Source organism: Cajanus cajan, chromosome 1 (genome assembly GCF_000230855.2).
Source record: "Cajanus cajan strain Asha chromosome 1, NIPB_CcT2T_4, whole genome shotgun sequence".
In the NCBI taxonomy this organism is placed as follows: Eukaryota; Viridiplantae; Streptophyta; class Magnoliopsida; order Fabales; family Fabaceae; genus Cajanus; species Cajanus cajan.
This window is the reverse complement of record NC_138517.1, coordinates 1318682-1390770: the sequence shown is the minus strand read 5'-3', so window position 1 is coordinate 1390770 and position 72089 is coordinate 1318682. Positions and strand designations below refer to the sequence as shown.

General features: G+C 28.2%; 5 protein-coding genes across 8 annotated transcripts in view; 3 read left to right on the top strand and 2 right to left on the bottom strand.

Moving 5' to 3' along the window:
- Positions 1–1150, top strand: part of SKIP (chromatin protein family) — a 2334-nt gene extending 1184 nt beyond the window's left edge. The window contains exon 1 of the mRNA XM_020349395.3: positions 1–1150. This exon is cut by the window's left edge and continues 1184 nt beyond it. Within this exon, the coding sequence (XP_020204984.2) occupies positions 1–825 (825 nt within the window). The 3' untranslated portion in view covers positions 826–1150.
- A 10819-nt stretch (positions 1151–11969) lies between these two features.
- On the top strand, positions 11970–18225 carry LOC109790274 (NADP-dependent malic enzyme). The gene is made up of 19 exons (XM_020349391.3): positions 11970–12296; positions 12824–12944; positions 13054–13128; positions 13994–14145; positions 14229–14334; positions 14669–14734; positions 14899–14994; positions 15094–15165; positions 15248–15331; positions 15410–15508; positions 16091–16138; positions 16239–16292; positions 16416–16514; positions 16595–16684; positions 16778–16855; positions 16975–17049; positions 17147–17237; positions 17455–17583; positions 17887–18225. Exons 1-19 carry the CDS (start codon positions 12145–12147, stop codon positions 17973–17975), a joined length of 1776 nt encoding a protein of 591 aa, XP_020204980.1. The 5' UTR covers positions 11970–12144; the 3' UTR covers positions 17976–18225.
- Positions 18226–24603: 6378 nt separating this feature from the next.
- LOC109790279 (2-oxoglutarate (2OG) and Fe(II)-dependent oxygenase superfamily protein) lies at positions 24604–29025 on the bottom strand. 2 transcript variants are annotated; one of them, XM_029269630.2, is made up of 11 exons: positions 28840–29025; positions 28551–28746; positions 28077–28178; positions 27889–27940; positions 27387–27508; positions 26959–27059; positions 26813–26871; positions 26339–26395; positions 25983–26028; positions 25360–25439; positions 24604–25052 (listed from the first exon to the last, which is right to left on the bottom strand). In XM_029269630.2, exons 1-11 carry the CDS (start codon positions 28945–28947, stop codon positions 24962–24964), a joined length of 1014 nt encoding a protein of 337 aa, XP_029125463.1. In that variant the 5' UTR covers positions 28948–29025; the 3' UTR covers positions 24604–24961. The 2 variants fall into 2 exon arrangements, with proteins under 2 accessions (XP_029125463.1, XP_020204986.1); XM_020349397.3 differs by having other exon boundaries at positions 28077–28175.
- Positions 29026–42175: 13150 nt separating this feature from the next.
- Positions 42176–45907, top strand: LOC109803256 (pseudo histidine-containing phosphotransfer protein 2). Of its 2 annotated transcripts, XM_020364748.3 has the most exons (7): positions 42176–42844; positions 43018–43151; positions 43500–43574; positions 43692–43763; positions 43844–43916; positions 44475–44569; positions 45518–45907. In XM_020364748.3, the coding sequence occupies exons 1-6, from the start codon at positions 42782–42784 to the stop codon at positions 44523–44525; spliced, it is 468 nt and encodes a 155-aa protein (XP_020220337.1). In that variant the 5' UTR covers positions 42176–42781; the 3' UTR covers positions 44526–44569; positions 45518–45907. The 2 variants fall into 2 exon arrangements, with proteins under 2 accessions (XP_020220337.1, XP_020220336.1); XM_020364747.3 differs by lacking the exon at positions 44475–44569 and having other exon boundaries at positions 42183–42844.
- A 4413-nt stretch (positions 45908–50320) lies between these two features.
- LOC109803314 (putative ABC transporter B family member 8) lies at positions 50321–62641 on the bottom strand. Of its 2 annotated transcripts, XM_020364834.3 has the most exons (9): positions 62276–62641; positions 61994–62048; positions 61413–61591; positions 60716–61173; positions 57873–58413; positions 56971–57150; positions 55210–56490; positions 51590–52005; positions 50321–50955 (listed from the first exon to the last, which is right to left on the bottom strand). In XM_020364834.3, the coding sequence occupies exons 1-9, from the start codon at positions 62519–62521 to the stop codon at positions 50598–50600; spliced, it is 3714 nt and encodes a 1237-aa protein (XP_020220423.1). In that variant the 5' UTR covers positions 62522–62641; the 3' UTR covers positions 50321–50597. The 2 variants fall into 2 exon arrangements, with proteins under 2 accessions (XP_020220423.1, XP_082928378.1); XM_083072252.1 differs by lacking the exon at positions 61994–62048 and having other exon boundaries at positions 62276–62408.
- Between the last annotated feature and the right edge of the window lie 9448 nt (positions 62642–72089).

Genomic DNA, 72089 nt, shown 5'->3' with positions numbered 1-72089 from the left:
CAGAAGGCGCGGTCGGAGAGGATTGGAGGGGAGAGAATTGGGGTGTCTGCGGCTGCGGCAGCCCCTCCGGCGGGTGTGCCGGTGGACGACGGTGATATGCACATTGATTATGATCATGAGCATGAGAATCCTCGGGAGAGGGAGAGGGAGAGGGGTTTTGTGAAGGAGAGTAGGGAGGAGAGAGATGAGAGGCTTCAGCGTGAGAAAATTCGCGAGGAGAGGAGGAAGGAGAGGGAGAGGGAGAGGAGGTTGGAGGCCAAGGATGCTGCCATGGGGAAGAGGAGCAAGATTACGCGAGATAGGGATCGTGATATTAGTGAGAAGGTTGCTCTTGGTATGGCTTCCACCAAGACAGGGACTGAGGTTATGTATGATGAGAGGCTGTTTAGCCAGGACAAGGGAATGGCCTCTGGCTTTGCCACTGATGATCAGTACAATGTGTATGAGAATGGGTTGTTTACTGCACAGCCGACGCTCTCGACGCTGTATAGGCCAAAGAAGGATCTTGATAATGATACTTATGGAGGTGCGGGTGCGGATGAGCAGCTGGAGAAAATAATGAAGACTGATCGGTTTAAGCCTGATAAAGGATTTTCCGGGGCTTCTGAGAGGGCTGGTCCGAGGGATAGGCCGGTTGAGTTTGAGAATGAAGAGGCTGATCCATTTGGTTTGGATCAGTTTTTGACAGAGGTGAAGAAGGGTAAGAAGGCCATGGAAAAGGTGGGTGGTGGAGGAACTATGAGGGCAAGTGCTGGATCTTCAATGCGGGATGGCTATGAGGGAGGTTCTGGTAGGACTCGCATTGGATTTGAAAGAGGGCACTAGGTAGCACAATGTTTGATGATGCCTGACTTGTTTATTATGCTTATTGCTGTTTAGTATCCGTACTGGTGGCTTAGGTTGGTATGTCTGAAAATGGATGCTCATGACAATGTGCTTGTGTTAGCATTTGAGTTTTTATTGAAGTCCCCTTCCCATCTCTCAGATTAGGTGGTGAAATAAACTGTTTTTGTATAATGTTTTTTTGGTTGTTGTTAAACTGCTTATAGTTGTTATGACAATCTATGTTTTCAGTAACTTATACTGAAGGAAATGTACTGTTGAAAGTAGATTCTTGTTTATGGAGGTATTTGCTCTGGTTTTTTTGGAAGTCCTTTTTTAATGAATGATGAGCATATTGCTTGAATGTTGGTAATTTTTTAATTTTACATCCACTGAGCTTGCAAGGATACAGGTAATGTAAGCACTTGCTATGGTTTAGCTTTTAGATGGGATGTAAATCATCTTAAAGCACCGTTTTCTGTTTGGATTTTGGCATGTGTCATTAGTTTATATCAAATTGAATTGACGACATTATGGTAGATATACTTGCTGGGTTTCAAGTTGTCTATACGGCTGAGAATTCTGTGTATAGAACTTTATAACTCAAGAGCTTGAATGTGCAACCTTAAATCAAGAACTACATGATATGGAAGCCCATGAGCGTTAGGAACAAAACAAGACACTACAAGAGACAAATCAAGTAATTCAGGTATAGACATAGATTAATGAGAAGAAAGTAGGTCAAATTATTAGGTTTCCTTATATTTCACACTATCAGTAAGTGTATAGCAAATTTAGAGTCAATGCCGTTTTTTGTTCATTGCCTAAACCAATTCAAAGCACTTTTGATTTTAAGTATAAATATAAGCAGAACACATTTTCTATCTTTTATGCATATTAAAAGTCACTCTTAAGTAGACCTTTCACCCTATATTTGCTACTTTACATAACTGAGACAGTAATTTTATGTTTGTCCCCCTAATTCTTTTGAAATATATACTATACCTCAATGTTATTCATTTTAGCAAAAGAAAATGCAAGAGTGGGAAGGATTGGGTTGTAAGGAAAATATTTCTATAGTCATAGTTGAACCTGGCCACGGTAGGGCACATATCAAAAGTTGCCACAATCATTTCTAGATGAAAATTATGATAATAATAGTGACAATTTTTCATCCTTAAGGAATTTAACCGAGCGAGTTTGATGTATTGAGATGCAGGCATGGCAGGAAGAATTGGAGTGTGTTCCTCGAGGTTAGAGGGAAGCTGAAAACAAGGTATACAATTGTTGCGTGTTGAGTAAATGTTTATTTTTATATAACTTAATTTTTTAACAATTAATTATTTTTCAATATATACAAAACATGTTATGATAAATATTTTTTAAAATATATGATTTATATTCAAAAATAATTATTTAGCTTATCATATAAGGTTGTATTTAATTGAAGATTGAAAAAAGTTATTGAAATTCAATTCAGATAGATAAAAAATAGTAGATTGAAAAATATGTGGTTAAGAAGATTAAATATACATATAAAGATAAAAATACAATAATTTAATTTTTTTCTTCTTTTGCTAATGACGAAGATCAGTGACAGAGGGAGGGCGGTCATGGATTAGCTATTCTACTGTAAAGTAAAAATAATCTTATCTGTCTTACCCCTTTATCTATTCTATTCTTTCTATGATATTTTACCTTCTTTTGATCTACTTGTTCTTTTTTAATCCGTTCCACTCTTTTTTCGGTTCTTCCCATTATTCACTCTTTCATCAAAACTCGATTTCTCTATTTCCTACGAATCTATGATGATATGTTTCTCATGCTAAATAGTCTTATCATTTGTTAGTGATTACAATGTTGCTTTACATTTGAGTGAATAAAATCCAAATTGAGCTCCATACTTTTATATTTCAAGAAAACAATGCTAGAACACAAGTTAAATCCAAAGATGAATAAAATTAAAAAACAAATTGTTAACTCCCAAATAAATTGTACCAGTTGGTTTCAAATATAGTTGGAAAACAAAGATAAATTTCAATTCAATTGTGTTTATTTTTTGCATCAAAATTATTAATTATATATATATATAGGTATACATATAGATATATGTTAATTTTCCTGTATTTATTGTATATCTGGAAATTTATTTATTTATATTAAGTTGTGGTTTTTGTGCGTGGCCCCCTTAAATTAAACTTCAGGCTCTGGCCTTACGGGGGTAGTATGTGAAATGCATCTCCAAAATAGAGAAAATGGAGAATATTTAGAATGTCTGATTGAGAGAGCCTAATTAACTTTCGGAGTTATAATTCTTATTTATATCATAAGGATTGATACGTTTTCAATTTATACCTTCTTTTTCCCTAGTGATTTTGATGTGAACGTGAATCCTAGAAAACTAACAGAATATTATAGTTAAACTTTGACAACCAAATGATCATATAAAAATTTGTCAAGTGTCCGAAGTTGTTTTGTGCCTTTGAATTTTGCATGTGCCTTGGTTGTCTTTTGTTTTTTATAAACATATTTTTCTTCATTGTACTTATGTCTCGGTGGTGTTGTTACATCACTTATCAACTACGGTTGTGTCCTTAGATATATTTCAATGCGTTTTATGAACTATTCATTTCCTTTCCTTTGATTTTTTTTTTTATGAGTACCTTGAACTTCGAGTATTTGGTAAGATTATTATTTTTTTATTTTTTTAATGAATCTTAGATGGAGAATGTTTATTTTTCATGATATTTATTTAAAAAATTCAAGAAATATCATTTTCTAATAACTATTTTATTCCACTTTCTCCATAAAAAAAATCTTGTGATGGGGTTAAACATTCAACTTTTCTGACTTAAAAAGTTTTAGTTATATAAAAACATCACAATATTCCTTTTTTACAATTAAAAATATATAATTTAATTTCATCTTTTCAAAATATCTCTCTTAGTCACCCTTTCCTTTTTCCCTTCTTTCTCTCCTCCCCTATCTCTCTCGTGTCTCATTATTTTTTCATTTTTTTAATTAAAGTTTATTTTGTTTCTATGATTTAATGATATTTGATAACAATTTTTTTGAATGAGGTAACATTTTTTTTTATTTTTTTATTATTTTGTATTTAAACAATTTTAATTATATGTTATCAATTTTTTAAAATGGTTTAATTTTTATCAAATGTAAATATTATTATTTATAAAATTTGTTTATATATGTAATTATTTTTTATCTTCAAAAAGTAATTAGATAATTAAAAAATTTATGTCATATTTATAATAAGATTTGAGTAAATAAATATATCTAATAAAATTATTTTAAAAATATATATTTTTGTAAAAAATATTTATATATCCATGAATGTACTATTATAACCAAATGTGAAAATTTTAATTAAAAAAACACATAAATAGTTGAATTTTTTTTAATAAGTAACTAAATAAATTTTAACTATTCCTATAAATCATAATTATCAAGATTTTTAATTATTAAGAATCATAATTTTTGTGTATAAAAAAAATCTTCCCTTAAAAAATACTTCCTTACAAAATTCACAATCTTCTCAACGATTTGTTTTCCTCTTGCTAGTTGACTTTTTTTTTTGTGTATTTGTGCATGTAATATGGATGAATATTATTTAAATATAACTTGTCTTTTATTTTCGTTCGATAAAGTCTTGTTGATTTATTTAATGTTTTATTTTTTAAATAAAGTATATTTCCTTCTTCCTGGATCAGTTACATAAAAGTAAAATAGTACCTCCGATTACAATGTTATGCTCAAAAAATCAAATTCTAATTTTTAATTAAGTAGTTCAAGTATAAATCACCGGTAATACTCAACCTTCGAAATGTCTTTTCCTTCATGGGTTTTCTTTTCGTTAATAAAATGGGATATTGTTTTGGGACTCTTTTTTATGAGTGGAAGTGGGTACGGGTAATTCGCATCAAATTGATACAAATTAATCTAATGAGTTTGGATCAGATTTTTTTAGTGTTCAAGTCAAACTCAATCTAACTTAATCAAATTCTAATACTATATGGATTGGGTAACGAGTTTTATATTTTCAATCCGACCTAACTCGGTCATATAATAATAATAAAATAATAATAATAATAATAATAGTAGTAGTAATAATAAACTTTTCTAGTTAAATATAATTATTTTTTAGATTTAAATATAATTTTTATCTCTGTAATTTATTGTTTTTGCACTTTTGATCTTTTTTTTTTTCCAGATGGATTTGATCTATATATTAAAAATTTTAAATTCAACTGTTAGATTCTTAAGATTTGATATAGAAGATGAGTTATTAAAGTCCAGGTAGACTTACTCCTGCAGTAAACGGATCTCTCTTTATATATATATATTTAATGTACAATATGAATATTTATCGCTATGTCTGCGTTGAATCCTTTAAGAGACCTTTGTTAAAATGATTTTTTTTCTTATATAGAAATAATAATTTCTGAAAATAAAAAATTATGAGAAATTATGATTTTTAGGAATAGTTAAAATTTGTTTGGTTACTCATAAAAGTTTCAAGGAATATTTATAAAATTTTGTAAGAATTAAAATTTTTATGTTTAGTTATAATAGTATATTCTTGGATATATAATATTTTTAACAAAAATATCCTTTATTAAAATAATTTTATTAGATGTACTTGTTTACTCAAATCTTATTACAAATATATCATTAAATTATTTAAAAAGTTAAAAACTTATAATTAAAATTATTTAAATACAGAGTTCAACAAAAGAAATAAATAAAGAAAAATGTTACATAATAAATAAGAAGAATAAAAATATATTATTTTATTTCATTTAAATAATAAATAAAGTGTTAATACATATCATTAAATTGTAGAAATTAAACAAACTTTAATAATATTTTTAAAATTGACAAAATCAAGAAATAATGAGATATGAGAGAGAAATAGAAAATATGGAAAGGAAAGAGAGAGAGAGGGGGAGAGAGGAAGAGAGAGGGAGTGAGAGTGATAAAGAAAGGGAGGGAGAAAGAGAAATAGAAGGAGGGAGAGGGAGAGAGGGAGAGTGAAAGTGAGAGAGACAAAGAGAGAGGGACAAGGAGAGGGAAAAATAGAAGGAGAGAGAGAGGGGGAGGGAGAGGGAGAAAAAGAAATAAAAAGAGTGAGAAATTTTCTATTTTAAAAAAGATATTGTGATATTTTTATATTTATAAAAAAATTTCTCTAACTCGAAAAACTTAGATTTTTACCCTCTTATGAAAATATTTTTATAAAAAATGAGATAAAAATAGTTCCTAAAAAATTATGTTCCTAAATTTTTTTAAAATAATTATCAAAAATAAAAAATCAAAATTTTTTATTTAAGATTTCTATAAAAAAAAAAGCAAAAATATTTGGCGTTGGAAACACTCCTTAATGTTTTCATCATTGATGTTAAAAACTAACTACATGTGTGTTGTTAGAATTTTGTACTTTCTAGTCTTTCAAAATTTTTGCCTCTATCGATTTTTACATACATGGGTGCTCAATGATTAACTGCAATTTGGAGTTTTTTTTTTTAATGAATTTGTTTTTTTATGACACAAAACGGATAAGATAGGTAGGCAAATGTCAATTGTATATTCATATAAGAATATTTTTATTTTGGATATGAAATAATAACTACTATTCTTTTTATGTTGTTCTAAAATATTTTTCAGTTAATAATTTATTAATTTCAATTTGTATACTATAATAGATGGATTTAACTGTAATGTGTTTATAAAATAAAAGGGGTTTTGTGTAATAAATCAATAATAAATTATTAGCCAAAAAATGTAATAAGAATATTTTTGTAAGAAAAGAAAAATAGAAGAGAGATGGAAGTAACTCATTATTATATTTGTTTAGGTATTTTGACACAAACACAATGTAAGTATTTTTGTAATTTATTTTCCAAAAGGCATTGCTTTGTGTCCACAAACTTTTACTTATTTCCGAAAGATATTTTTGCATAGTTTTCCAATCATTTCTTAAGAAGACATTTTTGGTCTTACTTTTATAAATGTTGTAATTAAGTTCTGCTTTTTTCTTTTTTTCTTTTTTTTTATTTATCAAAAGTTAACTGATCCAATAATGAATTTTGTGGGTGTTTTCGGAATAAACAAATAAAAGAAAGCGCGTGGAATTACTTTAAAGTCAATGTAAGGGACAACCTTGATAATTATTGTCCTTCTTTTTGTCCATTGTATCTGTGAGATGATAAGATAAGGTCACTCGTGAGTCAGATGACTTAGCAAGATGTTATGTTTCATTACCCAGTCCCAGAGTCAGTGTCTTCCAATTTAAAAAGCAAGGCATTAAACTACAATTGTATTTTATTTAATAAAATAAATGATATTATTTGTAATAAAAAATCGTGAAATTTTTATTTTTATTTTTATTTTTATTGAAGATGTAGGATGAAATAAAATAAATTTAACTTATTATTATTATTTCATATATCTCACACAATTTAAAGAATTGTTTTATTTTTCTTATAAAAAGTTTAAATAACAATAGGTACTTTTTTTGTTCTATTCTAATACATACCACTTCATCACTTTTTTTTTTTATAATTATTTTTATTTTACCTATTTCAATATCTCAAATAATAATTTTTTAAAGGAAGTATAACCCCTTTTCATGAGTTGGCCTCTATAAAAGTAAGGTGATATGTTTAAGTATGAGATTGAACCTTAATTCTTAATTAAATAATGTAAAAAATGTTATATCTACTTCTCCTTACTAATAGATACGCCTATTTTCAATTTTTTTAAAAAAAATTCTTTAAATATTCTTTAATTTATTTTATTTTATTTCCAAAATTATTATATTCTTCATCTTTATAATTTTTTAAATCACATTTTTTCACTTTCTTAACATTTTTTAAACTATTTTTTTAAGTTCAATATTTAATATTGTATAAATTACATACAAAATTGTAAATTTTATGAAGACACTATTTTTAAAGGTATGATATGTTAATTTTATGATCAATTATTGATTAGAAACAATATATTTTTGATCTTTATTATTTTGAAATTGTACTTTTTGATTCTTAAAATATATTTTCAAAAGTACTTTTAAAAAGAGTAAAAATATTCCTCTTTCAAGAGTAAATTTTTTTCTTTTGTAACGACCCGTCGTGACTGTCACACTACGAAACAACACTACACATTACTGGAAAATATATACTAGAATAGTATAATAAAATATTTACAACACAAGTTGCTAATCAAGCAACCAACATCAACTAGTTATATATAACCAAAATATGCTACTATAAGGTAGTCTACAAAAAAAAAATATTCATCTCCATGCACCTCCTGTGGCCTCTAGCAGCTATCTCCCAGCCTATCTCTACCCTGCTCCTATACAACGTATGATCATCGCAGTCAAAACCATATGAAAACATGCAAGGGTAAGCTAGAGACAATAAACAACTCATAATAATTTAATATGCAATACAACAACTATATAATCATCTTCGCATCTGACACATAAGACAAACAACATATATATTATACATCTTAACATCATTTCAACTTGATTCCACATATCAACACTGTATCAACACTTCAACGCAACTACTGTACAAACCATTGGAATAGTTATCATATTCATCATAACAACAACCAACACATGTATTACACATCTCTCAACAACACATGTTTAAAAACAACTTACAACATAACAACACTATCATCATCCTCAACAGGATCAACATACAACACAATCACAACTTAACAACACAACAACATATGTACAACTCATATCAACAACAAATCAACTCATCAACAACTTATGCGTCGTCACACATTTCAACTCGGAGATCTCTAACAACTAAGGTCGAGTAGTCTAGGTGGCATAAACCCTACCGAATCCAGCGTTTGACCTATCTCAACCAGGTCAGGTATAGGACATCGTTAAGAACTCCGAAGAGAACCAGGTATAGACAATAATAGGCGATTGCTCAGGTGTGCCACTTAGACTCGGAGGTCCAATACTACTGTCAGGACAGAAGGGTTTTGGTATGAGCCTACCACGGCCTTGGCTAGCATCACCAATCCACATATGGAGTTAGCCCACCCATTGTCCTCCAAGTACCACGCACCCTCCAGTACCTAGTCAAAGACTACATCTCTAACTAGATACCTTACTCAAATTGGTCATTCAACCATGACATGAATCGACTACTTCCATGCCACCCACACAGTACTAAGGGATCCAACTTTAAAAAAACTTTCAACTTATCACCTTAGTATTATGTATCTCAACATAGGACATATATCTTTACCATATGTCCCCAACTGTTCAACTTTACAACAATAGGCACCATAACAACTTTACAACATTAAACATCTGGCTACTTGTAATCGGTATAGTTCGGTTTGGCCCCTTTACCGTGGTCGCTTTGTAATCGGTATAGCTCGACCTTGCCCCTATACCGTGGTCGCTTTGTGCACGTGTGCCTCGACCTTGCCCACACAAGGGATCAACTAAGTCCTAGAAGAGAACAACACAACGTCCACTCTAAGGGACAACTTCTCAAGGAGGGTTTTTTAATAAATTAGGCTCTCAGAGCACCACAACTATCTATATCCACAAAATTGGATGAGCAACTTTGAAAACATCTCCCCTAGTCCTAGTGATCAACAACTCATCATCATAACTTAATTAGCTTACAACTCAACAGCATAGCTCAACTCAACAACTTAAACAACGTACAACTTTTCAACTCATCATCTCAATCAACTTTCAACTTAAACAACATGGTATATTAGCACAACAACTGATCATTGCTGTTTAACAACACAACATCTCATTTCAACTTTAAACAACACAATCAACTCGACAACTTATTAGCTCAACTCATAATTTACAACTCAATCATCATAAAATAATATCTTTTCAACACATGGCACAACATAGAACTTTATAGCAACATACAACTCTTCTCTAACAACTTAACAACATAGTCTACTAATAACATCTATATAAATCACACACATCTACACACTTCACATCATGCTTCTCACAACTCACAATATTATCATCATGCACTTCACAACTTTCAACTATATCATCTCATCATATTTCACAACATAAACATGTCCACACATAACATATAGCAACTTTATCAACTTAATTTCAACATGCTTTAACAATATCATAGATCAACACACAACTTGTAAACAACTTCACTATACTCAACATGCATATCTTCAATTCACTTTCTACTCATCATACATCTCAATGTAATTATACAACTCCATATGAGTTCCTAAACTCACATACAACCAAACAACATACAATCTAGCTTCCCCTACCTGAAGATTGGCTCAAAATAGCCAAGAACTTGAGAAGAAGTAGAATTTCCTTTCCGAAGCTCAACCCGGAACTTCAATCCACCCAAAGAAAGCTTCTTAGTTCAGAGTCTTTCTCTCTAAAATTTCTCTAAAAGCCTCTTCTTCTCCTCAACTGCACAACCTCTATTTATACAAGTCTAAAGTGGCCAGAACGGCCCGTTTCAAATCCGGAACGGCCCGTTCTGGGCTCCTTTGTAAAGTTCACATGCAGAACGGCCCGTTTTGGCACGTCTAGAACGACCCGTTCTAAAATCAGAACGGTCCGTTCTGGAGTTGAATTTAACTCACAATAACCATTTTGGAACGGCCCGTTCCAGTCCAAGATTCATAGGCCTATTTAGTAGTTTGGAACGGCTCGTTCCGGGCTACTAAATCACCCATGACCTTCTAAAATACTTACTACGTTACATCTTTCAAAAAATACCTTTTGAAAGTATATTTTTCTCTTCAAGTTGGGAAGCTACAACATTCTTTTAGGAAGTACTTTTTAGGAAAAAAAATAGAGTTAATCACCTATACACTACTAGTGTAAAATTTTTTTACACTGACAACCAATCATATATTTTAATAGCGTCATGTCAGTTACTTATTTAATGAAATAAAAATAAAATAAAATAATTCAAAAGATATGATTGGTTGTCAATGTAAAAAACTTTACGTTGACAGTGTATGGATGATTAACTTTAAAAAATATACCTCCTAATAGTACATTTCTAGAATAGTAGAAATGTTTCTGTTTCGGAAAGTTTTTTTTTTTAAAGTATATTTTTCCCTTCTTGAAATTACTTTATGAAAGTATATTTTTATTTTTCAAAAAGTATTTTTCAAAAAATATACTACCAAGAAGCATTTTCCAAAAAATATACTTTTGAAAAATATTTTATGGAGGAATAAATTTATTTATCTTTTGAGAAATACTTTTTAGAAGTATATTTTTTTTTTTCTTGAAAAGGGTCTTTAAGAAATAAATAAATAATAATGTTTTATTATTAATTAATGGAGGTGTTTTTTTTTTAAAATAAAAACAATAACATAAGTAACGAATCAGTTGATCTAACAAGTTTTGGTGCTGCCTGAGACAATTATCGGAAAATATCCTTTGCCAATCGAAAAAAATCTCATTATTGTGAGCAGACATGACTGCATCCCATTTTGTTTTGTTTCTTTCTCCTTTTTTTTTTGAAAAAGACAGCACCCTGTAACAACCCTCAGAAAACATGTTATCTTATAGAGGGTGGCAATGGCAATTTATTTCTCAACATGTGTAAGCATGTATACCTTATGCCGTAATTCTATATTATCCAAGAAATATCAAGCCTAAATGATTTTGTATAATTAAGAGATAAAAAAAAATATAATGTAATAAATAATATGATTCAGAAATACACACACAAAAATATTACACAAATTATTATATATATGAATTATTGTACGTGCTTAATAATTTTTAAACAACCCTTATAAAATAACATAGAACGTGTTTTTTCAGAATAGAATTCGTATTTTGATATTTTCTTATACGTGACGACAATCTCCCGCCGACATAGAACATGTCCAATCTATATACTACAGTATGTAGTAAAGTAAGTACATTTATTCACGTATTTCTATTTAAATATCTCTTTTGTCATAACAACTCCTTTATCGTTAACTACGTTCAATGATCCACTTGTATATATCTAACAACGCCAAAGCCTTGAAATAATAATTACTTTAATCATGCAATGAAGCAGAAGTGCTATGCAACATTCATTTCACATGGTTTCACTTATCCAAATAGAAAAAGACATTTCCACTAGTCCACTATCTTATTTTTCTTTCCTTGACTCGTTACTTGCTTTATTGTATTGTAAGTCATCATGTCAATAAATAAAAGCCGTGGTTGTGGTGTTGTGGAGCATTGACATTGTTTTTGGCACTTCACACTTCACAAAATATCGGAGTTGAATAATGGAGAGCACACTTAAGGCCCTCAGAGATGGTGAGTCAGTGCTTGATCTGAGTCCAAGATCCACCGTGAGTGGTGGCGTTGAGGATGTCTACGGTGAGGATCATGCCACTGAGGACCAACTTGTTACACCATGGAACTTCTCAGTTGCTAGGTCAATCTCACTACCACTTTGTTTAAGTTTAATCCTTGTTTCATAATTTGCATACTTTCTCAGTCTTTTGAGCTTCATGGCTTCAATTAGTTTTATTATGCACTAGACTAGACTATAAGATTGTTTATATTGGTGGTTAATTAGCAGAGACTGAACTTGTTTATACTTCCCCACTCAAAACTTCCATGCATAACATTAGGAAGTTAGACAAGAGAAGCGAACGTCTATGAAAGTTAAGAGTATGTTTGGATATAAATTTAAAACAACTTTTTTACTTGAAATAACTTTTAAATTTTTGGTAGAGAAATTTTCAAAAGTTCTTATAATCTTATATCCTGACAGAAAGTTGATTTTGGCTTACGAAAGAAGTTCAATTTATTTTACCATCTTATTTTATAAGTGTTTATGAAAAAAATTATCGATCAGGGTCTGAGTATATAGCAGAAGGGAATTCAAATGATTGTATTTGATCATTTTTGAGTAAGCTGAAATTTTGGTCTGAGTTTCTGTAAGATTTTGCGCTGCAGTGGGTACTCTTTGCTTAGAGATCCACAATACAACAAGGGACTTGCTTTCACTGAGAAAGAGAGGGATGCACACTATTTGCGTGGACTTTTACCTCCTACGGTTACCTCTCAGCAACTTCAGGTTTGCACAATGATGGATGAACTATGATTTTTATCTATTATCTGGGTATTTTTCCCCGATTTTGCACTTCCCTCTAGTTTTGATGATTTCTTTCTATTACTGTTTACAGGAGAAGCAGTGGATAAACAATATTCGACAGTATCAGGTTCCATTGCAAAAGTACATGGCTATGATGGAACTTCAGGCAAGCCTTTTTCAACTTATCATATATAGTTCCACTACAAAGCATGAGATTGTTTCTGGTTAAGCTTGTCTGGTTCATGATGTTATTAAGGTTGTCTTTGTCTACTTTAATATGTAATGCATTGAAGTGGCATGACATATCATTGCAAATATGCTATATCAAGATTGTCAAACTTGAGATTCTATATAAACTTAAGAAACTTTTGTAGACTCGACTCGTAAGCTTGACTCATAAACCGTAAGAATTTTTATTATAAAAATAACATTAGAAAAATTTATTGATGACATATATGCATATCATAATACAATTAATACAACAATAATTCAACATTTTAACTCCATAAAAAGTCAAAAATACTATACTATAATAATAAAGCATTATAGTACATTAGGATTGGATTAGATTAAACTATGTAAATGATTAAATTATATATAATTTCATAAAAACATAGTTGCTAAAGTGAAATTATTTTTAAAAGGAGTTGATTTCTTCAAATCATTTGAGTCATAGTAAAATACTAATACCAGGGATTCAGGGAATCAATAGGAGGAAAAATTACATTTGATTATAGGCTCACTAACTTGCTTCTTAACTCAAGAATTTATAGGAGTTTACATGAATTTAAAGAGTTTACTATAGAGTTAACTCGTTTTCTCTATTTAAGATCATAAATTTGGAAGAGTTTACTAGTTAACTCGAGAGGTTGACAACCTTGTTTTATACCAATGCTCCTTCCTTATTTAGCTTTACAAAATTAAAGATGTTGATGTTGATGCCATTGAATTTTATCAAGGGAGCAAGAAAAATATTATTCCTATAGTTCTAAAAATTGAAAAGTGAAACAGCATGTGGTGTTGGTACACAGGAGACGAATGAAAGGCTGTTTTACAAACTTCTAGTTGATAATGTTGAGGAACTGCTCCCAATTGTGTACACTCCTACTGTTGGTGAGGCTTGCCAGAAATATGGGAGCATCTTCAAGCGTCCTCAGGGTCTTTATATAAGTTTGAAAGAGAAGTATGAATTTCTTTATTCATGTGCTTGTATGCAATTTTGGACTACATTCAATGCAGGGTCATTGAGATTTTGGCCTTTTTCAGGGGGAAGATCCTTGAAGTGTTGAAAAACTGGCCTGAGAGGAGTATTCAAGTTATTGTTGTAACAGATGGTGAACGAATTTTGGGACTTGGGGATCTTGGATGTCAGGTATTTGACTTAATATTTCCCTAGGGAATCAAATTCCTTAATATAAAAAAGGATTACATAAGTTCTTGGTCCTTGAAATTTAGTCTTTGAATTTTTCCTCTAATAATATTTTGGTTCCTAATGTCAAAAAATTTTGTTCATAGAGAAAATTTTCAGGAACTAAAACTAAATAAAGTTTGTTCAGAGACTAAACAAAAATTCACAAAAGTTCAGAAACTAAAAAGACATTTAACCTTATAAAAAACTATCTTTCAAGTTATGAAGATATAGATATATGATGAAAGTGGATGATTTACTCTTCACATAATGATGTTGATTGTTGAATGTGTTATAGGGGATGGGAATTCCAGTTGGTAAATTGGCGTTGTACACAGCATTAGGAGGAGTTCGTCCATCAGCAGTAAGCACTTTACATAATTTCTTTTGTTTCTCACTATTATATCATTATGTGTTTCTTTCCTCTGTTTGGAACATTGAGAAATTCTTGATTAAGCGAGTCATAAAGTAATTAAGTTCACTCTCACGAGACATGTTCTGATGTTTTCTTTCTTCTTCTGTGGCTAGTGTTTGCCTATTACGATTGATGTGGGGACAAACAATGAGAAATTACTGAATGATGAGTTTTACATTGGGCTTAGACAAAAGAGGGCAACTGGGAAGGTTGGTATAACTAACATAACATGTATGACTTGCTCAAAGTTGTTTATCTTTATCTGCATTAATAATCTTGATGATATTTTGTTTCTGCTTTCTTCTTAGGAATATTCTGAGCTTTTGCATGAGTTCATGACTGCTGTCAAGCAAAACTATGGAGAAAAAGTTCTCGTACAGGTTGCAAATTTCTAGTGTGATTCTTAAGATTTCTGCACTCATTCAATTTTAATATCTGACTATTTAAATTGTTTTTCTGCAGTTTGAAGATTTTGCAAACCATAATGCTTTTGAGTTGCTTGCAAAATATGGTACAACACATCTTGTTTTCAATGATGATATTCAGGTACCAAGTTGCATAAAATCTGACACGTACGCTTTTAAAGATTAGCATGTTCTAATTATTATTGCATTATTGTGTTAGGGCACTGCATCTGTCGTTCTTGCCGGGGTTGTGGCAGCCTTGAAGCTCATTGGCGGTAATCTGGCTGACCACACATTCTTGTTCCTTGGTGCTGGAGAGGTATTTTTTCCATTTTACAACTTAGAATAAGTTTGGATACAAACTTAGAAGTGACTTTTAGTTTTTCTTTACCGGAAAGGACTCTTTATTTTTAGTAAAGAAACTCTCAAAAGTGTTTCTATTTTGTATTTAAATAAACTAATATTCATGCTACTGAAGCAAAGGGATACAACTAGTGTAATAGAATAAGTAATACATAGTTTTGAAAACATTTAAGCAACCACTTTTTAATTTTTATATTTCTTTGTTTTGTAGCCTATGCATGCACAGTCTTACCACACATCACTTGTTGCATTTGATGGATTATTTTATAAAGATATATTTTTATTAGAGGAGTGTGGGCTAATTTTATTCATAAACTCTCTGTTTATAGAGAAAAGTTGTGATACAATAATCAATTATTAATATTATCTTATTTTAAAAACAAGAAAACAAACCCTAAAACAATCAAAACAAATTAAATTTAAACATTTAAAACATAAATAAAAGATTCCTATTAAAATTAATTTATTCTTTTAAAAATATTTAATCATATTCTAATTGGAAAGTTAGCCTGCCTAATTTATTTTATCATGTTTTTAGGCAGGAACAGGAATAGCAGAACTAATAGCTCTTGAGATGTCAAAGCAGGTGAATAAACTATTTGTTGTTTATATAGTGGTCACATTGATTTCTTTAGTTAATCTTGAAATTGCAATCACTGGTTTTCTTCTATTTATTTCTTGTGCAGACAAAGACACCTATAGAAGAGACTCGCAAGAAGATATGGCTTGTAGACTCAAAGGTAGTAGAAAACCATGATAGTTCTCCATGAAAATTAGTACATTTTACATTGTAGTTTAATTTATGTTACCTTTCGTTTTAATTGTTTAAGTTTCTCTAAAGTATTTCTCTTTTCCTCCTGCAGGGTTTGATTGTTAGTTCAAGAAAGGCTTCACTTCAACACTTCAAGAAGCCTTGGGCTCATGAGCATGACCCTGTTGACAGTCTCTTAAATGCTGTTAAGGTATCAAAATATGTCTGTTTATGACTTGAAGTTGGTTGTCTTTTGATGTGTCACTACCCTTAATCAGGCTACATCTTCAGGTAATCAAGCCTACAATTTTGATTGGATCATCAGGAGTGGGAAAACAATTTACAAAGGAAGTAATTGAGGCTGTGACTTCTATCAATGATGTAAACTCTTATCTCTTTTTGCACTCAAGTATTTGTGTGCTTCTTTAGACAGAAAATATTAGAAACTTTATCTATGTCATGCATGGCTTGCAGAAACCTCTTGTTATGGCTCTCTCCAATCCAACTTCACAGTCTGAGTGTACAGCTGAAGAGGCCTACCATTGGAGTGAGGTAAAATATGGGATAACCACATCTGTTTCTTGAACTTGTTGAGAGTTCTTTGATTTGATGCATGCATTCTCCTACTTTTTTCCAATAGTAACTAGTCTTTGCTTATCTTTAAAACATAGGGTCGTGCAATTTTTGCTAGTGGAAGTCCATTTGATCCGGTAGAATACAAGGGCAAAGTGTACTATTCTGGCCAGGTTTTGCAATCCTCTACACATTCATGATCACCTCTCCTATTTGATTATATAACACATTACCATATCTAAGTTTTGCTTCAATGCTTGTTCCATTCAGGCCAATAATGCTTACATTTTCCCTGGCTTTGGTTTGGGGTTGGTAATCTCAGGAGCAATCCGAGTACATGATGATATGCTTCTGGCAGCTTGTAAGTGGATAACAAATTAATACATAACTTATCTTTGGTTTTGTTCTTTCTATCCTCTTAGTTTCACTTTCTAGCTTCTTCCACTGTCACATTTTCTTTGATATATTTATACAAGTATTTACTAGTGATTGGCAATGCTAAGAACTAAATATTGCTTTGTGGTCTCGTAAAGTTCACAAAGGAAATTTTAACATTATTATGATAATGTAATATACAGCGGAAGCATTGGCTAAACAAGTGAGTGAGGAGAACTACAAAAAGGGCTTGATTTATCCTCCATTCTCTGACATCCGAAAAATTTCAGCAAACATAGCTGCACATGTTGCTGCCAAGGCATATGAGCTAGGTTTGTGCTCATCATCACAACTCTCAATTATTTCAAGTCATGTTTATATAAACTTCTTAATAAGTATTTATAGAAGAACAAAATAATAAAGTAAAATAAGTTGAGCTTTTCTCAAAAGTTGAATGAGAAAACTAGTATACAATTTTAAATGCATTAAGATGATTTTAACTTAAAAAGTTTGATTAATTGTCTTTGATTTTCTTTTCCTGTGAATATTTATCGAGACGTTTATGTTTAGTGTTGTCTCATTTGGCATGTTCTTTGAATATTAACAATTGTTTTAACTTTTAACTCTCTTTATAGGTTTGGCTACACGTCTTCCTCGTCCTCAGAATCTTTTGAAGTATGCTGAGAGCTGCATGTATACCCCTGTCTACCGAAACTATAGGTGAATTAATTATGGGGCAAATCACTGTTAACTTTGCCTGTAATAAATATATGCGAGTTGTTTTATGTAAAAGTGAGTTGTGTTATGTTTTCTATCTCATGTCATTACTACAAAGGCTTTGTATTATGAAATTTTAATTTCATCTCATGTCATGCCAGAAGATGAGAGGAACAGTATGGCCTGTTGTACCATGCAATGGCTTTTGAGTTCTAACATCTAATTCATGTAATAATTAATGAAGTTATTTTATGGTATTTGTGTGAGAAAATATTTTATAGAATTATTTTTATAAGGTTATTTCACACATAATTTCATAATTATAAGATATTATCTGTTTTTGACTAAAGTTCTTACAATTTTACTTTTGGTCATCAATCATTGGAGTATTTGTGTATTTTATAAATTATTATTTTTTTCTTCTTATTTTTATCATTATAAAATTTGTTTGTATCCCAACAATAATTATAATAAGAATGACCACCATATTCTAATTATTATCAAGAAGGTTTGAATTCTTTTTTGGGATTTAGATAAGATTTGAGATTTTGTTATGAAAATAACCAATCAAAAATTATCCTTACGAAAAAGTCAATAAACTCATCATGTAGAAAAATAGTATAAGGGCATAATTTTATTTTTTTTAAAAAATGCTCTCCATTCCACGACCTTTCACTTAAACTAATAAAGGGAGAGTTAATATAGCCAACAAATCAGCCTATTCACTCAACAATATTTTTTATTTTTTATTTTTTTTAAAAAAATCATATCATTTGGATTTTATGCTTTTGCAATTTGCATAAATACAATTATTAATAACTATCCTTCGGAAGGGAAAATCGCTTAATATGAAAGTTAGATATTACTACTTTCTAAGAAGGTTTATAGTAATACATACAAATAAATAAATAACCATTCGAACTGGTATAGTGGTAGAGGATTGGATTGAAGAAATATATATGAAATCATAGACTTTGATCTCCACATGATTATTGAACACAAAGAATATTGAATGTAGGACTCAGTTTTATTGGTTAGACTAACCATCACCACTTAATTTTTTTTTAAGTTATAGAAAAAAATCAGAGTTATATATATATATATATATATATATATATATATATATATATATATATATTTATGTTTGATGGTAATATATTTTAAAGTTTAATTTCTATACATTATGCAAATTTTTTATATTATGAATCAATTAAAAATCATGTTAGATATAACTCTGAAGATAGTTATTATAAATATCAATATACTTATCATATGTGATAATTTATAATCAAATGAAAGTATAGAAATTCAAAATTGTTAGCATATTATTTAATGGTTAAAATATTATAAAATTAAGACAATATTAATGATGTTAGAGCACTTATGTTATGATATTTATTGATAGTTTATATCAAGAGAAGAAAGTTATATTTTATTTATTGTTTGTCTAGTGCTTAGAGGTATTTAGACACATAATTTTATAATTATTAGATATTGTCTGTTTTAAATTTTTATTTTCATAGTTTTTTTTTTTTTGTTATCACCTAAAAGAATCTTTCAATGTAATATGTATATGTTTTATAAGTTCTTATTTCTGCTCTTATTTTAACCCTAAATCCTAAAACTCTTATTTTAACGGCACTTGGTTTATATCCCATCAAATGACACGTTCGATTTCTGTCTTTTTAGATTTTACTATTTTAGTTGAATTTGTTCATTATTCTCATATACAATTGGCAGTACAATACATTTCACGGAATAGTGGGCTTAGAGAAGGCCTGAAAGAAGCAAGGCCTCCAAATACAAGCCCATCATAGATTAAAAAGCCTAATGCATGAGACCCGAAAAGAACAAGACAAACAGTTTAGTGGGCTTGGGGAAAAAGCCCATCATGACGCTACGATATTATTTCATTCGAAGTGAAATTAACCATGGGTGAGTGAGTTTGATGGTGTCGTGATTCCAAATTTTAGTTGATTCAATTTATTGTTATAAAGACTTAAGAAATTCCTTCATTATTATACATGTAACTATCTAAACAACAAAAAAAACATAAATCTAATACTTTAGGATTATTGTGCAAGTAATTTTTGTATATACATGAAATAATATATATATATATATATATATATATATATGAAAAAAGTTCAAACGACGTGAATGTAATTCTTATTAAATATTTTGGAGTTGATTCAGGTTTGTTGTTATAAAGACCTGAGAAATTCCTACACTATACAATGTTGTTATCTAAATAACAGAGAACATAAATCTAATAATCTAGGTTATTATGCAAGTAGTTCTTGGATATACATGTAACAATATATGTATATATACATATATAAATGGTTCAAACGACACCAGTATAACTTTTATTAAATTACATCATTCAATAACTTTATATTAAATGTAAATTTTGTAAATCTAATCATTAGATTAAAATTTTATAAACACTTAAATCCATCGATAAATCTTGTCATCCTTAAAAGAACAACAAATTTTGGATAAATTGTCTACTATTAGGCAAGTATTCAAGAGATCAACATGTTACTCAATTAAAATACATAAACAATTTGGTTCGCTTGTCAAAATAGTAAGAGAATGATCCTAGAACACTCTAATGGGCTCACCATTCTAGCTCTATAACTTTTTTCTCTAATTTCTTTCTATTTTTCTTAAAAAATGATCTTATAAAATTCAAATTTTAAGAAAAATTTTATATACTTTTCCTTAATAACTTGAATCAATACTGAAACAACTTCTAACTGACTATACTTAAAAGAATTATTAAATTATTAGAATTTTACAACTATCAAACAACTAATCACAATAATAATTAAAATAATAAAATCAATAATTACTAACAAAATTCTCAATATTATAATTGTCTTCCTTACTGCAAATAAAAATCAAATTCTACCCACAATTGTAGCAATCATTTGTTGGAAGCAATCGATAGAGCAATGAACATTATTATTTTAAAACTGGGCTTAGATATGCTTCTAATTGGATTATGACGTGATTAAGCGGTGACTTTGTTCGAGATGCTACTAGGAGTTGCTGATGGAGACATGTTAGGCAATCTGGTGCTTCCCTTGAAAATTTAGGAACCTATTTTTAAGAATGGCATATGCAACGATTGAACCTTGTTCCTAACATTGTAGGACCACAAACTTTATTAATACACTATATCAATTTATATGATAACATGCCTCACAAATATAATATATACCTACTTATAGTGATATTTTGGTTGTTTTTAAAATTCAATAAAAATTAAATGATGTTTGAATAAAGTGGGACGAATATTGAAAAATAAAGAAATTTAATTTCTTTATCTAAACAAAAAAAAATAAAAAATGAAAGAGTTTCATTTGAAATTGAAGCAATTGAAATTCTTAAAATTTAAAATCTCTTTCAATTATCCTTTATCTAAACACAACTTTTAGAATTATCTTCTAATTATGTTAAAATATGTTGTGCAATTTTTTTTTTGAAACTTTTTTAAAACATGATGTGAATTTTATTAGAATTTATAGATATAAAATATATATGACATGAATATTTTAAACAATAATAATAAAAATCAGGTCATGTGATTCAATTAATGATCCATTAATTTATCTTTAACTTAATATTTTAATTGATTTGATAACTAGTTCAATTTTTAAAATATTAGTCAAAATTTAGTCATATAAACGATGGATGCTTCAATCTTTAGTTTTAAATTTTCACAACTATGTATACTAAGCATCTTTGAAATAAAAATGTTAGCGATATTTTTTAATATCTCTTCTTAATAATTTTTTTTATTATTAATTAAAAATCACAAATTTTAGTGAATTTTATTATTGTTAAGAGAAATTTATTAAATGAGAGATGAGACTAATAAAATTTATAGTTTTTAATAAGTTTTAATTAATAATAGTATTAGTATAAGAGAATTAAATGCAAGACTACAAAATTTATAATTTTAATTAATAATAAATGGAAGTATGAAGAGAAAATGTGGTAAACGTTTATCTCCCTAAAAAGAAGCTGATTTAGTCTATCCTTCATGTGCAAATTTCGAAGCAATCAACATTGAAATTCAATTTTATAATTAACTTGTTAAATTTAGTTTATGAACCGATTAAACTAAAGATTAAATTCAATAAATAAATGAGTCAAATAAATTTATAGCACTTATATCTTAATTAAGTCTAGTTGTTTAAGATTATATTTATCAAAATTATAAAGTTGTTAATTATGAACATGGAAAAGTTTTTGATATTTCTCAACTAAAAAAAATTTATTTTGGATTAAATATGTTTTTAGTCCCTCAAATTTAGGGTAATTCTGTTTTTGGTCCCTCAAATTTAAAATTGTTGTTTTTAGTCCTTGTAATTTCAAAAAATCTTATTTTAGTCCTTATATTCAAATTTTGTTAAGAAATTTATCAAACATTATTGCATAAAATTTACTTATTAGTATCCTTATCAGTGAAAATATCACATTAAATCTGGTTGATGTTGCATAACTGTATTAATTAGTCATTTTTAAATATGTTATTGGTGACCTAAGGGACTAAAATAAGATTTTAAAAAATTACAGGGACTAAAAACAACAGTTTTAAATTTGAGGGACCAAAAATAAATTTGTCTTAAATTTGAGGGACTAAAAACATATTTAAGCCATTTATTTTTCTAGTAGATTTAAAAAGGTTATTTAAGTAAAATATAGGGAATGGGCGATGATAGAAGATATTGCGGTCTCCCATACCTGTTATCCACTGCATGAGCATCGATCAGCAATATTATTGGTAGGGTTTAAAAGAGACGAATCCAAATTATATCAAATTTAAGAATGTTGCACTCCATGTCAGGGTGTTCTTTGATTTAGAAAATCAAATCAAATTAATAATGTGAATTAAATTAATTAAGTCAGTTGGATTTTTTTATCAGATCAAATTAAATAGATTCCACCTTATTTAGTTCAGATTACAAATTGATATTTCACAATTCTAATGATTTAATAAAAAAAATTAATTAAAGTACTAATAATAATAATTATTATTGTTATATTACAATTATCATCTTAATATTATTTTATAATATTATAATTTTATTAGTAACACAATAGTATAATACTATATCACATTAACACTCTAGTAGTATTACAGTAATTCTTTTATAATATTATTAGTATTTTAGTTTATATACATGCATGTTTATTATATATAATTAAAATTAATAACAAATTATATATAAATAAATATTATATTTAAATATATGAATTATATTTTAAAAAAATTAAATTAAATTTTTTAAATTTTTAAATTATATTTTAGATTTATGATAAATAATTTATATTGTAATATAAAACTATTTTTATTTATTAATAATTTATTTTAAAATATTAATATTTAATATATAAGAATTAATTATTTTATACTATTAATATATTTTATATTTTATTTTATTAGTTACCCAACACTCACTTAATTTTAAATGGTGGAATAATTTATCTTTAAATGTTAGTGTACTATATTAAACTATGTTGGGTTATTTTAATTCCATATTTCTTACAATAATTTTTTTAGTTACACTTGTATGTTATTTAAACTCTTTTAATAATAATTTTTATTTAAACTTTAGGATCAAATAATATATATTTTTATATTTTAAAAATAATGATTTTTAAAAAAATTTTGATTAATTCAAACTAAATCAATCTATTATTAATTGATTTGGTTCAAATTATAATTTTTTTTCTTAATAAATCCGTTGAAAATCAAATTAATTGATTCAAATTTTAATTTACATCAAATCTGAACTAAACTAATTCATAAACACCCCTGCTCAATCTGATATAATTCAATCTTAATAAAGCATGAAAATCTTATATTTATTTAATTTTAATTTTATTTGTAAATGACATTTAAATCTAACTTTTGGGGACACGATATGCACTTTTCCTTTAATTTTAATAATTTTAAAAAAAATTCCTGTTCTTGTTATATATATATATATATATATAATTTGAGGAGTTGGGTAGCAGCAACTTGTGAGCGAAGAGCGGTATCAAAATATAATATTAAATTTGATGGTTTGGGCATATTTCTATTCAGGATTCACTTTTTGGACACATTTTTCTGTCCTCTCTTGACACCGCCTTTCTTTTTCTGCCTATCTCTATCCACAATTTTACATGATCATTAGTGGGTGTGCGAGTGAGAGGCACCAAGAATAATAATTATTCACCTATTTCAAATCTGATAAATACAAATACAACAACAATCTGCATGTGTCTGACTCTGACAGGACTTAAATTTTATGCCAACTTGAAAACAACTCACTTCTAAACCACCCTTCTTCATCCCTATCCACATACTTGACACCTTTCGTAGTACCACCACCACATGAAAAATTGAAGCTCAAAACTAATACCATTTTATAAAACATTTTTTTTTTATAGTCATGTTAGGAAAGTATGCATCCACTTTATTGATTAATCTTGGTCAGAAAATGTGATCGACCACGACCAGTTTTAGCAGACGTTTTCTTCATAATTATATTTTTATTATTCGTAAGATTAGAAGAAAAAAAAACTGTTAATCACATTGGGCTAGAAGGCTAGAAGGCTAGAAGCAACGGATGGAAGCATACAAATTTTCATCTTCCTATCATTCCCCCAACTATAGGGCTGAATATAAAAAAAATACATCTGTCAATTTCACTTGTTTTTCGTTTAGGTTCAACACTAACCAAATCCTATAGCTAAACCCCCATTTTCCCACAAACAAATCTAATTTTTCATTCAAACAAAATCTAACATGGCTAATGTATAACACTGTTATCCCTAATACATTATGCAGTTAAAAGTTTCCTGGCTGCTCAGCTCCAAAAGACCAACTTCTTAAGCTTGTTGTTTATTCTAAATTGTAAACATCCAAACCAACATAGGTGAGTGTCCTTGTGAAAAAGTCCAAGCTGTTCAGTTCCAAAGGTTGACTCCTCAACCTTGCTGTTTCTTATAAATATTCAAATCAGCATGAGTGTCCTTGTAGCGCTGAGTCAGATAATCACGGCATAAGATGGGAGGAAATCTGGAAAGAGAGAAAATGGAGAGATGTAAGCACCACTACAAGCAGCACATAATTTTAATACTGTGGCTTCCACCTAATAATGTGTTTTAGTAGTATTCTTAGACCAAGAACCGATTTGAATACAAATTTAAAAAAGTTTTTGAGAACTTCTTTACTGAAAATAAAGAACTTTTTTAGTAGAAAATATTTCAAAAACTCTTTTAAATTTGTATCCAAAACAGATTCCAAATAAACCAAACTTAGAATGTGTTATTAACTATCTAATATACAATATGCTGACAATTTTTTGATGACATGTTTGACTCACTTGGGTGGATTAGTATCTGATTTGCAGGTAGGCAAACATTCCACTAGACAATCATGACTGGGCTCCAAGAAGTATGCAATCTGTCAAAGGAAACAACATTAGGATGAGCAAGTTACATGATTTTGCCAAGCTTTGCTAGTTAAAACTGATATGATATACAAAGATGCATAGTCAAAGGAAGGACCAAATATTGTAGAGATTGAATTTTGGAAGATAGTAACATAGTCAAGATTCACATTTGTCGCTGTCAATGAATAAATAAAAGGGAAGATCAACTGTGATGGCAAAATCACCAACAACATAAGTCAATCTTAGCTGCTGTAACCAATAATTGTCCTTAGCATTGTTAATTCCATTGCTAGCAGAAGATAATAGAGAACTACAAGATTACACTCTAAGGTTTGAAGTATTGTGTATATATGACCATAAAAGTACATATAAGCTTCAAAATGCAAAAGGCGAAGAGTTTGACCAGATAAGTAAATATTTGATCAGATAAATACATAATTGACCAGCAGGGTCTTCAGGGAGCCAAAATATATTAGAAATGTAATAACGGTTTTGCAATGAAGTTAAAATCATATGGCAAAGAGAAAAAAATTGAACCACAAAAAAGAGCTTACAGAATATCTTTCTTGACCATTTCCTAGAACTCTGTGCAGTGTGGACCTGAGCATAAATGCAAAGTAAATTGTTGATTAAATGATAAATAAAATTTAAACCAAAAAGGATGCACTGTAAAAATATCGCAAAGGCCAAATCACATTTTTAATCACTTATGTACATATGAAATTCTCAAGCTTCTATTGAAGCTTACAATTTTCATTCTAGCAGCTAAAGAAGACTTAGGATACCAGTAAGTGCTCTAAACTTTTTTGTTCTTATAAATATACAAGTGATCAACCATATGCACATGCAATTCCTATCTATTCATTAAAAGCTAAATCTAGCATGAAGGAAAATATCATGGTATTCTTACTTAAAAACACAGTTGCTCCAGCGCTCCAGCATGTCACCAAGATTCACGATGAATGCCCTGCAACATAAACAGCCAGTCAAATAATGTCATAATTCAGGAGAAGGGCATGACAAAGGTAATAAACTTAAAATCTAGTAGCATACTTCTTGTCCCTACAGCCAATTATGCCTAATACTTGATATAATGCAGATCAAAATGAATTAAACTTTAGAGATTACTGGTTTTGGCAGATACGTGTAATTTTACAATGGATTAATTGTTATGTGGCACACCTTGATGCTGTCAAATGAAAAGTATGACTTCTTACATTATTCCATCATATAGATTTGTATGAAGAAAAAGCATGTCTGAAATTTTTTAGAAATTAGCTCATTAGCTCATGAATTGCAGGGTAGGGATGAAGAATAAAGAAGAACTCTCACTACGGCATTGCATGCAAATAACAATAAAAGCTACAGTGACATAGGGACTAACCCCTTCAATGGTGCCACATCCTCCCATATTTGAGGTTTAGCATCTCTATTCTTGCATATCTGCAGTAGAAGACATTAATGTTCTTAACTAATTACAAAATATATTTGTAATATTGAGAAAAAAGAAGTTATCAGTTGCCTTCGTACTTGAAGACCTGAGATTTCATCTGTTGCCAACAGTGTAATTAGACCATAGTCGGTATGAGCTCCAGCTCCATATAATCCTTTCGAGGGATCTGATACTTGACCTTCATGAAACAAAAATGAATACAACTATATAAGTTATTTTTCTTTGTAATTGAACCAGACATACAACTTCTTTGGATACAAGTTTAAAAAAGTTTGAGTTTCTCTACTAAAACAACTTTTCCAAGCTTATATCAAAACATACTCATAATTATCAGGTATGTGGTATTGTTACAAAATTCCTCGCTTTTCACATTATTATTTATTACAAGACTTCTTTTGAAGAGAATCCAGTATGTGGTACAGTGAATTCGGTACGTGATATCAGGATTATTGAGAAAATTCTGTATCTGCACTAGTACTAGGTATAAAGGCTACAGATTCAATACCTTCATAGTGCAGCAAACGCAGAGTTGCAATGGACTCTCCAAGCATTGTTGGTTGATCAAAAAAATTAGCATCTAAATCAAGTGCAAGGGCAATTATCTTTGCAACTGCTTTCCCCACTTGTCTGGATTCCCCAAAAAATCAAACAGGAACAAAAGATAATGAAAATGTGAAAGTGTGAAACCCTTTTCCTCCAAAATACATAATTTGAGTCCAAATGAACAACCAAAGCAGTTAAACATGGTCTAATATTTTCTTCACAGAAAGGAAGCAATAACATTGACAAGAAAATAAACAGAACAAGACCACAATCTCCCCACACCATGGCAAGTAAGAACAAAGCAACAAGAGGAAACGTGACAAAACTGCGACTATGACCGCAATTTAAAACCTTGCTCCATATTAAAAACTAACAATTAGCTAGTTGCACATGCAGCACAAATGATCAAAACACAATTGTTACGTTGCATCTTGTAACAGGTAAATAACATCACGAACACTTACAATGCCTCTCGATGGAACTTTTCCATGGTCTCCCTCCACCCCGGCAGAACATCTACATGGTTAAAAAGTTCAGGAAAAGTTTAAAATAAGAAAAGGAAAATCCAAAAAATTGGATGACCCATTTGATAGAAATTAAACTTTTCGACTCCAAAGTCTCAAAGACTGAAGCAAAAAGTTGACTCGTTTACCTGGTGCGGGCCATTTATTTGGGCCATAAAAAGGTTTCTTCGATTCTTGGTCATGTTCACCTTTTTCAACTCCAATATAATACCCCTCCTTGTAGTCTCCTACTTAACCAAACAGAGAAAAGGTTAACAAGGTTAGGAGAGACAGAACTTATATCAATTCATGAAGCACTTTTTATATTATTTTTGTAATCAAAATTAAAGTTTATCTCGATATAAATGTAATAAAAGTTTACATTAAATATTAAATATCAAATAGATTAAGTTTATCTCGATGATAAATGAAATAAAAGTTTACATTAAATATAAAATATCGAATATATTAGCGAAGTGAAATTTTAATTATGATAACAAAAACAATACTTAAAAGAAGAAAAAAAAAACTGAATCAAAGTTTTGTCTGAATCAGAATGAAGAATAAGAAGAAAACATGGTGGAATCTACACAAACATGCAACAATCTCATAGGGGCATATACCATGTACTTGGTTTTCAGGATCAAGTAACTCATCAAGAACAGGGGTGTACCCCCTGTGTTTTTCATTCCTGAGAATCTTCATCTTTTCCTTGTGTGGAAGAGTGAAGAATTTCCTGCTCTGTGCAAAAACCTCGTCCAAGAATTCCTGGCTTATCCCATGATTCACGACGTAGAAAAAACCAGAATCCAAACAAGCCTAAAGCAAACAAGAAACATGATGAAGATCGCATAGGAAAAGTTGATGATCGAAAAACACAGAGGTTTTGTTATTGAAACAGAGGAAGCAAACCTGCTTGAGGAATTTGACGGATTGGTTGATGTCGGGGTTGGAGAGGTCGATGCAGTTGAGAGCAGAGAATTTGGTGGCGTTAGGAGATGGTGTGCTCTGTTTTCCCATGTTTGAAGAGCAACGAAGGAGAGCCTCAAGTTCCTTGAACCACTTTGCACTTTGCAACGACAGAGGATTGAAAAAGTGAATGGTTTTTGCTTATATAACCATATGCAACACAACATCATGGGTCCACAACTCTTGCCACCATTCATCATAGCAGCCATATTATTTATTTATTTTCTTTTATATATATATATTTATTTTTATTTTGCTTATTTAGGAATGGAAATCTCTTGGTTGCAAATTATTATAGATTTGCTGCTTTTTTGTTCTTAAATTGGGCCTTGGGAATTTTATCCATAACTGGATTAGAATTTACTTTTTGGGAGGTAGGTAAAGATTGTGTAGGTAAATTTTAGGGATAATTTCTTTTAGATTTTTTAGTTTACATAGATTGAGATTTATGACACTAGGTTTGGTCAAATATCATAAATTTTCGCCTATTACTTGCCCAATCATTAAGGTTGAAATAATAGTTGGCTAACTCATCATTTTTTTATCCAACTTGTTACCGTTACAAAATATGGATTTTTCTGCCAAAAATGAAACTGAATGGAGCAGATTTTTTTTTAATATATAATCTTTTATTGTTTAGTTTAATTTTTAAGAAATAAACAAGGAGGGATTTGAAAGAGAAGGAGGAAATTTAAAATATTTCAACTATATTAACTGAACTATTTTTAATTATGTTTAAAATTAAAATTTATAAAAAAAAATTAATTAATTTTTTAAAATTTTTTGCTCTATGTGAGAACCAAACATTAAAAAAGAAAAAAAAAGTCTTTTTCTTTCTCTTCCTCTTGTGTAAATCAAACAGAATAATTAATCATACTTTTATCTTTCTTCCGTTTGTAACGTAGTAAGTTAATTGTTTAGAGTTTAATTAACTCTAGAGAGAAAGGTATATAAGGTTTTTTTTAGAACGAAACCTCGTAAGCTCATTCTCAAAGAAAATCTAGAGAGAAGAGCTCTAGATCCGTGAGCTCCTTTTTCTCTCAAATTTCTCTGTTTGATTCTTCTTCTCTTCTAAATCACTAATCTCTTCTATCTTTTCTTTGAATTCAAACTAGAAAGTTTGATTTTGGCAGATTGAAGTCTGCAGGTCGACCGTTTAGGAATTTTCTTCTTCCTCCTATTCTTGGTTGTTCTGAGCCAATTTTCAGGTAAGGAAAGTTAGGATTGTGATACATTGGTTGCATGTGAGTTTAGAAACTCAATTGATGCATGAATTGGAGGTTGAATTGCTGATTTGAGGGATTTTCCCATTTTGTGGGTTTTCGGGCTAAAACAGGGTTTTGGCTTATTTGGTGCATCGGATGAGTGCATGTTGTTTCTAAGACTTGAATTGAATTGTTTTTGGTGCATGGATGTTATCTCTTCTATTGCATGGGTTTTTTTTATGAGTTTCAGGTGTGAAGGTCTAAAAATGGTGAAGAACATGGTGTCTCTATCATCAAACAGCTGAGTCGTTTTAAAAGGTTGAACCCTCTAGAGGCTGCGTGACAGAGGAGGATTTCTGAAACCAAAGGGTTGTTCCATTTTAAAGGGCTGAGCGCTTTTGAAACGGCTGAGCCATTTTAAAGGGTTGAGCCCTTTGAAGGCCGCGTTACGAGGGAGAATCCCTAGAAGCAAAGCACTAAGCGTTTTGGGAGGCATTGAGCAGTTTTATGCTTTCCGAATTAAACTTTTATGTCTTCATAAAAGTTGTATCCTTTAATGTTATCTTTTCAATGGCGTTGGAATCACCTAAAAATGAGATCTAGAACTATAGTTATGGCTATTTTAGTGAACAGGGGTCAAGCTGTTAATATTGATTATATATGTTGCGGTTTTTGATATTTTTATCTAAGTAGATGATTTATTTAGAATTTCATGTCTTCATGAGAGTTATAGATTATCCTCTTATCTTTCTTTTGAGATAAGTTTGAGCTCATTTTGATGAGTATAACTCTCTGTGTGTTATCTTCTTTGACAGTTGTTAAAGGGAGACGCATGTTGTTTTGAGGTGTTAAGGTGTTATCATATGGATTAAAAAGTTGTATGATACTATGTTGTATGGTTGGTTCATATATGTATGATATATGATGTAAATTGGTGCTTGATTCATATGTATGCTTGGAAATGATATATATGAATGTTTAAACATGATATGATATGTACGTATGTTTATATGAGAATGATATTGATCATGATGGTGGATTGACCGTGTATGATGTATTGTTGCATGTGATGTCTCATGACATGTGTCTAGCCTATGATTCGAGGAGAGGGAAAATGTTTTCGAATTGGAAGAGCTCACATAGAGTCTCTTGAGAGTGGTGCTTGGATAGGTCACTGGTTTGGATGAGAGTGGTGCTTGGATAGGCCACTGGTTTTGGGTGAGAGTGGTGCATGGATAGGCCACTAGTTTGGGTGAGTTTCCTCTAAGTCCTTAGCTAATGTTTGAGTGGGGTATGAGGTCGAGGGTTATTCCCTTAACCAAGTACTGGGAAAAATGTATGGTTCCTTGCGAATAGTCGGTGGGCGAACTTCACAAGTGACTTGGTAATGTATGCCAAGATCGTGGTAAGCCTGTACCCAGCTGTGTTATACCTGACGGTGGAATCGGACTTTCAAGTGTGTAAGTGACATCATTCGAGTAAATCCGAGTGGGGATTTATATCCCGGTGTGCTGTGACCAAGTGGACGCATTGGGCGTGAAAATAGTTGGGGTGATTTCAGTAGGATGTGATGTCATTTATACTGCTCTGTTGTTAGGGAGATCTCCTAAATGAATGCGTGACGACGCATTAGATGATTAATATGCATTGATATTTGTCATGATTTGCTGTTATTGCATGATTACTATTATGATTAAGTGTATAGTGTTTGACTTCATGATTGGTGTTGATGATTGAGTGGGATGGAAGTCTCTTAGGACATGATTGGATGAATATGTAGTATAGATTATTATTATGTACTTGTATGGATGTTTATTGAACTCTAGCTTACCCTTCTATATTCATGTGGATGGATTGCGATGATCATACTATGTATGAGAGCAGGTCAGGGTTAGGTTGGAGTCGATGTGGTCGTTGCTGAGGTGTTGGATATTTTGTCCCAGTGTTGGAGTTATTGTTGGAGTAATTGATTAGGTATACTTGACCAGCACTAGAGTAGTATTATTTTGGAAGATTGTATATACATAGTACTATAGTTTGTATATAAATATTAGATTTTTTTTATCATTTCCTTTACATGTATATTCTATTATCCAGCTTAATATTTTATCTTAGATAATTAGTGTAGTTAGCATGATTCCTCTGAGTGTAGGGACTATGACAGGTTGTTACACCGTTAATTTTTTTTTATATGTTATTCACAGCGAAATAACTTATTATTAAAGTTTCTTTCCTTAAAATCAAAACATATTTTAGAAAGAAACTTATTATTTATATATAATTATAAAAAAAATACAAATTTAAAACAAAAAATACGAGATATCATGTTAAGTTGGGCCTAGATTTTGATTTTGAGGGAAAGTAACTTTAATTATTAAAATCAAGTAATTATTTGTTGTAATAACTTTTCTTATAAGTTTTTTTAAAATGATACATATTTCTCTTTTAATTTTTAAATAAACAATGATCTTCTTTATTTATTATCTAAATGGCACATATAATTCCTTATATAGGATAATATTATTTATGCAGTATTAAAAGACAAGTGTCAATAATTGAATGAGACTTGATCTCTTATTCAATTTCAACATTCAAATTATATCTCAAATATCATGCATATTGTGATTTAAAAAATATATTAATTTCAATAAACAATTTCAAAGAACAATTTGAGAAATTATTATTTTTAAAATTAAAAAATGATGAAAATTTTCATAAAAAATACATAACATTGTACGAAATTCAAAAATAAATGATCAAATGCATATATAATTGATAGAATATGAATTATCTTTTATTTAATTATTTTCCTTTTCTCACTTTAATTAATGACCTTATTTTAAGAAAATTAAATAATTAAAAAAAAAAAAGAGATGAGTACAATTTTCTCTTCTTTGAAATAGTTTAAGGAAACAATTAAAACTTTAATAAATAAAATATTTCTATTATGATTTTCACAACTTAAATAATAATAATAAAATATTTTTTTTCTACTTTTTTTTATATCATTTTTCTACTACATAAGGTAATTTTTTCTTCTTCTATCACATAAGTTACTTACTCTCACTACAGCACTACTCACCTATCAAAGTTACATTATCTCTCATATATTTTTTTAAAATAAAAATATCAAATTAAAGTCTTATATTAGATAAAAGTTTGAAGATTATCATATCAACAAATCTTATATCAGGAACAACAAGATTACTAAAAATCAGCAAACAACTATATAGGAGATATAAGACAATTGTTTTCTTTTGTAGTACACTAACAAAATAAAAATACCTCATAAAGCAAGTCTTTTATCCAAAATGTATATATAGGAGGATTCAAACGATAGTGATGTAACTTTTATTAAGTGTTATATCGCTCAATTTTGAAACCCTCCTTTTATATATATATATATATATATATATATATATATATATATATATATATATATATATATATATATATATATATATATATATATCCAAACACGTGTTACAACATACATACATCCACTTCCATAGATCCATGCCTCTTGTACCGCTCAAATCAATAGTGCTCACTTTGTTGTCAAATTAATCATTTGCAATTGATATAGATACATTACACATTCCAAAATGCTTATATTCACACATATTAAAAAAATTAATTAGGTTCATTTAAATTTATTAATTTCATGTGAAAACTAAATTTTATTTTCTAAACTATTCTTAATAATTTTCATTGGAAATAATGACCACATTTATTTTTTTTTAAATAATAACATTAAATAAGTCAAGTTAGTTAGAATTTTCTTATATTTAAATTCAAAAAATTTAAGTACTTTTTTATTTATATACAAGTCTATTTGGAGTATTCTCTCAACCTATATATAAACAAATAAAATTAATTTCACACATTAAAAAAGTTCATTAAATATATTTAATTTTCATAATTTCGCATAAATATACATCATATTTTCTAAAATATCATTAATCATCTTCATGATAAATAATATTTCCATTTATTATCATAGAGATATTTTTGAATTAAAAATAATAAATAAAGTTAACTTTAATGAAATTTACTTATATTTTAGTTAAAAAAATTCAAATATTTTTATTTATATATAAGTTGAAAAAGTGTAGTATTTAAATATGACAATAGTATTATGATTATTATTATCACCACAAAGAAATTAGAGTATGTCATTATGAGAGGGTATGGCCATTTCTTTCTCTTTTTCTTGGAAAGAAGCTATCGTTTTGTTGGCTACCTTTTTGACCAACTCCACTTTTCAATTCTGACGGCCACAATTTTCTGTGTAGGAAATCTCTTACCACTTCACTTAAAAGTGTTTTATTAGATTCACTTTGGTTTCACAATCAAATGTCATTTATTTTTGGATTACCTTTTCATAATTTTTTTTCTTGCACAGGAATTACAATAATGATAATTGAGTTTAAATTTTAAATTCATATATTTTATTATTATTATTATTATTATTATTATTATTATTATTAACAACAACAAAAATACTACATATCTCTATTAAAAAAAATAAGCATATAAAAAAACCTTATTAATGAACAGTTTTTTTTAGAAATTTATTTTTTCAATATAAAATAAAAATATAAATATCTTTAGAAGTAGCACATATCCCTTTTATATATTATTATAAATATACCTATTAGTTTATCTATAACTAACTTTACTAAAAGTTTTGACCGATTATATTAAGTTAATCTCTTATTACAATCACATTTTTATTTATGAATAAAACTTGAATTCGAGATATTCTTTAAAATAATATTTCACTTTTATTCTAACTAACGTCTTGTTCGTAAGTTCATGTCTATAAAAGGTTAAAATATTTTTAATTACTTTTCAATTTTTTTAATTAAAATTTAATTGTTTTTTACCTTCTGCTACAAGAACATATTATTTTTATTATATTTCTAATTAACTTTAATTTATCTTATTTTTTAACAGTTTATATCATTTTAGTATGAAAAAATAATTTATATTTTTAATTATATTTTTTTAGTAGGCAAAGAAAAAATATATTAAAAAGGAGTACAAAAAAATTAACTTGAAAATTTTAGACATAGATATATAAAACTAGCAAAAATACCAACTACCCAATGAATACAATCAAATGTTTGGACAACTGTTGTTAGACATTAGTAACTCTCAAAACCAAGTAGTGAACTCAATGACAGCAGCATCTCAAATGATAAATTATGACAGCATCGGCAAGAAATAAAATACCATCAACAAATTGATCTTCAAACGGTAATTATAAGAAACAACAGTCAACACTTAGAAAGAAAGACAGGAAGAACCATATCAGGAGAAATTTAAGCAAGAAAATGAGTTATTAGACTAAAGAGCAAAAAGGTATTGAAAACTACCTCATTCCTTGCAAACCAAATTGACCATAATGTTATCAATCAAATAGAAGACCATGGCACCGGTTAACAACATTACAATTTGGGACTCCCGTAAATTACTCGAAATTAGCCAAACTAGTACTATTTTGAACAAAGAAAAATCCAAACCATTAAAAACAAGACATCTAGATTTTTAATTATATTATTAATATAAAATATCTATCAATTTTATCGATAACTAATTTGTATAAAAAATTTGATGAATTATTTTTAGTAAACTCTCTAATTTTAACTATTTTTTTTTCTTCACAATTAATTGAATTTGAAACCTTATTAAGAATTCAGAATTCAGATTGACTCATTTCACTCATTGTTTTCAAATCTTATTATATTATTTAATTTGTTTTATGTTTAACTTTCTGCCGCCCGCTATTTTTTTTATATTTTTTTAATTACTCTATAATAATTATATGCTTATCATCTATTTTAATTTAATGTCTGTTATTTATAATGGATGTTATTTTAAATCCTATTCTATATAACTATTTTGCTATTTGATTTAAATTCTGCTTCTATATGATTAATTCGTTGTGATTAATTTAATTCCTATATTTATGACCAGTTTTACTGTTATTTCTTTATTATATTTTTTATTATAAATTATGTTATTTATTTATAACTACTATATATTCTTTATATTAAATTATAATATATATGTTAGAACATTTATATGGCTATTTTCATTTACACTCTAATTCTATATTTGAGTTGTAATCTAGAATTAATTTAATCATTTTAATTAAATTTCTAAGAACACAATTCAACTAGTTAGAAATTTTTTTATTTAATAAGTCTCTTAAATTTTAATTATGAATAAGTTATGTTCTATTAAAAACTTAAAACATCTAAGAAAGTATTATAAAATATGCAATTCTATTTTGTATTCTTTTAGTCACACATTAATTAGTATTTTTAATCTCTCATTTGAATCATAATTTATCCAAGCAAAATATATAACTTCTCTTTCATACGTTATCTTAAGTTGTTATTTGGACATAGTCATAATAAACGTCTCAAATATTAATTTTATAATCCCTTTTTATGTTAAAATCTTTTATCTATAATTATTAAAACTAACATTCTGTATAAATTAATTCTAAATCTAAAAAAAAACTGTTTTGGACTATTTCATAATTGATCAAACTGTATAAAATCGCATCTTTAAATTTTATAACTCTATCTGTATATATCTATTCACTTTTCTGCTCAATGAAGACCTGTTTTCAGTATTTAATTGCCTTAAGTGATTGAAGTTCACTTTTATTTTTTAGATTCTGTTTATTGCCTGATATTATTTTATACCTATATACTTGATTTTATATTTTTTTGTTAATTTAGTTCTATTTCTTTTTGTTAATCTACCTTCTGATTTTGGCTTCGAAAATTTACTTTTATGATTTCCTAAATACTTTTTAATTATTATTTTATATTTTATATTGATATCATTACCTAAATATAACCTTAGAGAGGTTCGGTCAAAAGTTAACCCATTTCGTAAGCTAACACATTAACAAAAATCCATATATTTTGGAATAAAATTCTCCATTAAAGTATTACCTTGTATCATTGTTATTCGAATAATATGATTTATGAATATGATAATCTTATCTTAATTAAAAGGGTCAATTTTGAAATCAAAGAATGAATTGTAAATCTTATGTTTTTTTTCTTTCAAGATATCGATATTTATGAATTATGAACATAATACTTATGCCATGCAATGATGATATCTCTGTAAATATATGAAGAATGTTTTTTTTGTTCGTTCCTATAGTATTTACCGCCGATAGCAGTGACTAATCTCCTCGCTACGTTGGAGGCACTTCAAAGGGTGGGATAACTGACCCCAATATTTAACGCGAAAGTATACACAAGGCAGGATTCGAACCCCTAACCTTGCTTAAGCGTTTGAGACATTCTTTTTGAAGTTCTCTTTATTATTGATTGAAGTGGCGTTAACATTCTACACTTCACTAAGGTTCATGATATATGCACCTCCTTTTTTCTATAAGTACACCTCCTTTAAAAAAAATAATTAAAATTTTAAAATATTCTTAATTTTTTAATTTTTATTTTTTAATTTTTAATTTTACATCCACAATATTTAATTTAGTACTTTTTTTTCACATATCTTTCCTCCTTTTTTCAATTTTTACATGCACCCCCTTACCTTTCTTTCACTACACCTATTTTGGTAGCATGTGAAAACTAAAAGAGAAAAAAAAAAGTATGTGAAAAAGAAGAAAAAAGTAACAAATTAAAAGTTGGAGGTATAAAATTAAAAAATTTAAAAAAAAAAGTTTACAATATTTAATAATTTTTTTAAAAAAAATAAAGGAGGTGTACTTATAAAAGAAAAGAGGTGTATATATCATGAGCCAAGTCTATATCATAGTGAACATGTGTAAAATCAGTTGATAGATTGAAGGTTGATGATATATACACCTCCATTTTTTTATACATACACCCTCTTTTTTTTTTTAAAAAATATTAAATTCCTAAATTATCCTTAATATTATTTGGAATAAAAAAATTATTCTGGAAAGTGTTTTTTAAATGTGTGTTTGTACATAATTATGGAAAGTACTTTCCAGAATACTAAAATCACTATTCCAAAAGGTTGATGATATATACACCTCCTTTTTCTTATAAGTACACCTCCTTTTCAAAAAAAATAATTAAAATTTTAAAATATTCTTAATTTTTTGCTTTTTTTTTTTTATTTTACATTCACAACATTTAATTTAGTACTTTTTTTTACATATATTTTTTTTCAATTTTTTACATGCACCCCTTTATCTTTCCTTCACCCCACCTATTTTGGTAGCATGTAAAAATTGAAAGAGAAAAAAAAAGTGTGTGAAGAAAAAGAAAAAAAAGTAGAAAATTGAAAGTTAAAGGTATAAAATTAAAAAATATATAATATTTTATAATTTTTTTTAAAAAATAAAGAAGGTGTACGTATAAAAAAAAAACAGGAGGTGTATATATCATGAGCCTTCCGAAAAGAACTTTCCGTCAGAATAATTACGGAAAGTACTTTCCAGAATACTAAAATTACTATAAATAACTTTCCGTCGAAATAATTCTGGAAAATACTTTCCGTAACACTAGAATTATTATTGCGGAAAATTCTTTCCGAAATATTAACAGTGTGTATTTGTTACCATAATTCCGGAAAGAACTTTCTGCAATAGTAATTTTAGTGTTACGGAAAGTACTTTCCAGAATTATTCCGGCGGAAAGTTCTTTCCGGAATAGTAATTTTAGTATTCCGGAAAGTACTTTCCATAATTATGTACAAATACATCTCCGAAAAACACTTTCCAGAATAAATTTTTTTTATTCCAAATAATATTAAGGATAATTTAGGAATTTAATATATTTTTTTAAAAGGGGGTGTATGTATAAAAAAATGGAGGTGTATATATCATCGGCCCTTCACTAAATGTCCTTACACGGGCCCAAGTGTTAAACGTGATTTTGTTGCTACTTTGGTATGAGCCCAAGGAATTGTTGAACATGATTTTGCTTGCTGCTTTGCCATATTGAGGCCCAATGAGCTTCTGGCGTACTGTGTGAACTGCAACTGCAGGGCCCAAGAGAGTTACTGGCATGCATGTTGTGATGTGTTTGGACTTTGGACAATAATACTTTCTTAATGAAGTTTAAGCATAATATCATAAAATATACATAAATAAAAGTTATTTATACCACGTACTTAAATGACTTATACGTATGTTTTTAATTTAAAATTATTTCTTTAGTTATATACTAATTTATGTAATTTAATGAATCTATAATTAATTTGATTGGTCTATTAATATTATATTGACAACAATTTTATTTGTGAAAGTTTTTTTAAAGTATAATATGAATTTTATTGAATTTGTAAGTATGAAATATACACAGCATATATTTTTTTTTATAAAAAAAATTAATTCGGTAATGCAATTCAATTAATAATTTATTGGTTCAACTTTTAATCTATTAATTTAGTACTTTGATAGGTTTAATGATCAACCTAGTTTTAAAAATATTGCTTTAAAGTACATTTCTTCAATTTAGAAGAGTCAAATCCAAATCTTAATTAAAAGTCTGTTTGATAGCTAGATATATAAGAGTAAGATATAATAAGAGTAAGATAAATTTTAATTATGTCAAACATTTAGTGTACATCATGATAACTAACCTAATAATATTACTATATATCTTATATTTATTATATACCAATAAGATATTATATAAATATAGAATAAATTCAACTAACAATATTTTTGTTTTATTAAAATTACATATAAGTTTAAAAAATAAATATTAATTATTCTTTTTTAAATAAATTAAAAATATAATTTTAACTATATAATATAAATTTATTTTTTATTTATCTAGTTACTTTTCTTAAAATTATATAATATTTTTAAATTATAATTATTTTCAATTATTTTTCTAAAAATTATTTAAATAATATTTTTATTTTAATATTATAGTTAATAATATATTTTATATTTACATGTAAAAAATTATTATAATTATATATAAAATAAAATGCTGAATGTAAATTTTATAATATATGTTATGTAAATTAATATACATTATAATATATATGTTATATTTATTATATACTATTTTTTTATTTTATATGATAATAATAATAATAATTTAGTATAATTTAATATAATATACGATATAATGCATATAAAGACAATAAAGAAAAACTTATTATATTTCGTTATTTCCTATCCCAATTACTTAGGATAAAAAATACACTAGACTAACAAAATATAATAAAGTATATATAAAACTATCATATCATGTTGGTGTAGCAAACAATGTATTATAACATGATAGAATAATTATTTTATTTTATTCTATCATATCCTGATAACCAAACGAGCTCTAAAATCAATATAATTTTTGTGTAAAACATAATCCAAAACAATGAGGTATTTTTCTCAAAAAATTTATTAAAAAGTTATTTTAAAATTATACCCCTTCAAATTTCAAACACTATATAGCCTAACATTTTTACGTGCTCCCATTAATTGACATCCTTAAATTGTTTCCCAACTTGACTGATTATCTATAATGCTATCCAAGATCTAAATATAAGTCCTTGTTTCTACTCATATGGTTGCTACTGTATTTTTGCTTCATTAAGTCCCAAATTCCTTTAGAAGCCTCATATATTGTTTAAAATTGTCACCAGAATGTTCTATCTAGAGTTTGGAACAAATAATTCCTCACCTCGAGGTCCTTCAATTTGTGATCTTCAATAGCTTGTAGGCTGCCACAATAGGAATCCCTATATCTAGGGGTGAGCAACGGGTGAGTTTGGTCGAGTTCGGGTGAAAAATGTCAAACCCGTTGTAAACCGACTTTGAAAAAATGTGACCCATATCCGACCGACTGAGCTTTTGATTTGAGGCGGTTCGGGTTGAAACGGATTCAGATTTAAGCGGGTGGGTATAATCGGGTTTGAATTTTTTTGTAGACCAATTTATCTTAACGAAGATGAAGCTTAAAACGATAAAAAAATATTTTTAAAATAGTGTATAAAAATAGAATGAAGGTGACAATAGATGGTGTAAATAGATTCGTAGTTGAAACATTTACAAACTAAAGAAGCAAAAATAAAAGATAACAAAATTCATAGTTGTTACATGGAAAAGAAATATAAAGTTAGATTACAAAACCATAAGAAATCACAGTCACACAAAATGTACTCAAAATGGAGATAAGAAGATGGAAAAGAAAGACAAAGAAAGAAGCAAAAAGATAACTCTAAAAATGGACTAGTGTGTTGAGAAGTTGAATGAGGAAGGAGAAGACAAAATAAATATCTAAGTTATGAGAAAAAGGAAAAAAATAAGTTACAAATTGATGACTATATTATACTTGAAATAAAGACTTTTAAATTTGGACCATTGTTGTTTAGTTATACAAAAGTAATAAAAATTTAAACTTATCTCATTTTCGGTTGGGTTCGGTTTTTAGCGGATTTAAAAATTCAAAACCGAACCCGCCCAATATAACCCGTATAAAATCAAAATTTTAACCCGATTTACCCATAAGACCCGCCCGAACCCACCCAAAAGCAATATTTTTTTTCGGGTTTTTCGGGTTCGGTTCGGGTGTCGGTTTAATGCTCACCCCTACCTATATCCATTAAATTTCAACACTCCCCTTTGATAAGTTCTTCATAAGCATGAACTAATATATTTAGGTATGGTATGCTTCAAAAAAGTTGTATGCAGTCATCTTAAACCTCTTAGTGTTTCTTTCACACTCAGTTTCACTCTAAGAATTGATCAGCAGTTTCATTCGATTAGGCCTTGTGACTAGATATCATTTGTCAAGAAATAAAAAAAAAAAAAAAAGGGGAAACAAAAATTTTGGGAAAATGTTTTGTTATTAAATTCGATCAAAGAAAAATGTGATTTATATGCCTTTACAGAGGTTCAGCCATGTGTACAACCTATTGGAAAGAAGTTAACAAAATAAATCCTAAAACTTGACTCTAAGAATAGGACATGTATTAACAAACAATAACAATAACATAGTTAAAATCCTAATTAACAGGAAAATCTTAAAGACTTCAGCATTAAAAATATTATATAAAAAAACTCATTTGATTGGGCAATTATTCATAGTACTAAACTATTATTAACCTCTACTTAATCCTCTAAACACATTAGAATTTAATATATTTGCATTAAATTTGCTACTATAACGGGAAGATACACATTTTCAAGAAATATTTTGTTTCGAATTTCACATTTGCTTTAGGGGCTTGACTAAAACAAAATTGGGAAAATCTTAAATTTATGATCTAGAGAAAATTATTTGTATAGGTATTTTTCACTTGGTGGTTTTTCATAGTAGCGTGCCGCGGCTTTCCGTAAAAGCTTATACACACGATGGTCTCTTAATGACAAATATATTTTATGATTTAGCAAATTGAACATTTTAGGCAGATTCATAAAAGTTCAAACCTTGTAAATATTGCACTCAATAATTCTTTATATTCCATCAACAGGATTATAATAATTATATGCACCGGATCTATTACAACTAACTATCATCTTGCTTAGATTTTTTTGAACTTTTTTTCTTGCTAACAATTAATGCACGCCCATACACGACATGCCCCTAGCTATAGTTTACTTTCTCTAGCTATAAATTTTGCTATGTTACTCAACCACTGTGATATTATTGAAATTGAGAGTTGAAACTTTGTTTTCTGCAATTGAGACAATAATGGAGAGTTCCGATGAGACGCACAACAAAATTGTAGTGATGAAACAATCATTCTTCGATGAGGTTTTTCTTTTCTTTTCTCAAACATAATATGTCATGTGGTTCTTTTAATTCATTTTTTTTTCATATGATAATTTTTTTTATAGTATTATTTGGGTTGTAAGTTCTTTCTATCAAGTCACAAATAACAGATAATAAGACTTATTCAATTAATTGATGCAAATATATTGTTTCAGGGATATCTGATTCCAACCCAGTTTCAACAGCTTGAGATGCTACAAGACAGTGACGATATGAACTTTGTTAGGGATGTCTTTTGTTTGTTTTTCACGGATATGACTAGACAATTTGCTGAGATTGAGCAAAATCTGTGAGTAATTTAAGTGCATAAATATAAGTTAGTGGAAAATTGTTATATATCTTAGTATTTCAATTGAAATTTCTAATAAACAAAGTCTCTATACATGAAAATTAATTGTTAGTATCCATGGTGCCTATTGGGGCTTATATAGTCAATTCTAATAATACTAGCATCTTATATCTATGAATTAGAATGTGTTCATAACAATTTTAGCATGTTTAATAGTATTCTACGAGCTTATTAATTTGAAATACGTTATTTGAGAATTTTTTAAAAATATTTTTAACTTTGTATTCAAATAGATTTTACATCTCTAATATTAATTTTCTGTTATTGATGGATTGTTCATTTACATAGTGGACAAGAAATTGATGGAAAGCAAAGGGAAGACTTGATTAGGTTTCTTCATCGACTCAAGGGAAGTGTGTTAAGGTAAACCTACTTTTCTTCTCCATCACCAAGACCCCAATTGATCGAGGATCTCAAAAATAGGTTTTCTTTGGTTTCATAATATCAAGCACATGAGAAATATTTTCTTATTTTTTTCAGCATTGGTGCTCTCAAGATTTTGAACGGAGTCAATAAGATGATACAATTTTTCGAAGAAGAGAACATGGAAGGGTGATTGTTATAAACTCTTGTTTCCTTCTATAGCCAAATAAAATTGCAATATGCTGACTAAAAAGTCATGAATTTTGCAGGATCATGGATGCTTTTGAGCAGGTGAAGATGGAGAATGCAAATCTTAGGGTGAAAGTTGAGCCTTACTTTAAGGTATCGCGCATTACACATTAAGCAATGAGGATTTTCCAAAGGATAAGCTTTAGAGAGCTATAAAAAAAAAAGTTTTTTTCTACCATTTAATGTGTAAAATGAAAAGTAGCATTAGAAGTTTACTTTTAGATTCTTTTATTTTTATTATCATTTGAAAAATATATGAATAAAACATGTCAAGTAGATAATATTCTTCATCCAATTTTGAATTTTAAATTTAACTTATTGTCTTTCAATATATATATGTACCTGATAATGGTGAGTTAATAAAAGTAACTATAAGCATCACAACAGTTGCAATTATAAAGGCTCTTGTGATACAGATTGCGGTTATTGTAACATAAAATTATAATATTTTTTGCACTGAACATAAAAAGATACTATAATTATAAAATCAATTGAATTTTCTCCTGTTTACAATATTTTTCACACCACACTTTCTTTTTTGACCTAAACCATCAACCATTAATTGCTTCACTTCCCCCTCCCCCAACATCTTGCAAGACACATCTATTAAAATAGAATATTGAAATTTGAATCTTTGTTTAATTTTGACAGAAGAAAGAAATAAGAGGATATTGTGGCTTCATGCAAATTTATTGTGATTGAACTTCACACCATAATTGCGTGTCGAAACAATTGCAAGGAAACTCGTAAGAATAACATTGCAGCCTCATAATTATGTGTATACTTGATCAATAATAAAAATAATAAAATATGCATTATTATTTTTACATTTAAACATTTTAATAATATAATTAAAAATTTCCGTGATGCAAGGAATATTCATTATTATACAGTTAGAACGAATGACAACGGCAAACAACAGTACATATATATAACTGAACCGATACACATTTAGGACTACTTTTTTTTCAATGATTTTTCCTCCATTAAATGTATGTTAGGTAAATTGTAGTATTTATTAAAAGTTCGCCTACCAATATTAAATGAGAGTGTAATTAATTGATTGATAATAGTAATTATCTAGCACTTTATGTGGCCAGCATCTTTCCTGTTTTTGAATTGGTCGTTAAGCATAAAGCAATGTATTTGGACCACTAGCATATACCTTACTAAGTTCTTTGTTTAAAAAAGAAACTAAAACTTCACTGTCCTAGATTTTTTTTTCTTGAAAGTTATTAAAGTTAGCTGGTTCTTATTATAAATAATAATAAAAAAAAACCTATAAAAAAAGTGCATTACAAAATTAATTTTTCTGAGCTTAAGACCTTTGATTTAATAATATATAATATAAAGTATTTTGATATACTTAAAAATCTTACTTGGATCGTTTAGAAATTGAAGTTAAGAATAATTTATAAATATTTTTTTCTTTAATTTACCAAAACGTTTTTTCAAAAATAAAATTATTACGACTCAACAAGTTAAAGTTAATAGGATAACTTTAGTTTATAAATATTTTTTTTTCTTAATTTATCAAAACACTTTTTCAAAAACAAAATTGTGAGAGCTAAAACAGATAATATTTTCAACACAACAATTATAAAGATTTCCATAGACTTACAAAACACAAAATAATGTTTCTCTATATGAGATCAACTAAATTTTTCTGTGTTAATTTATATAATTTGTTGCAGTTGCTGGAACAAGTAAATGGTGAAGTGGAGAATCCCCAGTCCCAAGATCCCAAATGAAGTTTTATAGAAGTGCAAGGGGTGGTTGGTGAGGCATGCATGCATGGTCCTCAGCCACCAACTTAGATTAGATTTAGTATAAACTTTTGCTTGTGATTTTTAATGTACTCAGTACATTAATGATTAATGTATTTGTCTTGTGTACGTAACTCTAAACAAAAACTATATATAGGGTCCTTCGTTGTGCTCATATGATCATATGGTGTACAATTCCCAGTGCCTATGTATGTTCTTTTCAATTCGTTGTACACGTATGTATACGTAATGTTATAGGTCTGTGATATATGTTAAAAAAATGAAGTCAATGAATACTAGTCTTATCATTCTAGACAATAAATTATTATATGATATCAAACTATATACATATTTATATAGTTTTGGCTAATTTTCATATATGTTAACATGTAGTTGATTTTTTATTTATTAATTTTTATGTTAAAGAATTTATAAAATCTGATTATGTGTCATATAGAAATTGATCAAAATTATGGATAAAAAAAAATTCCATGCTAGACCTGTTAGCGTTCATATATAGTTTAATTTGGGGGAAGTTATTTATTAATGTATGGCACATTAATCAAGAATTACTATTTTATTAGAAGAAATGCTATTTTTGTTTGTTTGTTATTATATTATCTATAATATATAGAAATAAAAAAGATAAGAGAGACAAGTGTAGTAAAATAGCGAGAGAGAAATATATTATAAAAAGTATTATATAATTTTTAATAAAAATAAAATAACTTATTTCCTAATTTCCTTGTAGAATTTTAAGTTAGTTGGATTTTAATTGTCCCACGTTTAATTTGTAACAAAAAAAAAGTATTTTGATCAATATAATAAAGACGAGAGTTTAGAAATAATAGAGATGGAAGAGTAATAAAATAGAAAGAGAAAAAAATATAGATTTTTAAATAAAAATAAAATATTTATTTCCTAATTTCCTTGTAGAATTTTAACTTACTTGCATTTTGTCATCTTTGTAACAAAAAAGAAGATATTTTATCGATATAATAATAAAGACAATACATTAGATTGATTTTGACTAAATTTGATAAATTAAGTCGAAGACCTTAATTTAAAAAAATTAAATAATTCAAATTTTTGTTGATGATATAATAAAGACTAAGACTTTAATTTAAAGAAGTAAAATAGTTGAAATTTTTGTTGATTATAAAAGAGTTTGTGAACATGAGACATGAGTAGTAAGAACATAATTAAAGAATAAGAAAAACTACTTATTCAACCTAATTATTCAAACTTTCAATATTTAATTTTAAGATAAAAAGTATTAAACATATACATTAATAAAACCTATAATTAATAAATTTGTGATTCTTTACCCAAAAAAATAACGTGACTGTAACTAATTTATCAATTCATTAAAATAAGATTCTAAATATACTTTTCCTTAAAAACCATGTTAAATAAATGAGTAGATACTTATTGTGATATTTTTGTAATTATTTTATATTTTTACCAAAAAATTAAGTAAAATAACTGAGTATTAAATCTTCTAATTATACCAACAAATCAATATATTTAAAGCATTTGTTACTCTGTAATTATTCGTTTGAACCTCCTAAATCCAACGACATATGTTAACTTTGAAATAAAATGAAATAATCACATATTTCTTTTTCTACTTAATTTGCTTTCTAGTCCCTACTACTCTCACCCAAAGTTGCACAAATAATGATTTTGTCCCAACTGAGCATAGGCAATAACAAACTATCCTCTCCTAAATTAAAGCCAAATTATTTTCTTAAACAAATAGGAAAAAGAATAATAGATTAGTTATTTGCAGTGTTAGTATTACATTTAATATTAGAATTATATGTTTGTGGCATAGTGTATCTCATATATAAATGGGTAATCAATATTGACAAAAGATCTAAAAATTTCAATAATTTTAAGCGATGATTAATAATTAAATATATAGAAAATATTTGAATGGATTTAAATTGTGCGAACAATATATTTTTTGGAGAAAAATATATTAATAATTTTTAATCTATATATTATTGAGATTGTAATAAAAATATTAACGATCGATGTTTTCTAGTTTGAATGAAAAAATCTAAGAAAAACTTACATGTATAGTATATTATTCATTCATATATATATATATATATATATATGAGAGGTAAAATTTATGTTAAATTAAAAGTTATTATAGTTGTTAATACATAAATTAAATTTATAAATTTTTAAAATCATATAATATTTTGTTTCAAATTAATATATTAAATATTTTTATAATTATTTATCAATTTAAATTAATAAAATAAAATATCATACAATATTTTAAAATTAACGATCAAGGATTAATATGTATTTTACACATATTTACTTGCATCCATAAGTATTTAACTTCGCTTAAGTTAAAGTATAAAATAAGATTTGACAAATTAAATAATATATTACTTAAAAACTAAACAGAATTTACTTGGATGAACCATTTGTATTTCAATTTCCAAGTTTGCTTTTTAGTAGGTGTTTCTTGTGTCCCAAAATAAGATACAAAAATCGATAAATCATTGTAATAATATGAACGTTCTTGATGATTTATAATTAATAATAACTTCTTAATCATATCATTGTTTGTTAGAAGGTGCATGAGTGAATTTTAAATTACTTTAGATCAAAAGTAGTAAATTTTTAAATTAGAAGCATTAAAATAGGATTGTTTTTATAAAGACTAAACTAAATTTAAATTTTTTAGAGAGATTAAAATCATATTTTAACCTTAAAATAATTTATGTACATCACTTTAATCTTATGAAAGATGTTTGAGCCTTTTTATCTTATGTTCTTGATCTCTTTAATGTAAGTGTCATTCCAAGAAAAATAGTCTAAATAATAATAAGATAATAAAAATCGTGGTTAATGAAATTGAACAGTAAAAAAGTTAATAAAGACTTCTATTAGTGATCATCAATTTAATATACCTCCTTATGAGAGCTTAGTAAACACCAAGCAAAATAAATATAGACTTTGGTTAACAATAATATAATAAAAGTTATTATTTTTTATATTAAATATTAAAATAATTAATCTGTATGCAAGTTATCGTAACTGCTTATGAAAGAGATAATATGCATTTAAAAAAAGAAAAAAAGTGTGTTGTTATGTTATGCGTTAGTGTTGATTGAATCAAAGGTGAATAAAAAAAGAGAGTAAGAGAGATTTCTTTATAGCAAAAGAAAAAAAGAGAGGTGTGGGGGAAAACGTGTCCCAAATATTAAGATGTGAGTGCTCACCATTCACCAACCTCTGGCTTATCAAAACGAAAAATATTAAGATCATATATTTACTTAAATTTATAATAAAAAAAATTATGACAAAATATGAAAGAAATAAATATTCAAAAAAGTGTCACTAAATTCTCTTTAGTTATATTTTCTTTTCTATCTCACAAGTTATTATTATTATTATTATTATTATTATTATTATTTAACTTATAATAACAAAAAAATATGACAAAATATGAAAATAAATATTTAAATAATAAGATAATTATATTTTTGGTTCCCTATAATATTAAATATGTAATTTTAATTTCTTTATTTTTATTTATATAATTTTAGTTCCTTAATTTTATAAATGTAAATTTCATTACTCTATCAAATGTTTAACTGTTTATCGTTAAAATCGTAATATTAGTCATAATCTAGATTTAAATACCTAACATAACAATTAATATTTAAGCTAAATTTCATTTTTAATTTTTCTTTAATCTAATAAAAGTTATAAAATGAGATAAAACTACAAATTAAAAGTGTAATTTAGTTAAAATATTATTAAATAATTATTATTTTTTCATTTAACTAATATTTGGTTATGATAAACATTATAATTTTAACAATTAATTAATGAACATATAGTGAAGGATCAAAATTGTATATTTTATAAAATTGAAGGATTAAAATTATAAAATTAAAAATTGAGAAACCAAATTTATGAATTTGATATTATTGTAACTAAAAGTACATTTTAATGTAATTGATGTTATTAATACAAATAAATAATTACATACATTTTTTTTTTGAAATTTACTATGTAAAAGTAGACTTTTCATTTTATTCAAATCAAATCAATTATCTTAAATTTACTTTTAAGGAAATTTACACAAAAAACTAATTCTAATTATAATCAATGATTATACCAATAATTGATAAATAGTTATTTTAATAAATAATTATTAAAATAATTTAATTTTGTAACTATCTTAAACAAGTTCTTAAATTATGAGTTTGAGCTTAATTTTGGTCTAAGAATTGAATATCTTAAGGATAAAATTTGCATAACAATATATTTGTGAAAATTTTGACAATGAGTCAATAGATCCAATAATGATCAATAACATAATATACATCATTGAGACTTTAAGTCCAATTCAATATAAAAAACTTAATTACGAGGAGATAACTACTACTTACATACATTACTTTTTTATATCACTAGTCAAAGTTAAATTTTCAAAAATAAATATTTATATATACATATAGGGTGAGAAATGAAAATCAAGTTTAAAGGAATTATTTTATTCAATAATTTAAGATATATTAAATTTTAATGATTCAAACGTTAAAATTAAAAATTCTTATACAAAATTTTAATATTATTTAATACTTTACATAAATTCAAATTAACTCATATACATAAAGTACAATAAGAAATAAAAGTCAAAATAATGCAAAGCAACAACAACATGCAGGAGCTACAGCATTCTACAATAAGAAATTTTCCAAAAAGTTTGTTTTTATTATATTCGGCATTAGGATTACATGCATAGCACATTTCATATTGAGCTTGGGTCCTTATACAACACTTGAACCAGCCCATTTGGATATATTATATGGGCCCTTAATGGAGTGACTCTTTATCTATATATGGTTGGACCAAAAACGGCCTCAAACCCATTTCACCTTAGATGGGCTTTAGCAATGACCAACCATGCTCACAAGTCACAATGCTACTCAAATTTGTACATGATAATAATAATAATAATTTACATTACCTAAGTTTGGACTTGATGGCTAGAAAGGTTGAAGAATGCACCTCTCTTGTGCCTAAGCTGGGCGTAGGTTCCTTGCTCAAGGACCTTGCCCTCTGACACATAAGCAATTGAATCAAGCTCTTTGATGGTGTTAAGTCTATGTGCCACAACAAGGGTGGTTCTTCCTACCATAGTCCTATCAAGTGCTTCTTGCACAACTTGTTCTGATTGCACATCTAGGGCACTTGTTGCCTCATCCAGAAGTAGTATCTTTGGGTTGCGAATTATGGCCCTTGCAATTGCTATTCGCTGCTTTTGCCCTCCTGATAGCTGCACCCCCCTTTCTCCACATTCAGTTTCATATCCATCTTTCAGTGACCTACATTACCAAAAAGAAAAATGCACTTCTTTAAATGATAATTAGTCTTGCAACTCTACACACTCAATTTCTAATTCAACAATAGTTAAGTACTTATTAAATAAGTTCTTATTGTATGATAGTTTTTTCATGAACTTGGCTCAAAAACATATTGAATTAAGTTATTTTGTTCCCCACGTGTATCCTCCTTTAAAGACAATCCTCTTCGAGACACTTTCAGACACTAAATGAGAACACTTATTAGAGATTGAACTTGTGATCTCTACTTGTACTGTAAGAAAGAGAATTTATGTTTTAACACATCTTGCATGAAGTCCTGAAAAGATATTGGTTCTTGATTTCAAAATCAAGTGATTCATGAAAGCTTATTAGAGGCCAAACTTGAATGCCATGCATGAGAAATTGAGCACAATGCCAGGTTGCCATTTTCCAAGTCAATTTGAGTTGATTATTTTTGGATAAAACTTAAGCACAATACCATAGGTAGTGTTGGTGTTATTTTTTAATTACAATTAGAATATTACTGAAGTAAAACTTTGTTTTCTGATTTGAGAACAGTATCAATCATACTTATGGAGCTGTATTTAAGTTTTGTTCTTAATTTTTTCATGTGAGAGTGGAAGTTAAAACTTACGATATGAACTCGTGAGCATTGGCAGCTTTTGCAGCCTCAACTACTTCGTCCTCTGCTGCATCTTGCTTACCATACAAAATGTTGTCACGTATGCTGCCAGAATATATCACAGGTTCTTGGCTAACCAGTGCCGTGTGTTGCCTGTACCAGTGAATGTCTAATTCCCTTATGTCTATATTATCCACTTTAACTGAACCTCTCTCAACATCATAGAATCTTTGAATTAAGGCAATCACTGTTGATTTTCCACATCCACTTTTTCCAACCAAACCAACACTTTTTCCTGGCTTCACCTCCAAGCAAAACTTGCGCAATATTGGGGTCCCTGCCCTGCTTGGATAGGCAAAATCAACATTCTTCAACTCTATCTTTCCATTCATCTTTTCCAACTTAAGGCCGTTAGTGTTATCTCCAGTCTAACCCCAAAAAAAAAAAATCATGTCAATTCATAGGTAAAAGTTGAGTAACGTGTCAATGATAGGGATGCAGAGCTTGTTGGAGTACAAACAAAATACAACATTGTTAGAATAAGAGAAAGAATGTTGGTTTACAAGCATATGAATATATCCATTGGTATGAAATTTTTAAGTGATGACCAAAACTAAATCCATTAATGTTTAAGTTCAAAATGGATAATATTGTATCCATGTGGAGATGTGTGTGAACTCCCGATATGCAGATAACATTACTGAACAATAAAAATATAGTATCATTGGTTGACCACTTTTTTCCTCTTGACCCTAATACTATAGTATAGTGACTGCAGGAACCTGGACATGTTGACTATGCACCAAATTAGGAAAAAACTTAGATTTCAATTTCTTAGACATTTTAAGTGTTGTTTTCGAATTAAAATTAGAGCATCACATTATAATTTGCATAGCAAAAGTTTGCATTAAAGATCAACATAGGTTAGGTGATACTCAAATTTTAATCGGCAAAGAACACCAATGCATCCAAGGAACTGCATGTAATTTTTGTACATTGCATTACTAAATAGTTGGCCCTCTATATATGGACTTACAGTGTGTTTGGTCACACGTCTATACTGTTGAGAATCTGAATCAGCATCTATTATTTGAGTTTATTTCATATTAATGGAGCATTATTAGAATTTCTACGGTTATGATTTTTTAATTATAGGAATTATAGGTGCTGTAACACTTTTATGAGTATTTATATTTGTCATTTAATTTTATGTTTATGAGCAGAATTTGTATCAACTTTCAATTATGTATTTAAAAGGTTACAAGTATGAATAAAATATATGAGTTTAAGCCTTCTAATTCTTCTTGAATTCCAACAAGTGGTATCAGAGCTTGCTTCTTACGGGCTGTGAGGAAAAGTTTATTGAGCGCTAAACACATTGAGGTTGAGTGCAAACACAAAATTGAGTGATTTATTGTTTAAACAATTTTTGGTGCAAGGATGTCTACTTCCACCAATACACCTGCAATTCCAATGTTTAATGGTGAAAATTATCATATTTGGGCCGTCAAGATGAAATTTGTTTTAAGATCTCAAGGCTTATGGAATGTTGTAATTTCTGAAGCTGATCCACCACCATTGAGAGAAAATCCAACCATTGCACAAATCAAAGCTTATGAGGAGGAGAAGCTGAAGAAAGATAAAACCATCACTTGTCTACATGCAGGACTTGCAGATCATATTTTTACTAAAATCATGGATTTGGAAACACCTAAACAGGTGTGAGACAAGATTCAAGATGAATTTGAAGGCAATAGCAGAGTCAAATCTATTAGACTTCTCACATTGAAGAGAGAATTTGAATTGATGAAGATGAAGGATAATGAATCTGTCAAAGATTATTCTGGCAGATTAATGGATGTTGTGAACCAAATGCGACTTCTTGGTGAAACATCATTTTCATTTATAGATCAAAAGGTTGTCGAGAAAATCATGGTTTCGGTGCCTGAAAGATTTGAAGCCAAGATTTCTGCAATTGAAGAGTCTTGTGATTTGCAAACTCTCACAATTACTGAATTGACCAGCAAACTTCACGCACAAGAGCAAATCCATTAGAAGTGATGAAGCTGTTGAAGGTGCCTTTCGAGCAAAGCACAATGGAAGGAATTTTAGAAAGTCACGAACTTTCAATAAGAACAAAGGAAAAGATGAAGGTTCTTCGAGAAAAGGAAATTTTTTGCCTTGTTTTCATTGTCAAAGAACCAACCATTCTAAAGAAGATTGTTGGTTTAAAGATAAACCACTTTTTCACTGTAATTTTTGCAATAAAAATGGTCATAATGAAAAGTATTGCAGATTAAAGAAGAATCAGCCTAAACAACAACTAGAAAAACAGGCAAATGTGGTTGAAGAAAAAAATGATGATGAAGATGAGTATTTATTTATGGCATCTCAAGAATTCAATTCACATGAATTGAATACTTGGCTCATTGACAGTGGTTGCACTAGTCACATGACTAAATATTTATCATTTTTTACCTCCATTGACAAATCAATTAAGCCAAAAGTCAAGATGGGAAATGGTGAAATTGTACAAGCCAATGGAAAAGGTACAATTTCTATTGCAACCAAGAAAGGTATGATAATTGTTAAAGATGTTCTCTACATTCCAAAATTGGATCAAAATGTTCTTAGTGTTCCACAAATGCTAAGGAATGGTTATGGAGTCTCTTTTAAAGAGAATTATTGTTTTATCATGGATGAACATGATTTAGAGATTGCAAAGATTGAGATGACCAAAAACGGTTTTTATTTGAAATTTGATTTGATTGAAGATCATGATTTTATTGCTAAAATTGATAAGAGTAATGTTTGGCATGAAAGATTTGGTCACACTTTTAAGCAAGATGTATTTGATATGACAAATTCCAATAAATGGTATTCAAAGACAGGAAGAGTTAGATTGAATAACAGAAGATCAATTGGCAGACATCTTCACAAAGGCACTTCCAAAAGGAAAGTTTGAGAACTTGAGAGGGAAACTTCGAGTTAATAGCTACTGATTCAAGGAGGAGTGTTGAGAATCTGAATCAGCATCTATTATTTGAGTTTATTTCATATTAATGGAGCATTATTAGAATTTCTACGGTTATGATTTTTTAATTATAGGAATTAAAGGTGCTGTTACACTTTTATGAATATTTATATTTGTCATTTAATTTTATGTTTATGAGCAGAATTTGTATCAACTTTCAATTATGTATTTAAAAGGTTACAAGTATGAATAAAATATATGAGTTTAAGCCTTCTAATTCTTCTTGAATTCCAACATATACCATGGTTTTTTGTGTCTGCACAGAAGCTATCAGTTATAGCTTCCACTTTTTTTTACCAAATTGACGTGATTTCGGCATTTGTAACGCGTGTCCAAAACACACCCTTAATAAACAAAGATTTGTGCATAGTCTCTTGAACTCAAAAGGAGCCCCACTTGTATAATCACGATTCACAAATGCAAGAATACTGAATTATAAATACTAGATAGCAAGACTCTAATGCATAAGACATGGTTTAATGGGGCAAATGGGCAAATGGAATACCACAAACATAAGGGAACGGAGAATTTGAACATTACTAAATTTTGTTCTGCATACATAACACAAAAAATTTCAAACATAAAACTACATACATACCTTGGGAATTAGTGATTTCCGGTCAAGAATTTCAAACACAGATGCCACTGCTGTTGAGCTCTTGGCAAGGTCAGAAGTCATGCTTCCAGCCTCAGCTATGACCTTGCCAGTGCTCACCAACACAAAAAATGTTTTGAACACATCCCCAGCTGATATTTCTCTCTTTTCCACCAAAGTTCCACCATACCAGAAATCCAAAGCCCATGACATGAAAGTTAGGCACTGAGCAGACCCCATTCCTATGCCAGCTAGCCAAGACTTCTTCCTTGCCTCCTTCCTTGGTGCCTCTTGAGCCTCATCAAATAGCCTCAGCACTTTTGGAATGCTCCCGAATGAGGTCACAATTCTGTGATTATAAACTGCTTCCACCGCAATTTGTGTGCTTTGATTCTGTGCCTTAACAAACTTGGTTGAGAGTGTGGAGAGCAACACTTTTCTTGTGTAAAAGCAAAGGATTGTGAGTGGCTGCACTGCTATCATTACAAGTGCAAGCTTCCAAGCCACTGCAAGGCCTATGATCATTGCAATGGTGACAGCAGAAGTTGTTTGAACTAGCAAAGAGAGTCTATCTGCTACAAGGGACTTAACCATGGAAGCCTCATTGCTTAACCTTGAGCACAATGCTCCACTGGAGTTTTGTTCCTCATCAAACCAAGCAGTTTCAAAGGTCAAGATATTCTCCAGCATGCGCAGTCTTATCCTTTTAGTCAACTTGGCTCCCATGTAAGCAAAATTGTAGTGTTGCAAGAGGTTGAGGATCATAGAAGCAAGGGATAGGGAACAGAAAATGAAAGAATAAGTCCTGATTCTGTGCCTCATTTCTTGATGGCTTTCAGCAAAAAAAGCAGAAATCATGCCCCCAATGGTTAAAGCATATATTGGTTGAACTGAGCCAAAGGCAATGGCTGAGAGGGTTCCAATTAGGCCTTGTTTCCATTCAGGAGCATTCAGAGAGAGAAGCCTTGTGAAAGAAGGTGGAGAGCGAGAAACTTGTGTTGGGGTGGTTTCATCAGGCAATGGTGACTTTGGAAATATGGCAGGGCTTGACCTGGCTGTGCTTGGTCTACCTGCACTGCTTCTTGCTGCAGAAAGTGCACCAAGTTCTTGATTTTGATCTTGGTCATCCATGCTCAATTGTGTTTGTAGTTTTGCCAGTTTTGCATAGTGGCCATTTGGACGGTTGATGAGTTCATTGTGTGTGCCAGTTTCAATGATTCGACCACCACTGACTACTGCTATGAGGTCTGCATTTCGAATTGTTGATAGCTTATGAGCAACAACCTGATCAAGTTCAGTAGGTGTTATACAAGGGAGGTGCAAAAGATTTGGTCAAATGTTCACTCAATCATTGTGATAATTATACTAAAGGTATGTCTCAATAAACTTTTCCGTAAGTACTTTTAAAAAAAAAAAGTTAGAAAGACGAATGATATTAGCTTCTGAATTTGCTAAAATTAGTTCAAACTGTATGCATCAGTTGTAAAAATAAAGAAACTAATTTGAGAAAGCTTTTCAAATCACTTATGTATAAGCTAAATTTAATTTTCAGACAAACTTTTTTATTTTTTTCTTATTTTATTTTTCTAAAAGTGCTTACGGAAGAGTTTATCTAACCAGAGCTTGATATAATACTATATCAACATTTGAAAGCATGTCTTTTGCCTTTTAATAAAATTGATGAGTGAACTAAAGTAGTTTAGGTATAGAGTAGCATAGTTTTATTAAGTTATTGGTTTGTATCAAATGGATGATTGCACTTACCAATGTAGTTCTCCCCATGGAAGCTTGATCAAGGGCATTCTGAACCAGTAATTCTGATTCAGAGTCAAGAGCACTAGTTGCTTCATCAAGTAGGAGAATTACAGGATTCTTTATGATGGCTCTTGCAATGGCTATTCTTTGCTTCTGTCCACCTGAAAGAAGTGCCCCTCTTTCTCCAATCTAGTTTCACTCGATCAGGTTAGTAGCTGCATATTTTCTTAATGGTGTAAAATGTAGAATCAAAACTTTTATGTGTAGCTTATTAAGCATCTAAGGGTGGTGCTAAAATTATTTCTTAGCTTTTATCCTTTATTAAAATCTTCTAATCATAACATTTTATCTTATCCAAACACACACTTAGTCCTGACAAATAATGAGATAATCATGTTTGGATTAATTTCTTCATAAATACTTAAAAAAATTGAACTTCTCTTGTAAATTAAATTAATTTTATGCACTTTAATTTTTATAGAAACATTTTCATTTAACTTCTCCAGAAACTGAGGGTGTATAAGTTGATTTAACTTATGAAAAAAAGTTTGACTCATTTACTTTTTATTTTCTTCTAAGAGCTAATTAAGATATTTATCTAAACAGAAAGTTCCAAACATTATTAATTTGAGTATGTGGAATTAAGCTAACCAGTTGCAAAGCTCTATCACTTTTATAACCACAAGTTTTGTTTAGAATTTAGACGAACTTTTCCACAAACAGTGATAGGAAAAGAAAATAAATGATCTTCTCCTATAAATGCACTTAACTTTTATCCAAGTTTTTTTCATTTAATTTCTCCAAAACAAAGTTGTATAAGTTAATTTTAACTTATAAAAAATTCAATCCATTTGCCTCTTTTTTTTTTCTTCTAGAGTCACAAACCCTATTTGGATAATAAACTAATTTACCTTGGTTTCATAACCAACAGGAAGTTGCCTTATGAAGTTATGAGCATTGGCTGCTGAGGCTGCAGCAACTATTTCATCCATGGTAGCATCAGGTTTCCCAAACATAATATTCTCCTTTATGGATGTCCCAAACATTGCATGTTCTTGACTTACAAGCCCCATTTTTCCTCTCATCCATTTCAACTGCAGACTTTTTATGTCCACACCATCAACCCTCACAACACCTTCATCTGCATCATAAAATCTTTGCACCAATGCTATTGCAGTGGACTTGCCACTCCCACTTGCACCAACTAGAGCAACCGTTTTCCCTGCTTCCACTTGGAGATTGAAATCACTGAGCACAGCCATGTCTGGACGAGACGGGTATGTGAATTTCACATGCTCAAAGTCTAGCTTGCCATTAATATGTTCTAACACAAGTCCTTTTGTGTCTTCACCATCAATTAATGGTATTCTGTCAATCATGCCAAATATTCGTGAAGCAGCAACAGATGCTTCTGTGAAGTACTTTAAATCAGGAAGTACCACTCCAAGAGATCTACATATTTACATTTCAACAATTAGCAAAGTTAAAAAAAAAACATCACAAATGAAAAATATATTATGATGAAGAACTATATTAAGAAATTAAATTTCAACCTAAGTTAACCTTATAAAACCTTGTAAATTCAATTTATAAGTTAATAATTATTTCTTTATATATATTATTATAGTCATCTCACTAGTCAATGTAAGATCTTTAATGCATTTTTCTTATATCAATGAAGTTTAAAAGATCGGAGATCTGCCATTAGTATGAAAACAAAGTATAGTTAGGATTAGTACTAATGAATCTTTAAAAAATTGGATTTGAGCATAATTCAACTTTATGAAATTGATTTGTAAGGTGAAAATTATTTTCTACTTGTATTCATTATTATGTTCATCTCACTTGTTGTGGATCTCCAACAAATCATAACTAATAAATTGAAATTTACCCATTTTTACTTTCTAATAAGATTTGAATAATTATTTTCATGAGATGACTGCTACATTTTTTTTTTTGAGAGACCGTGTTACATTTATAACTACTCTTGATTGCAAGAAATTCAAACACTCTTACTACCAACTTTGATTTATTTCTCTTTAGAGATCGATCTGTTAGGGAAAAAAGATAGAATTAACTTTAATGGGGAATATAAATCATTTTATTCGGCATAAAACATTAATATACATTACGTATGATTAATAAAGTTGAAACTGTTGACCTTGATCAAAGAGTAAGAATGATAAACTTGATTTTTCATAACTTTACTAAAAATTAGAAGATAAAATAGGTTATGTATTAATACCATATCAATCATTCAATCACAAATCACAATATATAATAAATTTGTTAATTTTTATAATAAGTACATTAAAAGTTAAATCAACAATAATTTTTTATTAATCTAAATTAAACTTTTTACACTAAAATTGACCATTAAATTCAAATTAGAATTGCTAAAATAAAAGAAATTTTAAGAGTTGTACATATGATCCTTGAATTCATCATATATTTATAGAGTTATGGTAATCAGGTTCAAGCAGAAATAAGTAGTAACAGTTGAAGTTCATGTCAGTTAGTTCAACATTAAGTTTTAGTAATATATCTTTGAAATCGAGTAAAAAACACTATCTTACATATATGGCTGCAATAAGAGAGTCTATAGTACTGTTACTAAAACTGTAGGACCCTTCCTTTCTACGTACTAGTCTTGCTTTTCATCAAATGCTTTTAAGAGGTAACTTTTTTTTTTTTTTTTTTTTATAAAGAAAGGGCATTAATTTGAATGTCTTACATACTTTACTGAAGATTGGCACTATTATGTCCTCAAATTAAATATCACGGTGAGGTAGTAAAATATTTGGCGCATTAGCGAAAGATAAAGACCAACACACTTTTCTAAGAATGAGACTTGATTCCGTTCATATCACAAAAGTTTGTTATATGGAATTAAACTAATTATTTTTAATTCGCTCTCCCTAAAGAGAACGATGATGACATTAATGGCTGGCTATGACAAGTTGCCTACTCTTGATATAAGATTTAGAATGCAACTTTAGATTAATATTTGAACTTTCTGGTGTCCCAATTTTTAATTCATATCAAGATCCAATCTGCTACTATACGTTGCATCAGCCAAAAAAATGTAGTAAATTTTAAACCTGATTCAAAGAGATGATTGAAAATGAATAAATTAACCTCGACATATCTGAAATTATACTATTTAACTCGTGTAAAGTTAGCAAATTATTTGAAATGATAAAATAAATAATATTATTAATTTATTGATAAGAAAATGAACTGTCTATATTACATGCACATATATAATAAAACATAATTATGCTAAAATATCAATCATTACGATTTTCCCATCGACTATTAAAATTACATACTTTACTCGTATTCACTTTATAGAGTCTAAAATAATGATAAATATCTATCTTTATTATAATTTTTTTTACTTTAATTTCAAATTTTATAAAATGTCCTTCATTCTATTTTTTAAATAAAATATAAGGCATTCACTTTACTTTTCAATAGTAGTACATTAATTGAAATATAATTAAAATAAATGACATTTTGTAATGATAGACACCAAAATATAGCATAAGTTTATAAAATTTCACAGATTAAAGTTAGGCTTTATAGAATTAGATTGGAAATTAAAGTTCAATGAAAAAGATCTAAAATAATAATGTTTGTGAAAGAAATTTTTTAGGAGTGTATATTACTCAGTTTTAAAACAATGTATAAATTATATATGAGAGACAAAAAAAAAAAAAAAAAAAAACAGATAGTGAAAGAAGGTACTTACAGTCCACACATTATGAAGGAAATTCCTGAGGCATAGATCCTTCCACCACTTTCACCTTTGTACATAACCAAACGGCTTCCGTACCAAGCAATGAAAGCCCATATTGCAAAAGAGAGACCTGTGCTTCCCACAGCAAGACCCTTAGCTATGCCTTGTTTGATTCCAAGCCTTGAAGTTTTGCACAATATGTCTGAATATCTCCCTATGATTCTCTTCTCAGCAGTGAATGAATAAACAGTTTTGATGGAGCTTAGTGCCTGTTCCACTATGGAGTTTGCTTTGCCATATTCTTTCACAGATGATTTTGACAAGTAGATAAGGTACTTGCCATAGATCATCCCAGGGATAATAAGCAAAAGGAGGGTTGGAAATGCTACTAAAGCCAGCCTCCAAGAGAAATACGTGGCAAATGCAACCCCAGAAATGAATGATGATGAGTGCATCAAGAATAGGGGCACCTGAGATACCAAAACCATAGGTTAAAATTAATTAAGGGTGAGAAACTTGGTAATATGTAGAATATAGATGTTGATTGAATTGCGAGTATGTGACATGAACTGCATAAAATTACAAAGATTTTTCTTGTTACGAATTCATTTGACTACAGATATTTTGTTCAAGTCAGACTACTTTGAGCGGCATAAAATTACGAAGATGAAAGAAATCATTGAAAGAAAAGTAAAGAAAAGAAATTTACCTTTTCACTTAGAACTTCTTGGATGAGAGAAGTGTCCTTTGAGATGCTATTGATGATTTCAGAAGTGGTAGCTTCTTGCGAATCGAAAAACCCTACTTCTTGTCTTAGGACAGCTTCTAAGTACTTGTAACGAATTCTCAGCACCTGCCTCTCACTTGTTTTGCTCCAGCAATACCCTTCTGCAATTAAGCATCAATTATTGATTAGTCTCCAATTATTTATGTATATGGTTTGGTAATTCTTTTTCAGGATCAAAACTTTGAGAAAACTCTGACCCAAAAATGAAAAGTTATTACTGATATATATATATTTTGTTGGTTAGTGTAATTCCAATTTTCTTTGTATGAAACACTACTTTTTAGGGTCTCATATGTACAAAAATGGCCAAACATGTGTGCCAAATTTAACATGTGAAAACTGAGGGTGCCTCGCTGAGTGATTCCTACTTTAGTTAGATGCTAATGCTAAAGCTAAATGTTGCTTATTAGTAGTATTACAGTATACTAGTTATTAAAACGTTTCACATCTTTGTCCTCAAAAAGTGAAGCAAGTATGTAAAAGAAGGTTTGAATTTGGATTACCCATGAAGGCCACCACCATTGCTGCTAATCCCAAGTAGACAAAATATAAGCTGCACTGTAAATTACAATTCAAATCAAAAGAGAGAGAAAGAAAGAGTCTATTTAAATACAAACATAGAAAAGTTTTTGAACGTTTCTTTATTGAAAATCAAAAATAAAATTTCAAAAATACTTCTAATTTATAGACTATCTCAAATGTTTGATGGTGAGAACTACTATATATGTGTCTACAAAATGAAGAAATTAAGGATCTAATGAGTGAGTCAACTTTAATTAACTTACCTTTCCAACCTCAGCCATGTAAGTCTTACTACTTAGTTGGTTGTCACTGAAACCTAAGCTGTTCATGATACGGCTAGCAAACAGCAACAAAACATTTGTCGACATGCCGTCTCCTATTGCTCCCAAAGCACCCATTAACATGAGCAGCACGTCAATCCAATCAGCATATCTCAAAATCATGCCTGTGGAACCTCTCTCTTTTCTTCCCATCATCACCTTTTGTGCCTCATTCTCATCCTTACCCATTTTGCTAGCTATACTTTGAGACCTTGTTAAGTTTTCAAATATGAAGAAAAGGAGAAGAGACAGAGAGAGATGGGGTTATGAACTAAGGAATTTTGTTGGGGGCATCACAATGAAATGATTTTGATTTCCAAAGTGTGCTTATATAAGAGTGGAGTGTGAACACTAAGCTTCTGTCAAGACTCGAAAAGAGTGAGTGACATATTTCATAATTATTAATTAATTTAAAATTATTAAGTATTTATACTCTTAGTCTATATAACATATTTAAATTATTAAAAAAAATTAATCATGTGTTATATAAAGATCAGGTTGGAATTAATTAATTATCTGGTATGAAACCAACTAATATTTTTTTTCATTGGATATGCACACAAATATTGTCATCATATATAGGCTTGTTGTGTGTGATTGTAGAGTTGTTAGGATGATTTTGTGCTTTCATTTGTTTGTTTGTTTTTTAATTCTATAAAATTCAATAGGTCTGAGATAGGTTTAATTTTGTCAAGTTTCGAAAAAAAGATGATATAACAAGGTCCAATTTGCTATCATATTACTCGCTCGCACCCTTTCTTTAATTCTATTTATTAGCTTAATTAATTAATTAAAATGTACTCTAATTTGATGTCACTTTGGCCATTGTTGATTTATTGTCATTGCCAGTTTTTATTTTATTTTATAAATAAATGATCACTTCATGTTATAATGTCTCATTCCGTAAAAGGAACTTATTGAATATTTAATATAATACATTACTAGGGTTTATATGTGGATAATATATAATGTGGGTCAAAATTTTGTTTGTACATGGATCCTATTTCTCTCGGGTCTATCAAATATCATATTAATTTGTTAATGAATAATAGTTATTAATACTCTCTTTCACACACACACACACACACATATATATATATATATATATATATATATATATATATATATATATATATATATATATATATATATATATAAGTGAGAAGATAGAAATAAAAAGAAAAAAAAAAATATGAATATAATATGCTATATTTCTTTTCAGAAATCACAGGTTTCCTTTTGGGAGAAACAATGATGAGATTAAAAATCTCCTTCCAAGGATATAAATATAATAGATATAGAATGGTACGTGAAGATAGAAATGAGAGATTAAAAAAATATATAAGATAAAATAAAAGTTAGGATGTGAAAAAAAGCATAAATATTTATTAACCAATGTATATATTCATTTTATCTTTCTACCTCTTATATTATTTATTAAATTGTGGAGGGTGTGTACGTTATCTTCTTTTAAGACCAAAAAAATAACATTAATTTTAAAAAAAATATTTAAGGATATATTAATATAAAAATTACACCTTATTTAACGAAAAATAAATAAAGTAAAATCCCATTTTAATTACAAATATAATACTTGTAAGTAAGAGAAGAAGAAGAGGGCATAAAAAAAAATAAGAGAAAATTTCTACTATACAAGGTTATTAATTGCCATACGATGTATTTGAGATCTTTAATTCTAAAATAGTAACTTCTGTCCCCTTTATATAGTCAACTCATAGTTTATATCTTTAATTATATGTTTGTCTTTAATGATCTCTATATTAATGTGTATATATGGTAACATATATTTATTTTCGTTAATTTTTGTACATACATATACGTACGTACTAGCTATAAATAGTTGACAAGCTACTTAAAATTCAAAATTAATAAAAAAATGTTAATTGGAAATTGAATTTATGTTAAGTTATTGAATTAATAATGTTTGGAAAAATTAATTGTTAAATTAGAGTAAATATGCCGAATGAAATGTAGGGTTTTGAACTATAGCACTTAAAAAGTAACAATTCCTCTAAATATAGTTTTTTTAAAATAAAAATTGAGTGAAAAAGAAAGAAAAAAAAACAGAATACCTATATTAATATAAAAAGGAAAAAAAATAAAAGAGAGAGAGAAGGAGAGACCATCGTATTCAGTCAAACTAAAAATATCATAAACTAACAAAAAAATCTTAAAATCATTTTCGTCAAAATAACTGTAATAATATTACTAGTATTTTAGTATGGGAAATGGACAAATATATTTATTATGTAATTAAAATTTATAATAAATATTATGTTTAAATGTATAAATTATATTTAAAATTAGTATATATAAATATTTTGAAACATATAAATTATATTTTAATTTAAGATATATAATTTTTATTATAACAAAAATGTATATTCATTTATTGGTAATTAATTTTAAAATATTAATATTTAATTTATAAATATTTATGAATAAATAAAAATTAAATTAAATAAAAAGGTTAAAAAAAATTCTTACAAATTCTCTTATTAAATAAAAGTTCCTAAAAATATAGAAAATAATCATGTTTAATATATTGAAGTAGATTACCAACAATAGTTATTATATATTTGATCTTTTCTATAAACAAATAAATATTATGTACGATGTACATATAACATATTATATATATGAATGTCTGTTTTTTATTAATATATAAATAAAATTGTCAGTTAATAACTTAATATAATATTTCCTTTTTTTGGACAAAAGGAATGCTAACACTCCCACCACACACAATAATGTTTGAATTCATAATTTATTTTTTAGTAAATAATTAAAGACAAACAAAACTCATAGAAATTAACTTTCCATTATGTTATATTATTTATTTCTGTTTTCATGTGTTTAACAAATGAAAAAAATAGCCCTCAGTGAGAATCAACAAATAAGTACATGTGCCAGAATTGAAGAAAGGCACTATATAAGACAACTTTGTCAGAGTACATCTCACAGATTACAAAAACTTGAAAAGGAGGCCCCATGAAAGATGAAATAAAATATGATCATCAACATTATTAATTGTATGTATGATATTTAATCAATAAGAGTGTCCCTATGTACTGCATTTGTGGTTTCTTAGAAGATATCTTCACACAGCATATTCCACTTTTCCTGCATAAATGAGCTGCCATGCCTAATTTGCTTGCTTCAACAGATCAAATTCCATAATAATTCCAACATATTTATAGCTGTATGTTTTGGACCTCTCTTTAATTTTTTCTCTCTGTGACACAACAAAAAATAAATAAATAATAGAGATGATATGATCTTTTTTTATTAATTTTTAAAACATTATATATATTTATCTACTTTTTCTTTTATCCTTATAGCCCTACATTCACTGGATTTGTCTGGCCATAATTAGAATTAGAATTCTAATAGTTTGAAAGGAATATATCATTTTTAGAGATATGATGTAATCACCATGAGATACATAGCATCTCGATCTCTTTGAAAAATGGCACATGTTCAACACCAGCTATCTTGAATATAAATGTTTTGTAATATGCTTGCTTTTAACACTTCAATATATTCCCCATTTTCAGCTAGATATGTTTTTCTTAATTTTGCTGAATTTCTTATTGAAATTCTTTAATAAAATATATATAAATTTGACCCTTTCCATGTATATTTTATATATCTCATGTCTCCTGTTGCTTTACGTATCTCTCCTTAGTCTTTTCTTCTTTAATTCAATGCGTAGTACCAAATCAATTCCTTGGTGTAGATCATCAAAGAATCAAACCACTTTAATCTTTATTCTTGTCTAAGCATATATTAAAATCAATTGTTTTTCAGACAACGATCTCTTCTCAAGCTTTGTCCTTTTGGATTATTTGTTTAATATTATGCACAATCAGAAACTATACACTACTATAGAAATTTTTAAGTTGCATGAATTTTTTAGGAATATTATTAATTAGTACACTAGTTTCTATCACATTCTTGCTATCTTGATAAAATGCCTTCAATCAAGCCAATTCAAATAAAAACATTACAAATTGATTAAAAAATAGAAAATTATTTAAAAAATTACAAAATTTGTGGTTCGATTTGATTTTTAAATTTCTAAAACTGTACGATTTGATTTTTGATTGAAATATGAAACTTCTCTAAATCACACTAATTTATAATTTTTTTTTTCAAATACATAATATATGTATACGAAATTGACACATAACATAAAAAGATATTTTATAAAATTGTAAACTACTAAAAAGTGTTATTTTCTTTAAATATATGTTATAGTAATATTTAAAAGATAATTTATAAAATTTTATAAAATTGTAAACTACTAAAAAGTGTTATTTGCTTTAAATATATGTTATAGTAATATTTAAAAGATAATTTATAAAATTGTAAACTACTAAATTGAATTTTACAATAAAAAATTATGAATTATTTATAAATAAGTCGCATTAAATATTAATCTTTATAGCTATATAAGGAAACTTTGTCTATAGTTATCTAAATACATGGCTGATTTACAACTATCGATTAATGAAACAACAAATATTGTAAATAAGTCAAAAAAAAAAGTATTCTAGAGAAATTAAAAAAAATAAATAAATCAAAATTTCTATTAATCTTGTTGACACTCATAACTTATATACTTTTTTTAAATGGTACTATAGTCTATCTTAAAGCAAACTTATATACAATACACTCCTTGATTTTGAAAGCAAACTTAAATTAGCCTCCTAACTTACTTTCTCAATACGCTCTTTATCAGTTAGTATTATTTGAATTTTTTTCCAATGATAATTAATATAAAACCACTCAATATTCTTCTTCTTCTATTGCTGCTAAGATTGTTATAAACATCTAGACATGTTGATTGACTTAGAATTAAAGAAAGATTAAGAAAGGTTATTTTTGAAAACTGAATATCCCATTGTGTGAATATTGGTGTAGTGTTATACGAGCCCCATTGAAAACTCTTCTTGAGTAGGTTTTAACTCTTGAAGTAGAAAGTTGAGTCACCTCTAAGACCTTAGTTGATGCGATATATGGACTAGGTTGAGACACACTGGATAAAAGTGACCAATGTTGATTAGTATGTGAACAAGATTAAGACATACATATATATAAAGTGACAACCAAATAAGGTACAAGGTCGAGGGCCTAGTCCTTAACTAAGTATTGAAAGGGTGTAGTATTTGAAAGATAGTCGGTAGGCTAATTACACAAGGACTTAGTTATGCAAGTTAAAGTTGTGGTAGCCTCACACAAGTTGTTCTACTCAAGTAAGAATATTAACTAGTCTTCCTAGTTTAAAGGGTAGCATCTGAGAAACCATGCTGATAGGGGTATCCCAATTTGGTTGTTGATCTAGTAAGTGTAAAAAGATTGGTTAGTTCGATAGGATCAAGTCACTTAGACTACTCACCTTATTATAGGAGGTCTCCAAAAATGAATGTGTGACGACACATTAGTTGAGGTATTAAGCATATGATGTGATGATTATTGATGTTGTTCATATGTTTCTTGTTTGGTTGTTATTGAATGACATGGTTGTTAGTGTATTGATGAAATTATTGTTTACCTTTCTGAGGTATTGGATGCCATGTTGAGGAGTTTTGTAGTGTTGATATTTTGTAGACCATGAGTTGCCTTATTTTGGTTTACATGTTGGTGTTGGTAATCAAAATAGTCGTCGTTACTTCTATACCTGTTGCATGAATGTTCCTTTAAATGGAGTTTACCCTTACATGTTTCTTTGTGATTAAACTACGATGATCATATTTACATGGGAGTAGGGCAAATGCTAGTGGATGGCTTGCTACTGATATTATTGGGTTACTCCTATTTAATAATAAGGAGTATAAACATTGCTTGATCGACAACTTAGGATTATTCTTTACAATTTTTAGATCATTGTATATGTGTTTGTGTGCGTGTGTGTGTAAATGCCAATTGTGACCATAGTAGCTACATGAATCAAAGCGAATATTGAAGTGGGACCCTCCATAGCATCGGGTGACCAAATGTGCGATCCTATCTGTGCAAATTACATTCAATTTTTTTTTAAATTTGAAAATTTAAAAGCCTACTCGCTCACAATGAAATATACGTTGATAAAACAATAAAATTTTAATTAAATTATTGAATCAATGAAATTTGATGTAGAATATGAATTATTAACTAGAATATGTCTAAGTAAACCTATTCTTGAGATGATTGAATCCCTCCTCTCTCTATATATCTATATCTATATCTATATCTATATATATATATATATATATATATATATATATATATATTTTGGGGACCTTGCTGCAATATATAACAATAATATCTTTTTCATTAACATGACAATTCTCAAAATAAATACCATTACATACTTTAATTTGAAGAAAGCCTGCGCTTGATTTGGATCTGCCCAGAAATTAATTACATGACAAATAAAAAACATTCACATTAATTTCAAGGCTATATCTGCATGTTGTTCAGATTTATTTCCTTATTTCCGGTACATGCATTTACAAATTTATAATAACTCATTCGAAACTCAAACTTGAAAATTAATAAATGGTAATCATGTGCATACTTGAGTACAAGATTTGATTACTAGTAGTTATTAAAAATACAATGATAAATAATCTCTAACTCACAATAAAATTATCATACACATAAATTTACTTATATATTTCAAAATTATTAAAGTGATATATGATTTAGAAAGACTTCAAAATAATGTTATAGTTATAGGTCGATATATCATCATATTATATTATACAAAATAATGATATAGAATTGAAAATTTATTCTCTTCAAATTAACTTGAGATTTCAATATATTGTCTTAATAAAATAATTGTCATAAAAAAAAATTCAGAAAAGACTATCACATATCCTTAATATAGGACTGGCAATACAATAATGATAGATAGTACGTATATGAGAAACCTTATTATTAAATAAGAGTTATTTATGTAGTTAGTAATATTGGATTTGTAATGCTTAATTAATTAGGTATATATAAATCTTAAATTAATACAATCTTATTTATAAGATCTTATTTTAGACTCCTGCTTAATAGAGAAGGATAAAAAAAAAAAAAAAAGTCATGACATATTTTATAATGATATAATATTTATTATTAAAAATTATTTTTATTTACATTATATGTTATATTAGATACTAAAATCTTATCTAAAATCAATACTAAAATTATGTGTAATTATATATTAATTAAATTTATATATATATATAGTAACATTTTTGTATAACATTTTTTATACCTAAACTAATTTAAAATGATTAGAATTTAAAAAAAAAATCAACAATTTTATCTGTCAGGCAATGATCATGTATGATAATATCACACTAATATATAAGGTGCATTCATTACTTACATAATACAAGAATATAATAGTAATTTGTTTCAAACGACAAATTTTCAATAAACAAAAAAGCTTGCATAAATTTAGAACATCGGGTTGCATAAAACAAAATATGCCCAAATAAAAATTAGGCAAAATATGATAAAGCATATTTAATGAAACAGTAGATAAATCATTTAATGTACATAAATTATCATTTAAATGATTTGATATAAATAAAATCAAAATATGATGTCCCAAAATAATAATAATAATAATAATAATAATAATAATAATGAAATATACAAATATTATATCATAAAAAAAATCTAATACCAATAAGGTATTCAAACAAAGAATCAACATATAGTTATAAAACTAATAGTAAATCTTCACCAAAAAAAGCAAATACTGAATTGTATAACAATAAATTATATTAATTAATAATAATACACTGACGGTATAATTACTATTAATATATATATATATATATATATATATATATATTAAAAATAATAATTTTTTAATTTATTAAATTTGCACAATTATACTAACGATAAATGAGTTGACAATTATATAAATTACTAGTAATTATATCTAACAGAATATGACAAGTTCATACATAAAATATATTTACATGCGTGACATTATATATATATATGTGTATATATATATATATATATATATATATATATATATATATATATATATATATATATATCAAATAATCTAATAGCTTGAAGTATGATGAAACTAACTTATTTTAAAGACATAAGGACGCTTCACAGAATAACCTTTTATGGAATAAGCAAATGATAAAAGGAAAGGCTAGCGATACTTCCTTTTTTGATTAATGATCATCATTAATCACAATTTTAAATCCAGATATCTTCTTTTAATAATAGGGGCTGAATTTTCTAAGTAAGTGCCATTTCCTTTCCACGGTATATATAAACTTTTTGTGTGGAGCATGGTTTCATGAATTATTTTAAGTACATGGTCGACCAGCCTCTCACAATTTATTACTTCTTCTATTATTTTATACTAATAGTCAGTGAAGATTATTTTACATAAATAAAAACAATAATTTTTTTTTTATATTTTCTACACAATAACTTTAATACTTGTTATTATATATTGAAAAAAATTCAAGTTTCACGTTAACTAAAAATAAGATTTTTAAAAAAGTATATAAGTGAAAAATAATAATTACCTTACAAGTCGATTTTGCTAGATTGAGTTAAACTCAAGTATACTATTTTAAGATAGTATCAGTGCTATCTTAAATCATTAAAAATGGTCATTTATCCTAGATCATTAGAAAGTACTATCCATCATTTATCCACATACTAAGCCAAATACACTTTTCATATATAGATCATTAAAAAGGATCATCCATTATTTATCCACTTATTCTATATCATTAAAAATGGTTATCTATCCTAAATTATTAAAAAAGGTAACCTACAATTTATCAACGTACTAAGTTCAATAGTATTGGATGTGAGAGGATGAATTGGAAAAAATTCAAGTCTTACATCGACTAGACATAAGACTCTTAAAGAGCATATAAGTGTAGAATAATTCTCATCTTACAAGTCAATTTTGTAGAGTTGAGTTTGATTCAAATCAACCATTTTAAGAGACTAAAGACTATACTCTCTTTCATTTTTGTTTCATAACAAATATATATTAATTATCATATATAAATCAATTAAAAATTAGAAAAGATGTGAAAACATAATTGATAAAACAATAATTAATATTGTCTTAAAATTTAAACATAAGAAATAGAAAGAAATGGAGGGAGTACAAATTAAAAACTAAGGCTGTGTTCTGATGGTAATTAATTAAATAAGAAATTAAGGAGGGAGAAGAAAGAAAGTGGAAGCAGAGATTAATATCAAATTATTAATTAAACTTTTTATTTGGCTAGGGGAAGAAATGAAAAGGGGATTAATGACTCATTGGTTGCATAACTCATTGGTTCTTTTTCTTTATTTCCCCACACCTCCACTGAACAAAGGAAAGGTAAAGTTCTAATTCTAAAACTCTAAAAGATCAATATTAATGATCCGATATTTTCGCCTTAAGTGTAGCCAAATACTTCCTTTTCTTAGGGTAGGTTTTAATTAGGTTCTAAATAGCATATCAAAGGTCGTGAGAACTTTTTGTTTTTTTTTAAAGAGAAAAAAAAATGCCTTAAAACTATAGAATTTTCTGTTTTGCTTGACCTCGTAGCCATATAGATTGGTCCACCACATGACGCTCGTAAATTTATTTAGTGTTAGTATTTTTTTTTAGGTTAAAATTCATGTGAAACATGTGTCGTTGTTGAGAATGGTTACATGCCTAATTAGGGTTAATGCACGCCTATCACTCAGTAGGGGTGTGTGGGGG

Bases quoted from the DNA above. Each gene is read 5' to 3' on its own strand.
- LOC109790279 (XM_029269630.2), bottom strand. From the start codon at position 28,947: ATGGGAAAACAGAGCACACCATCTCCTAACGCCACCAAATTCTCTGCT. The intron at 28,747-28,839 runs GTTTGCTTCCTC...TGTTTGCTTTAG, and splicing joins CCGTCAAATTCCTCAAGCAG to GCTTGTTTGGATTCTGGTTT. The intron at 27,060-27,386 runs GTATTGAATCTG...TGTTTCATGAAG, and splicing joins GCGTTTGCTGCACTATGAAG to GTCAAGTATCAGATCCCTCG.
- LOC109803256 (XM_020364747.3), top strand. From the start codon at position 42,782: ATGGAGAGTTCCGATGAGACGCACAACAAAATTGTAGTGATGAAACAA. The intron at 42,845-43,017 runs GTTTTTCTTTTC...ATATTGTTTCAG, and splicing joins AACAATCATTCTTCGATGAG to GGATATCTGATTCCAACCCA. The intron at 43,575-43,691 runs GTAAACCTACTT...TATTTTTTTCAG, and splicing joins CTCAAGGGAAGTGTGTTAAG to CATTGGTGCTCTCAAGATTT.
- LOC109790274 (XM_020349391.3), top strand. From the start codon at position 12,145: ATGGAGAGCACACTTAAGGCCCTCAGAGATGGTGAGTCAGTGCTTGAT. The intron at 12,945-13,053 runs GTTTGCACAATG...TACTGTTTACAG, and splicing joins TTACCTCTCAGCAACTTCAG to GAGAAGCAGTGGATAAACAA. The intron at 15,332-15,409 runs GTACCAAGTTGC...TTATTGTGTTAG, and splicing joins TTTTCAATGATGATATTCAG to GGCACTGCATCTGTCGTTCT.
- LOC109803314 (XM_020364834.3), bottom strand. From the start codon at position 62,521: ATGGGTAAGGATGAGAATGAGGCACAAAAGGTGATGATGGGAAGAAAA. The intron at 61,174-61,412 runs GTAAATTTCTTT...TTGGTATCTCAG, and splicing joins AAGAAGTTCTAAGTGAAAAG to GTGCCCCTATTCTTGATGCA. The intron at 50,956-51,589 runs GTAAGTTTTAAC...TTGGTAATGTAG, and splicing joins AATGCTCACGAGTTCATATC to GTCACTGAAAGATGGATATG.